Here is a 72,089-nt window from a genome sequence, read left to right as displayed (position 1 = left end):
TTCACCATCTCTGCCTTCTTTTTGCCATCAAAGCTGACCCTTTCACACTCAGGTAAAGGGATTAAATCCAAGGAGAGTTGGGATTGAACCCATAAACAATTCTCAAAAAAGAAAACTTAGAAGTAGAATGCACAGCATGATTGTATGCAAATTCACAATGAGGCAAATAGTCTTCCCATGATTTCAAGTTTTTCTTTATGAATGCACGCAAAGTGTTCCAAGAGTCCTATTAACTACTTCAGTTTGTCCATCAGTTTGTGGATGACAAGTAGTAGAAAACAAGAGTTTAGTACCTAACTTAGACCAAAGAGTCTTCCAAAAATAACTAAGAAACTTAGTATCTCTATCAGAAACAATAGTCTTAGGCATGCCATGTATGCGCACAATCTCTTTAAAGAACAAGTTAGCAATATGCAATGCATCATCAGTTTTGTGACAAGCTATGAAATGTGCCATCTTTGAGAACCTATCCACAACACAAAGATAGAATCCTTTCCAGTCCTAGTTCTAGGCAAGCCAACAATGAAATCCATAGATATGTCATTCCAAGGATGATAAGGTATAGGGAGAGGAGTATACAAACCGTGAGACTGAACCTTAGACTTAGCTTGCTTGCAAGTTGCACATCTCTCACATAGTTTCTCCACATCTCTTTTCATCCGAGGCCAAAAGAAGTGATCCTGCAAAGTTTTAAGAGTCTTTGCAACACCAAAGTGACCCATGAGACTTCCTCCATGAGATTCCCTAACAAACAAGTCTCTCAAAGAACAGTTAGGCACACACAATCGATTTCATAGAAAAGAAAACCATCATGTCTAAAGTAGTGTCCTACAGCCAATTTCTCACAAGAGTTGTAAGCCTCTCTAAAATCAGGATCATTCTCATACATTCCTTTAATCTGCTCAAATCCTAATAGCTTAGCATCAAGAGTGTTCAAGAGAACATACCTTCTGGATAGTGCATCAGCAACTATGTTTTCCTTACCTTGTTTATACTTGATGACATAAGGAAATGTCTCAATGAACTCAACCCACCTTGCGTGTCTCTTGCTGAGCTTGTTCTGTCCTTTGAGGTATTTGAGAGACTCATGATCTGTGTGTATGACGAATTCTTTAGGCCAGAGATAGTGCTGCCAAGTCTGCAAGGCTCTCACCAAGGCATACAGCTCTTTATCATAAGTTGCATAGTTGAGGGTAGCTCCTCCAAGCTTCTCACTGAAGTATGCAATGGGTCTCTTCTCCTGCATCAATACAGCACCAATACCAATTCCTGAGGCATCACATTCTATTTCAAAAGTTTTATGAAAGTCAGGAAGTATAAGAAGAGGGGCATGAGTAAGCTTCTCTTTAAGGCATTGGAAAGCAAGTTCTTGTGCTTCTCCCCACTTGAATCCGACTTCTTTCTTGATTACTTCAGTCAAGGGAGATGCAATGGTGCTGAAGTCTTTCACAAAGCGCCTATAGAAGCCAGCAAGTCCATGGAAGCTTCTTACTTCACTCACGGTCTTAGGAATTGGCCATTCTTGTATAGCCCTTACTTTCTCCGGATCAACTTTAACCCCATCTGCACCCACAATAAACCTAAAAAAACCAAGTTATCTGTGCAGAATGTACATTTCTTAAGATTAGCATAAAGTTTTTCTTTCCTCAACACATCAAGAACAGTCTTAAGATGGTCTACATGCTCTTCTAGACTCTGACTGTAGATTAGGATATCATCAAAGTAAACTACCACAAACAAACCTATAAAGGACCTAAGCACATGGTTCATCAATCTCATGAAAGTACTAGGTGCATTAGTCAATCCAAAGGGCATCACTAACCACTCATATAACCCATGCTTAGTCTTAAAGGCAGTTTTCCACTCATCTCCTTCTTTCATTCTAATCTGATGATATCCACTCTTTAAATCTATCTTAGAAAAGATGCATGAACCATGTAATTCATCAAGCATATCATCTAATCTAGGAATAGGATGGCGATACTTCACTGTTATATTGTTGATTGCTCTACAATCAACACACATGCGCCAGCTCCCATCTTTCTTGGGCACAAGCAGTACTGGAACAGCACAAGGGCTCATGCTCTCTCGGATATGCCCTTTCTCCATCAGTTCCTCTACTTGCCTTTGTAGTTCTTTGGTCTCAACCGGATTGGTTCTGTATGCTGGCCTGTTGGGAAGTGTAGAACCAGGCACAAAGTCAATTTGGTGTTCAATCCCTCGCACTGGTGGTAGTCCTTTGGGACTATCTTCTGGAAAAACATCTTGATATTCCTGCAAAAGAGACACAAGTTCACTCGGATACTCCGGTGCAATATCAGTAGTAGTCAAGAGTGATTCCTTATAGATAAACAAAAGAATAGGAAGGTTAGAGCAGAGAGATCTTTTAACATCACCAGACTTGGCATAGAAGTTTAGTTGCTTTGTTGGTTCAGCGGGTAGGTCAATCTCTTTCTTCTTTTGTAGTTGGAGCTGATCAACCTGAACTTCCTTAGGAGTCATAGGCACAAGAACTGTCTTTCTCCCTTTAAACTCAAAGGTGTGCTTGTTGGCATACCCATCATGTATCACACGTCTATCTGATTGCCACGGCCTTCCAAGGAGAATGTGTCCAGCTTCCATAGGCAGTACGTCACAAAGAATCTCATCTTCATATTTACCAATGGCTAAGGGAACCACAACCTGAGTAGAGACTCTCATCTCGCCCTCTTCATTGAGCCATTGGAGTCTATATGGTTTAGGATGCTTCTGGACCCTCAAACCCAACTTTTTAACCATAGTCTCACTCGCAACGTTGACACAACTGCCTCCATCCACAATAAGACTACAGACCTTTCCTTGTACTAGACATCTAGTATAGAAGAGATTCTCTCTTTGCTCCATCTCTTCGGTCTTGCTTTGAAGACTCAAGGTTCTTCTAGCAACTAGCAACCTTCCAGCGACCGGGTTGGCAACATACTCCTCTTCTGAACTGTGATCTTCTTCGGCCTCTGTCTCCTCATCAGCAGATTCATATTCTCCATTGTCATGAAGGATCATCACACGTTTGTTGGTGCATTCATTAGCGTAGTGTCCTCTTCCTTGGCACTTAAAACACTTAACATCTCTTGATCTTGTAGTGGAGGCTTCAGCTTTCCCTTTATCCTTGCTGAAAGAACTAGTAGGTTTGTCCTCATCCTTTTGATATGACTTGCTCTCTTTCTGGTGACTTGGCTTATCTTCCTTAGCACCTTGATATCTAGTTCCATAGTTGCCTCGAGAGTGACCTTTTCTCTTTACTTGTTGTTCCACTAGAATGGCTTTGTGTAGCATCTCCTCCATCTCCAAGTAGTGTTGCATCTCCACACTGTCTTGTATCTCACGGTTGAGTCCTCCAAGAAACCGTGCCATAGTAGCTTCTCTATCCTCAGATATGCAAGCTCTTAACATCAACAACTCCATCTCCTGATAGTATTCTTCGACTGTCCGTGAGCCTTGCGTGAGTTTTCTTAGCTTCTGATGGAGATCCCGGTGGTAATGGCTAGGCACAAATCTCTTGCGCATGAGAGCCTTCATTTCTGCCCAAGTCTCAACAGGAAATTCCCCATTGCGCCTTCTATTGGTGACTAGTTGATCCCACCAACTCAAAGCATAATCATAGAACTCAGTAACAGCAATTTGAATCTTCTTAGCTTCTGAATAACGCCGACAATTGAAGACTAGATCAATCTTCTTCTCCCATTCTAGATAAGCATCAGGATCGGCTTTGCCATGGAAAGGAGGTATCTTGATCTTAACTCCAGCAAGCTCATCTCTTTGATACCTACGCCCTTCATGGTCACGTCTAGATCTTCTACTGCTGTGTCTAGAGGAAGAGCTATGTCTAGAAGCCGAGCTGTGCCGTGCCCTATCTCTTTCATAAAAGTTATCAGTTTCTTGTGAACCAGCATGCTCTTGTCGTTCACGTCCATTCTCCTAGGTGCTTGCTGATGATCAGTCGTTTGGTCTTGTCTACCAGGGGCTCTCTGATCGTATCTCTCATCCAGCAACTTTACCAAGTCTTCCATTACTTGTTTGGTGATAGCTTCTTGTAGGAGTTTGTTTCTTCTCATATACGTTGCATCATCTTCTTCAGTTCCCATTGTTTTCTGTTACACACAAAAGACTGAAACAAGTAAGTAGTTCCACGGGCAATTTGATTTATGATTCGAGATTCAATGAAAGAAACAATCGGAAACAATCAAACAAATCTCAAGCAACGCGGCAAATCAATACCGTGATCAACAAGTAAGGAATTCAAATCGATTTTATTGAAACAATCAACTCAGATTTATCAGAAAAGGATTCGAGATTCAACAGGTGATGATTTGAGATTAAACAAAACTTGATCTAAGGTTCTAGTAACAGATCGAATCACACGAACACAAGGAACTTTCGGATCAAGCAATCTAGTAACGTAATCGACAAGAATGTGAAAAGTTTTGTTCAAAACTTGATCAGAATCCTCAGATCTATCAATATTGAACCATGAAACAATAGATCTATCAATCCTATCAATGATACTAATCAGATCGAGTGAAAATCAACACGCAAATCCCAAATGATCAATGATATAAAACGATAAAGAGTAGATCTTATGAACAAACAAAAGAGAAATCGAAACTCCCCTTCCAGAGTGCTCTGATACCACTTGATGAGATCCTAGGATGATGCTCTGATACCACTTGATGAACTCCTAGGATGCGTCTCTGGATGGATCGGGATAGATCCTTGCATAAACGAGTCAAGGACTCAAGTTTATCAAGGTTTGTGGATTGATTGGTGACACAAGAGGCTGCGGAAAGGCTCCTTGATACTCCTAGGCTATAGATCGGATATGACACACCAAACTAAGGCCCTTAACACTGGATACTACACACCAGCAGAATGGATATTACACACCAGACACTTCAACAACTCGCAAAGCAAGAGAGAAGACACCAAAAAGGTTTAAAACAAAAGATAACTTAGATTAGAATGAGGGTTTGTGATACACTTAAATAGAGAGATCCTTGTACATGCACAAGGTCTCGAAAACATAAGAAAACATAAAGGAAAAGGCTCCACACGGTTTCAAAGTAATAACATAACACTTAGAGTAAAACATAATATAAGATAGATGATGAAGTCGGTCCAAGATGCCTTAGGCCGAGTTGCATCCAAGATACATCAACTAGGAATGTGTAAGTGAACTTGATACCTCATTAAAAACCTTGATTAGAAAACCCATTGGGACAAAACTAATCAAGGGAAAAAGAGTATACCAAGCCACTTGCCTAGGTGATGATCAGCTTGATGATAAGATCACCTGAATGGTGATGAGTGTGTCTTGGTGGCTCAAGCTTCTACCAAGACAGTCTTCTTGATCCTTAGAGATCTTCAGTATGTTTCCAACAGCTTCCTTGAGTCTCCTTGTCATTGCACGAGTTATGGGACCTGTGGGAATGGCTAGGACATCTTCTTCTTCAGCTAGTGTATCTTCAGTCTCTCCTTCTCCATCTTTATCAACTAGCTGGTCCATGATCATATCAACTTTGGAGAGTTACCCACGACCAAGGAGCTCTTGGATAAGGAAGGAGCAGTCTGGATAAGGTTTCCTCAAGCTAGAGAGGCTGGAGACAGGCTGTAAAGTAGACAGCATCTAGTAAAAGATGCCAAAGGGATCAAGCATGTGAAGACTCCCATTGGATGCTTTTGGATGGCTCTCTTTGACTACACATGCTCTGAATCTCTTTCTTATCTTATGGATTTTGAAATGTATTGACTCTCTCACATAAATATGTTGTAAACCTCATCTTTAATAATTAATGGAGTTTTGAGTCTCTCTCTTTATTCTCTCACTAAAATCTCTTAATCTCTTTAATCTTTTCATCTGATTATCTTTGATTATTTGAATCATGCTCTAATACACAAAAGTGTATATATAGGTCCATACACTTAGGGTTTTCGAAATCATAAAGCTAAGTAAGCATGTAGAGTCAAAGAGGAGCCTAAGCTTTAATTTGAACCGGCCAATGAGTGTCTTCACACGTTTAGAGCATCTTCTTGATCCAAGACTAGATGCTCTTCCTTTCCAGCTCTTGCCAGCCTGTCCTAGCTGTCAAGCCGCGTCTCCCTTATCCTCTCAACGTTCGGATAAGGTCTTGGCCGAGTGTAACTTAAGCTCAGTACATGGGAGTTACTTGGATAGTTACTTTGACCCTTTTACCTTGTACGGATGATCACTTGTACGGCCTTGTACGGATGATCAACCCATTCCTCCTCTTCACCTCTTTGCTCTCTTTATGTTCTCAACTCCTTTGTGTCTTTACCTCAAATGTCTCAACTCATCTCAACAGTAGCTTCTCTTCCTTGAGAATAAGCTTTACCAACCAGCCATAAGATGAATCCAAGCTTGCAATGAGGCTGAAGACAACATCTTGCTCTCGCCACTCTTCTAGCACTCTCGGATCACAACTTCTTGGTCTCAAGCTTTGTAACTCCGACCACAAACATCTCAGCTTCTTCACATGCTGATTGAAACCTTCTTTCCCTTGTTTCAACTCACAGATCATCTTCCTGACTTCATACATCCTCCTTAGATTGATCTTGTTCTCATAAACATCTTCAATCTTCTCAAGAGATATACTTTCTTCAAGACTCAACTGATCTTCACATTTCAACCTTGCTGTCTGACCCCATCAGCAGCTCTCTCCATTAAAGGTTCTCCCTTTACTTGATTACTCCAAATCTCACAGCTTCCCAAAGCTGTCTTTACCCATCTTGGCCAAACCCACTTGTTTTCTTCTTGAATCTTCACTGTTCCACTAGATTCGTGCTTCATATCCATGTTTCCACCAAAGAATCTCAAATAAACCCAGCCACAAAAGAATAGACAACACACATACCCAGAAACCTCAATAATCCCAAGAACACTCTGATTTTGAGAAAAAGAAATCACACTCACCCCCTTTTTGCCAACCTGGCTCTGATACCATATACACTTTTGTGTATTAGAGCATGATTCAAATAATCAGAGATAATCAGATGAAAAGATTAAAGAGATTAAGAGATTTTAGTGAGAGAATAAAGATAGAGACTCAAAACTCCATTAATTATTAAAGACGAGGTTTACAACATATTTATGTGAGAGAGACAATACATTTCGAAATCATAAGATAAGAAAGAGATTCAGAGCATGTGTAGTCAAAGAGAGCCATCCAAAAGCATCCAATGGGAGTCTTCACATGCTTGATCCCTTTGGCATCTTTTACTAGATGCTGTCTACTTTACAGCCTGTCTCCAGCCTCTCTAGCTTGAGGAAACCTTATCCAGACTGCTCCTTCCTTATCCAAGAGCTCCTTGGTCGTGGGTAACTCTCCAAAGTGAAGCAAGATCACTTTCCAAGCTTTAACTGAGTTATCACAGTAAAACTAAAGTTACTGTGGTAAAACTCCAAAGTTACTGTATGCCTCAATCCTCTTTCTCTATCAATGTCTCCTCTCTTTATTACCCCATCTCAACAGTAACTCAGTCATGGTGAAACAAAGTTACCCAAGTAACTTTGTATGATGGGAAGAAGCCTTGATCACTTAGGCAAAGTGATCAGACCGTTGAGAATGGATAAGGAAGGGAGAAGGAGCGTGTGACAGACTGTCATGGACTGGAAGGATAAGGCATAAAGCAAAAGATGCCTCACACACGCGGATTATCACTTTTAGTGATGTTTAGAGTGATCTGAGTATTTAGGAAAGATTAGAAGAGATTTAGAGAAGATTAAAGTATAAAATGAGATTAAGAGTCTAAAGTAAGAACTAGAGAGAGACTAAGAGAGACTCATAATTTGCTTAATCTTATTAATGATGAGGTTACAATATATATAGAGAGATCAGATACAAGGGTTTCCATTTGATCACTATTCTAAGCATGTGGAGTCAAGGGAAGAGGCTCCTCATTTCAAACTCAGCCAATGAGAGAGTGATCGTGTGTGAGGCATCTTGGACTGAGATGCTTTGCCTTTCCAGCCTGTCTGATGTGATCATGGAAAGCACCAAGGACTGGAAGCATGAACCTGAACCTGAAGAGCTTGTAGCTGAGGATACAACCTTGAAGAACATTTGGAAGCAAGAAGAAGGTCTTGAAGGGAGCTGGATCAATCAAAACACACTCACCACTATCCAAGCCATTTCTTTTTCTACATGATCATCAAATGAGCAAGTAGCATATGTGTGCTCTTTTTCCCTGTCTTTGGTTTTGTCCCACTGGGTTTTCCAAAGATAGGTTTTTAATGAGGCCATATGTTGCTTTCACATCTCTCATTTGATGATCCCGGTTTAGCTTATAATGCCTTATAAAACTTATACTGCCTTATAAAACTTACGTCTTTTAAAACCTTATGTCTTTCATTTTTATTTTAAACCAAAGGGAGCGTGTTCCTTTATTTCTTTTCTAGTTCCAAGAGCTTGTGCATGTACAAGTCTCTTCTATTTATATGTTTCGAAACCTATCAGTCTAATAATCCTTTATCAAAAACCCCTTTTTTCTCTCTTCTCTCTTGTCTTTGGCGAGTTGAAGTGTGTCTGGTGTGTAATATCCAGTCTTTTGGTGTGTAATATCCAACGCCCAAGGGCTTTAGAGAGGTGTGTCATATCCGATCTAAGCCTAGGAGTATCAAGAAGCCTTTCCGCAGCCTCTTGTGTCACCATTCGATTCACATACCTTGAGAAGCTTGAGTCTTTTGATTCGTTTCTGCAAGGATTATCCCATCTGTTCCAGAGCATCATCCTAGGATCTCATCATGTGGTATCAGAGCAACTCTGGAAGGGAAGTGTTTTGATTTCTATATGTTTTCGATTTGATCTCTTCATATTCTGTTGAGATTTTGATTGATCTGTGTTTCTATTGTTGAAATCTGTTAGATCTAAGTGTGTGATCACGAATCTGTTTGTGTTCTTTCATATTCTCTTTGATTTCGTGGTTAATCTGTGATCTGTTCATCTACTTCATAACTTTTGCTAGATCTGTTTATGTTTGATTCAAATCTGATCAATCTCTGCGATTTTATAAAGGTTTCTAAAAAGACCATTCATATTCTTGTGGATTACGCTTTCGAGATTTCTAGATCCATAAGTTGTTTCAGTTACTTGAGTCGATCTGATCTTATACTATTGAATCTGTGATTGTTGAATATCATATCATCATCTGTTGATTCTGATCTGTTTTTTTTAAATTTCGAAATTTATCTGAGAAGTTTAGATTTTAAATTTCGATTTGAAATCTGTTTTTGTTACAAGTTGATTGTTTGTTTCCATTAGAACTTTTTACTGCTGTGTGTTGTTTCTTGTTTCAGGTACCATGGCAGGAGATCAGAAAGGAAAACTTACTAAGGATGAAAGGTTGATACTTGAAGCAATGACTACGAGAATGGAGAAGATGATGGACTCCAAACTTGAATCTTTTCGCCATGAGCTACATTCATCCAAGAATCAAAGGCAGAAAAGAACAAGAAAAGAAGAAACCAAGATGGCTGATTATGAGAAGAAAATCAGCAGCATTGACAAGGAGATTATTAACATCATCAAGCACTTAGACAAGCAGAAGAAGCTCCCAAAGAATCAAGAACCAGTTGCTACTGTCTCAGAACTCAATGATGCAGAACCAGACTCAGCTGCTTCAATTCAAGAAGCTCAAACCAAAACATCTATGGGAAAAGGAAAGTTTGAGAAAGAACAAGAGTTTTCTCTGTTCTTACCTCACTCTGAATCTAATTTTGATAATTCCTTTGATGAACTAACTTGTCTTGAACCGGTGCAACCGAGTAGAATTGTTTCAGTGTCACAGGTTGCAAAAGAAGACTCAGCAGAAAAAGAACCAAAGAGTACAACACAAGAAGAACAACAGAAAAACTTGCAGACAGAATCAGCTCATGAATCTTTGTCTTATGATCTGCAAGAGCACTCTGAGAAAAGTACAGATGAAGAGGAGAGATGTCCAGAAGCACCAATCTTATTCAATTATCCAAAGGAGGCGTATGGACAGTCAGCTCTTGAAACAAGTGTTGAATATGATCTTGTGTCAAAGGAGATAATGAGCGCAACTGAATCCATGCAACTCTCCTTGAAAGGTACCAGAATAAGTGAAGTTAGTTACCTGATTCAATATTGGCAAAATTTTATAACAGGTTATAATTTCAAGCGCAATGTTCTTAAAACTTCTACTTCAAGTATAATGCACTTGTTCTGTTCCATTAGTGCTCAAAAAGGAACAGGTACAATGGAGAGCCTCAAGGAACGAGAACAAGGTGTATGGAAGCTCTCAAGACACGACCTGGGCTTGAAGCATGTTGTATTTGAGACTGGAGGAAAGCTGTGTAATCTCAGGAACAAGAACCAACTAGTTGAAAAGGAATCAGCTGCAGCAACATTTGATTTTGTTAAATTCTCAACCTCTGAAGATAAGGTGTTGCACGTCTCAGCTCAACAGGAGTTTCACTACGAAACCAATTGGAAAAGGTTACCCACTCTGTCCTGGATCCAGCAAACCAGAAAGCGCAGCAAATGGCCACCTGATCATCAAGATATTACTAGATTGGCAAAACATATCGGTTTGGATTCATTCCGAGAGATGTCTATGTCTGATTGGGTTGGAAGATTACAGATCTACTTGTGGAGACCTGGAGCATATGTCAGCATATTTATCTTCCTTGAAGAGCACTCTGGCCGTGCTAGAATCATCTTGGGTTATAAGGAGTTGGAAGCTGATCAAAATGCTTTGCTTCTTGATAATGTCAAAGTGTGGAAGCCACCAGATTTGCAAAAGCTTCAATACCATTTCAGAGATTGTCAAACCAAGAGTGGAAATGGAGATTTCACTAAAGGAAATGGTGAAGTGATTACTGGAGCAGGAGGAGGACTCATGTTTTCTTCCCAAATCAAGGAGAAACCACCAGATGGACTCAGTCTACATCAAACTTCAAATAAACAAATCCGAGGTAATTATCTAGACTCAAAGAAACGCATGAAACCTGATTTGCTTTCTATTGGTACAGGACAAACAGTTTTGAGTGCTAGAATTTTCGAAAAGAGAGGCTATAGTAATGATCAGAGTATCAAGAATGTATCCTTGGCTAAGTTGGAGATGCAACAATCATATCTTGGAAGCTGTCTAGCCGCCAGCTTTGACATAGGAGCAGTCAGAGGATCATATCTCAGCAACCAGAAGGAATTAAGCAACAAACTCAACTGCAATGGAAACTACACTCATCAGGGTCTCACGTCGAACTGGAATCATGTCCAAAGCTTCTCAAATAAAAGAGATATGGGTTCTACAAGTTGGGTGATTCTGTGTTTGCTTTGTCTGAATTTTTCTTAGTTTAAAACATCTCAATCCTATCTATGGCGACCAGGTGAGCATGCTAAGGTAACTAATCATGTTTTCAAGAATTCTTTTATTGATTACACAGATATGATGCACTTGTTTTTGCCAAAAGAGTCATGTGCAGATTATATGGAAGCTTTGAAGCATGCAAAGACAAAGAACAAGCGTGAGGAAGACAAACGTTTCAAGCCGCCTGATCTAAGCCAGGAGAGACATCAGGACGTCACTTGCTTCATCCTCATCAAAGAAGCACCTCCAGATGCAGCATACAAGCCAAAACCGAGAAAAGACAACTTTGGGATAAGACTCTTACTCTATGATGATTTTACTTGTGTTAACGTTTCTTGTTTCAATGTATCAGGTTTAAGTAATGCCTCAGGAGTGAGGAAAGCCAAATGGATCAGTCCCTTCTACCTAATAGAACCAGTCAGCGACAATGCCTATCAAAGAGGCTTGCAAGGTAAGTGTAATCTGATTATAAACTCTGATGTTACTGACTTGGTCCCTTCTATTGCAGGTAACACAGATTTGATGACAAATCTTTTTGAAGTGGGAGGGGATGATGTGATCATGGAAAGCACCAAGGACTGGAAGCATGAACCTGAACCTGAAGAGCTTGTAGCTGAGGATACAACCTTGAAGAACATTTGGAAGCAAGAAGAAGGTCTTGAAGGGAGCTGGATCAATCAAGACACACTCACCACTATCCAAGCCATTTCTTTTTCTACATGATCATCAAATGAGCAAGTAGCATATGTGTGCTCTTTTTCCCTGTCTTTGGTTTTGTCCCACTGGGTTTTCCAAAGATAGGTTTTTAATGAGGCCATATGTTGCTTTCACATCTCTCATTTGATGATCCCGGTTTAGCTTATAATGCCTTATAAAACTTATAATGCCTTATAAAACTTATAATGCCTTATAAAACTTACGTCTTTTAAAACCTTATGTCTTTCATTTTTATTTTAAACCAAAGGGAGCGTGTTCCTTTATTTCTTTTCTAGTTCCAAGAGCTTGTGCATGTACAAGTCTCTTCTATTTATATGTTTCGAAACCTATCAGTCTAATAACAAGCAATCTTTTATCAAAAACCCCTTTTTTCTCTCTTCTCTCTTGTCTTTGGCGAGTTGAAGTGTGTCTGGTGTGTAATATCCAGTCTGTTGGTGTGTAATATCCAACGCCCAAGGGCTTTAGAGAGGTGTGTCATATCCGATTTAAGCCTAGGAGTATCAAGAAGCCTTTCCGCAGCCTCTTGTGTCACCATTCGATTCACATACCTTGAGAAGCTTGAGTCTTTTGATTCGTTTCTGCAAGGATTATCCCATCTGTTCCAGAGCATCATCCTAGGATCTCATCACTGTCACAGCCTGTCAAGGCTCTCCACCTTATCCACAACCTTATCCCAACCTCAGCGCACACTCCTCTCTTCCTGGTAAGTTTCCCTTTACCCATTTCACTCTCAAGTAACTCCTTTCACTAAGGTAACTTTCTTTTAACCCTTTTTACCACAGTAACAAATATTTACTGTGGTAACTTTCTCCACCCAAGTAACTTCAACCCTCCATAACTACTCCTCATCTCAACACTCCCCCTCAAGCTTAGCTTTGTGAAAGTCTAAGCTTGGACAGCCATGAGATCTTCCTCATTAAAAACCTCACTAAGGAAAACCCATTGGGACAAAACCTTAATGAGGGAAAAAGAGTAAAGATCTCACAGCTAAGGGGATCAGCTCCTTCTCTTCCCAAGATCTATGAGTCCCAATCTGATGTGAATGGACTCCATAGTCTTTTGTCTCGCAGCCTTGGTGAATACATCAGCCAACTGATCTTCACTTCTAGTATAGCAGGGCAAGATCACTCCTAGCACAATCATCTGTCTCACTTTGTGGCAATCAACCTCAATGTGCTTGGTTCTCTCATGGAACACTGAGTTGGATGCAATGTGAATAGCAGCTTGATTGTCACAATGCATTGTCATTGGAGTGGCTTGATCAATCTCCAAGTGCTTCAAGATGCCTTTGATCCACACCAACTCGTTTGTAAGCTTTAGCATGGCTCTATACTCAGCTTCAGCACTTGAACATGACACCACCTTCTGCTTCTTGCTCTTCCAAGTCACCAAGTTGCCTCCAATGAATGTGCAATAGCCGGTAGTTGATCTCCTATCAGATCTATCTCCTGCCCAATCAGCATCACAATACCCCACCACTTCTGTGCTTCCATTACATCCCATCCAAACCCCTTGATCCGGCGAGCCATTCAGATACATCAGCAGCCTCTCTACCATGCGCCAATGATGTTCCTTAGGAAGCTGCATGTGTTGACTCACCTGGTATGAGATTGAGAGATCTTTAGAGTAACTAGAATGTAAGTGAGAGTTTAGGTGAAGTTTAGAAGTGATTATGAAAGACTAAGTAACTTGAGAGCCGTTTAGAGTCTAAGAGAGAACCATAGTGTCTAAGAGATTAGAGAGACTCAAACTGCATAATCTTTATTAGTGTTGATGAGTTACAATATATAGAGTGAGCATACAAGGGTTTTCGAAATCAAGGAGAGGACTAAAGCATGTGAGGTCAATCAGGAGAGGATAAGCTCATTTGGACTAGCCAATTAGCTTCTCCACATGCGCGGAGTATCTAGCATCTTGGACCGAGATGCTCTTGCCTTTCCAGCTGTTCCAGCCTGTCAAGGCGCGCTCTGCCTTATCCCTAAACGGTCTGATCCTTCTCCACTTGAGTAACTCTTCCATAGTTACCGTTTCACTTGTGCAAGGTAACTTTGGTTGAGGCTTGGATGGTACGGACTGTACGGCTTGTACGGCCTTGTACGGACGTCCGTACCATGCTCTCCCTAAACTCCCTTAAGCTTCCTCATCACCTTTCCTCTTCAACTCCTTAGCTCTTCATACATATACTCAGCTCAACTCAACACTCCCCCTCAAGCTTAGCTTTGTGAAAGCCTAAGCTTGGACAGCCACAAGATCTTCCTCATTAAAAACCTCACCAAAGAAAACCCAATGGGATAAAACTTTGATGAGGGAAAAAGAGTAAAGACCTTGCAGCTAAGGGGACTAGCTCCTTCTCTTCCCAAGATCAATGAGGCCCAACCTGATGTGAATGGACTCCATTGTCTTCTGTCTTGCAGCCTTGGTAAACACATCCGCTAACTGATCTTCACTCCTTGTGTAGCATGGCAAGATGACTCCTAAGGTGATCATCTGCCTCACCTTGTGACAATCAACTTCAATGTGCTTGGTTCTCTCATGGAACACCGAGTTGGAGGCAATGTGAATGGCGGCTTGGTTGTCACAATGCATGGTCATTGGCGTGGCTTGATCAATCTCCAAATGCTTCAAGATGCCTTTGATCCATACTAACTCGTTGGTGAGCTTCAGCATGGCTCTATACTCAGCTTCTGCACTTGAGCAGGACACCACCTTCTGCTTCTTACTCTTCCAAGTCACCAAGTTGCCTCCAATGAATGTGCAATAGCCTGTGGTTGATCTCCGGTCTGCTCTATCACCAGCCCAATCCGCATCACAGTATCCCACCACTTCAGTGCTTCCATTGCAGCCCATCCATACTCCTTGATCAGGTGAGCCGTTGAGATACATCAAGATCCTCTCCACCATGTGCCAGTGATGTTCCTTAGGCACTTGCATGTGTTGACTCACCTGATTCACAGCAAAACAAATGTCAGGTCTAGTTATAGTAAGATAAATCAATTTGCCAACTAGTTTTCTATAGAGTTTAGGATCCTGATAAGGTTTGCTGTCTTCAATCTCCCCCTCTCGTGGAACTTTGTAGCCATCCTCCATAGGCATCCTTGCTGTCTTGCCCCCATAAGCCCCTGCACCTTTCAAGAGATCAAGTGAATACTTCCTTTGGGACATGAATAAACCTTCCTTGGATCTACATATCTCAATCCCAAGAAAGTATTTCATCTCTCCCAAGTCTTTAATCTCAAACATGGACTTAAGAAACTCCTTGGTTGCAATGATACCTTCCTTATCACTCCTTGTGATAATGATATCATCAACATACACAAGGAGTGCAATCATACCTGAGGGAGTTGTGAGTGTAAAGAGAGTGTGATCTAGTTCAGACTTCTTGAAGCCTCGGCCATTTAGAGTTGTGCTCAACTTGTTGTACCAAGCTCTTGGTGATTGCTTCAACCCATAGATAGCCTTCTTCAGTCTCAACACATTTCCCTTCTTCACTAAGTGTTCCAAGCCTGGTGGGGGATGCATATATACTTCATCCTCAAGTTCCCCTTGTAGGAATGCATTCTTCACATCCATTTGCCATAAGCCCCATCCAAGGTTCACAGCCAAGCTTAATACAATTCGGATTGTATGCAACTTAGCTACTGGTGCAAATGTCTAAACATAATCCTCTCCATAGGTTTGAGTAAAGCCTCTTGCAACCAGTCTTGACTTCTTCCTCTCAATCTTTCCATCCGCTTTGTACTTGATTGTGAAGATCCATCTACTAGTCACAGCCTTCTTCCCTTTTGGTAACTCACTCTCATACCATGTATCATTCTTGATCATAGCTCCTGCTTCATCTCCTACTGACTCCTTCCATTCTTTATCCTTCATTGCCTCTTCATAGCTTCTTGGGATGTGATTCTCATCCAAGTTTACCATGAAAGCGCAATGTGCTTCTGGATATTGAGCAAAGGAGCACACGGCTTGAGAAGGATGCTCCACAGCTTGGGCATTGTAGTACACTCTCGTGTTTACCCAACTGGAAGGATCCTTCCTTATCCTTGTACTCCTTCTTAGTGGCTGCACAACCGGTTCTTCTTCCTGTTGTTCTTCTACCACTTCATCTTGAGAAGGTGTTTGTATCACACCATGATCATGCCCATGACCATCAGAGCCTATGCTCTCTTCTCCTTCATCTTGGTTAGCCTCTTGCATAGGCTCCTCCTCATGCGTCTCTCCTCCCTCATGATCAAGGTGGGATGGTGAACCAACTTCAGGAGGTGTTGTTGCGTGATCTCTTGGATCCTGGGATGTACTGATTCCAAGACCTTCAAGGATGATCCGCAAGGTGGTGGCCTTGTCTGATGTTAAGTCCTTCAAGTCTTCTTGGTTCTTTTCTTCATAGTATCCTCTATCTTCCAAGAACTTCACATCTCTAGATACAAGAACTCTCCTTGCTATAGGATCATAGCATTTGTATCCTTTCTGTGTAGCTGAGTACCCTATGAACACAGCCTTAGTACTTCTTGCTTCTAGCTTGTTGATCATCTCTCCTGGTTTGAGCACAAAGCATAGACATCCAAAGACTCGCAAGTAATCAAGCACTGGTTTGTACCTGTTCAGAACTTCAAATGGAGCCTTCTCATTCAGAACCTTGGTTGGAGTTCTGTTGATCAAGTAACAAGCAGTGGCAACCGCATCACTCCAGAATCTCTTTGGAACATTACTCTGAAACATAAGAGACCTTGCCACTTCCATGAGGTGCCTATTCTTCCTCTCAGCCACTCCATTTTGCTGTGGAGTATACGGACAGCTTGTTTGATGTAGGATCCCATGTTGTGATAAGTGTTCCTTGAATGCATGACTTGTGTACTCTCCTCCATTATCTGATCTCAAAATTTTAATCTTAGCATGATAATGGTTAGTTACATAAGTTTGAAAGTTCCTAAATGCATCAAGTACCCTATCTTTGGTCTGAATTAAGGTTAACCAGGTGTATTTGGATTTTTCATCAATGAATGTGACAAAGTACTTATAACTATCTCTAGATAAGCAAGGGGCAGTCCACACATCAGAATGAATTAGATCAAAGCAGTTATCATAGATAGTAGTAGACTTTTGAAACACAGTTCTACAATGCTTGCCTAAAATACAAGCTTCACAATCTTTGTTCTCAAACACAACACCTGGTACCATTAAGTTCAAAGATTTAACATGAGGGTGTCCTACTCTAGCATGCCACAATGCATTTTTATTCAACAAAGAAGCAGAAGTAAATGAGCAACTATAATCAGGAACAGAAGTGAGTTCTTCAAGCATATAGAGATCTCCCTTAGTCACCCCTTTCCCAATCAATCTGCTGCTCTCAATATCCTGAAACTTCACATCATTAGGACTAAAGATAACATTGCATTGTAAATCATTAGTACATTTCTTCACAGATAATAGGTTTGATGTGAATTCAGGCATGTAAAAAGCTCTAGATTCTTTGTTAAACAACTTAAGCTTTCCTATTCCTCTAATAGGTATCTTATCCCCATTTGCTATCATCACATGCCCATGCGTAGGTTCTATATCCTTAATCAAGTTCTCATCACTTATCATATGATGTGATGCACCAGAATCAACAATCAATGGTTTACCTACTCGTTTAGCATTATGACATAGATTACTAAGTAATGGATGCATCCTATCAGTTCTAGCAATGTGGGCATTTCTATACTCATTCCTAGTTTCTAACCGTTCTACTAGTTCTTTAATCAAGTGATCATCCTTATATGCAATCATAGAAGCTCCAAAGGAATAACCATAAGTGTTACCGTTTTCCTTTAGCATTTTGAAGAGTGCATCAAGGTCTGATCTCTTGATGTAGTCATCATTGCTGCGTGAGCTTGAGGCGCCAGTGTAAGCCACAAGAGACTTCCCATTCCCATCATTGCCTCCAAGCCCATCCACTTCACTCATCTTGCTGGTGCCAGCTCCACTTGAACCTTCAGTCACATTTGCCCTTCCCTCACGCTCCTTCATGAACTTGGCCGGCTTGAGGTGTGGGTGTAGTATCCAGCATTGGCTTTTCTTATGACCATGCTTCTCGCAATGATCACAGTTGCCATTGAACTTCCTGTCCTCATACTTCCCGTGAGATGCCTTGTTTGCTTGTGGAGCCTCGGTCGAGTCCTCATGAGCTGCTTGATTGGCAAGAGAGAGCTCCCCCTTTCCTCCAAACAACCCCATAGATCCCTGCTCCCTTTGGATTTGCGCACACACCTCCTCAAGGTCCGGAAGCTTGTCTGACCTCAACATGTGCTGAATGAGTTGAGTGTAGGCCGGGTTCAGTGTGAGGAGCAACCCAAAGACCTTGTCTTGCTCGCGCCTCTCATTCAGCTGTCTGGATCAGTTGTGCTCGGCCTCAGCATCTCCAGCTCTGACCATAAGGACCTGAACCTCCCCAAGTGCTTAGTGAACTCCATGTCCTCTTGTGTAAGACGGTTGATCGCTAGCTTCACTTCAAACACACGGCTGAGGTTGGAAGTGTTCCCATACACCTTCTTCAGCGTGTCCCACAGCTCTTTGGCTGATTCACAGTAGCTGTAAGCATCCAAGATAGCTGGGTCCAAGGATGCGTGTAGAACCGTCATCACCAACATGTCTTCTTGTTGCCATTTCTCCACAGCCGCTTCATTGGAGACCTCTTCTTGATCTCCTCCCTGAGTAATGAGTTTCGGAGCCTCCCCTGTTGTGATGTGCCCCCACAAACCCTTACTTCCCACCGCAGTCTTCACCATCCGAGACCACACAAGGTAGTTGCTACCCTTGAAAGTAACCGCCACCTTCATCCTCATGCTCATCCCATGCTCCATCTTTACTCAGCTTGACTTGAACAGCTTGAATCTGATGAAATCTTGAGTCTTGAATCACGTACACACACCAACCTTGAGTCTTGAATCACGCACAAACACAGAACGTAGCGCAGCTCCAACACCTTCAAAGCTACTCGCGTGTAGCTTCAAAGCCTTCAGCTTGTAACTCTCTAAAGATCAAACCCCAGATTCTAATGAACCTGGCTCTGATACCATATGAGTGTTGAGTTGAGTTGATTATATTGGTATGGAGAGAAGAGGAGTTGAAGAGGAGAAGAAGTGGAGAAGCTTGGGGAGTTTTGGTATGAATGGTACGGACGGCCGTACAAGGCCGTACAAGGCCGTACACGGCCGTACCGTCCGTACCAAAGGTCTCGACCAAAACTTACCCAACTCGACCAAGTGAAACGGTAACAAGGAAATGTTACCTTGAGGGCTTAAGGAGAAGGGATCAGACCGTTGAGTGGATAAGGGAAGAGCGTGCCAGGCTGGAACAGGCTGTAAAGAGGCAAAGCGTGTGAGCCTTATCATCCAATCATCCGGAAAGCAACCTTGACTCTACATGCTTCAATAGTGCCCATTTCGCCTCTTGTAAACCCTTATGCTTTCCATATAAATATGTAACCTCACTCATTAATAAGATCATGCAGTTTGAGTCTCTCTAATCTCTTAGACACTATGGTTCTCTCTTAGACACTAAACGGCTCTCTCTAGTCTCTTAATCTTTCACAAACTTCTCTTAATCACTTCTTAAACTTTCTCTTTATTCTGATTACTCTAAGGATCTCTTAATCTCATATGGTATCAGAGCCAGGTTCATTTGAATCTGGGGTTTGATCTTTAGAGAGTTACAAGCTAACGGCTTTGAAGCTACACGCGAGTAGTCTTGAAGGTGTTGAAGCTGTGATACGTTCTAGTTGAAGCTGTGCTACGGTCTGTGTGTGTGTGCGTGATTCTAGACTCAAGGTTGGTGTGTACGAGATTCAAGATTCAAGTTTTCAAGTCAAGCAAAGATGGAACATGGGATGAACATGAGGATGAAGGTAGCGGTTACTTTCAAAGGTAGCAACTACCTTGTGTGGTCTCGGATGGTGAAGACTGCGGTGGGAAGTAAGGGTTTGTGGGGGCACATCACAACAGGGGAGGCTCCGAAACTCATTACTCAGGGAGGAGATCAAGAAGAGGTCTCCAATGAAGCGGCTGTGGAGAAATGGCAACAAGAAGACATGCTGGTGATGACGGTTCTACACGCATCCTTGGACCCAGCTATCTTGGATGCCTACAGCTACTGTGAATCAGCCAAGGAGCTGTGGGACACGCTGAAGAAGGTGTATGGGAACACTTCCAACCTCAGCCGTGTGTTTGAAGTGAAGCTAGCGATCAACCGTCTTGCACAAGAGGACATGGAGTTCACTAAGCACTTGGGGAGGTTCAGGTCCTTATGGTCAGAGCTGGAGATGCTGAGGCCGAGCACAACTGATCCAGATCAGTTGAATGAGAGGCGCGAGCAAGACAAGGTCTTTGGGTTGCTTCTCACACTGAACCCGGCCTACACTCAACTCATCCAGCACATGCTAAGGTCAGACAAGCTTCCGGACCTTGAGGAGGTGTGTGCGCAAATCCAAAGGGAGCAGGGATCTATGGGGCTGTTTGGAGGAAAGGGGGAGCTCTCTCTTGCCAATCAAGCAGCTCATGAGGATTCAACCGAGACTCCACAAGCAAACAAGGCATCTCACGGGAAGTACGAGGACAGGAAGTTCAATGGCAACTGTGATCATTGCAAGAAGCATGGTCATAAGAAGAGCCAATGCTGGATACTACACCCACACCTCAAGCCGGCCAAGTTCATGAAGGAGCGTGAGGGAAGGGCAAATGTGACTGAAGGCTCAAGTGGAGCTGGCACCAGCAAGGCAAGTGAAGTGGATGGGCTTGGAGGCAATGATGGGAATGGGAAGTCTCTGGTGGCTTACACAGGCGCCTCAAGCTCACGCAGCAATGATGACTACATCAAGAGATCAGACCTTGATGCTCTCTTCAAAATGCTAAAGGAAAACGGTAACACTTATGGTTATTCCTTTGGAGCTTCTATGATTGCATATAAGGATGATCACTTGATTAGAGAACTAGTAGAACGGTTAGAAGCTAGAAATGAGTATAGACATGCTCACATTGCTAGAACTGATAGGATGCATCCATTACTTAGTAATCTATGTCATAATGCTAAACGAGTAGGTAAACCATTGATTGTTGATTCTGGTGCATCACATCATATGATAAGTGATGAGAACTTGATTAAGGATATAGAACCTACGCATGGGCATGTGATGATAGCAAATGGGGATAAGATACCTATTAGAGGAATAGGAAAGCTTAAGTTGTTTAACAAAGAATCTAGAGCTTTTTACATGCCTGAATTCACATCAAACCTATTATCTGTGAAGAAATGTACTAATGATTTACAATGCAATGTTATCTTTAGTCCTAATGATGTGAAGTTTCAGGATATTGAGAGCAGCAGATTGATTGGGAAAGGAGTGACTAAGGGAGATCTCTATATGCTTGAAGAACTCACTTCTGTTCCTGATTATAGTTGCTCGTTTACTTCTGCTTCTTTGTTGAATAAAAATGCATTGTGGCATGCTAGAGTAGGACACCCTCATGTTAAAGCTTTGAACTTAATGGTACCAGGTGTTGTGTTTGAGAACAAAGATTGTGAAGCTTGCATTTTAGGCAAGCATTGTAGAACTGTGTTTCAAAAGTCTACTACCGTTTATGATAATTGCTTTGATCTAATTCATTCAGATGTGTGGACTGCTCCTTGCTTATCTAGAGATAGTTATAAGTATTTTGTCACATTCATTGATGAAAAATCCAAATACACCTGGTTAACCTTAATTCAGACCAAAGATAGGGTACTTGATGCATTTAGAACTTTCAAACTTATGTAACTAACCATTATCATGCTAAGATTAAAATTTTGAGATCAGATAATGGAGGAGAGTACACAAGTCATGCATTCAAGCAACACCTATCACAGCATGGGATCCTACATCAAACAAGCTGTCCGTATACTCCACAGCAAAATGGAGTGGCTGAGAGGAAGAATAGACATCTCATGGAAGTGGCAAGGTCTCTTATGTTTCAGAGTAATGTTCCAAAGAGATTTTGGAGTGATGCGGTTGCCACTGCTTGTTACTTGATCAACAGAACTCCAACCAAGGTTCTGAATGAGAAGGCTCCATTTGAAGTTCTGAACAGGTACAAACCAGCTCTTGATTACTTGCGAGTCTTTGGGTGCCTATGCTTTGTGCTCAAACCAGGAGAGCTGATCAACAAGCTAGAAGCAAGAAGTACTAAGGCTGTGTTCATAGGATACTCAGCTACACAGAAAGGATACAAATGCTATGATCCTATAGCAAGAAGAGTTCTTGTATCTAGAGATGTGAAGTTCTTGGAAGATAGAGGATACTATGAAGAAAAGAATCAAGAAGACCTGAAGGACTTAACATCAGACAGGGCAACCACCTTGCGGATCATCCTTGAAGGTCTTGGAATCAGTACATCCCAGGATCCAAGGAATCACGCAACCACACCTCCTGAAGGTGGTTCACCATCCCACCTTGATCATGAGGGAGGAGAGGAGCATGAGGAACCTATGCAAGAGACTAACCAGGAACCTATGCAAGAGACTAACCAGGATGAAGGAGGAGTAGAGAATGAAGGAGAAGAGAGCATAGGCTCTGATGGTCATGGTCATGATCATGGTGTGAGGCAAACACCTTCTCAAGATGAAGTGGTAGAAGAACAACAGGAAGAAGAACCGGTTGTGCAGCCACTAAGAAGGAGCACAAGGATAAGGAAGGATCCTTCTAGCTGGGTAAACACGAGAGTGTACTACAATGCCCAAGCTGTGGAGCATCCTTCTCAAGCCGTGTGCTCCTTTGCTCAATATCCAGAAGAACATTGTGCCTTCATGGTTAACTTGGATGAGAACTACATCCCAAGAAGCTATGAAGAAGCAATCATGGATAAAGAATGGAAGGAATCAGTTGGAGCTGAGGCAGGAGCTATGATCAAGAATGATACATGGTATGAGAGTGAGTTACCAAAAGGAAAGAAGGCTGTGACCAGTAGATGGATATTCACAATCAAGTACAAAGCGGATGGAAAGATTGAGAGGAAGAAGTCAAGGCTAGTTGCAAGAGGTTTCACTCAAACTTATGGAGAAGATTACATAGAAACCTTTGCACCAGTAGCTAAACTACACACAATCCGGATTGTACTAAGCTTGGCTGTGAATCTTGGATGGGGGTTATGGCAAATGGATGTGAAGAATGCTTTTCTACAAGGTGAACTTGAGGATGAAGTATATATGCATCCACCTCCAGGTCTTGAACACTTAGTGAAGAGTGGGAATGTGTTGAGACTGAAGAAAGCTATCTATGGGCTGAAGCAATCACCAAGAGCTTGGTACAACAAGCTGAGCACTACTCTGAATGGTCGAGGCTTCAAGAAGTCTGAACTAGATCACACTCTCTTCACTCTCACGACTCCCTCAGGTATGATTGCTCTCCTTGTGTATGTTGATGATATCATTATCACAGGGAGTGATAAGGAAGGTATCATAGCAACCAAGGAGTTTCTTAAATCCATGTTTGAGATTAAAGACTTGGGAGAAATGAAATACTTCCTTGGAATTGAGATATGTAGATCCAAGGAAGGTTTGTTCATGTCTCAAAGGAAATATACACTTGATCTTTTGAAAGATGCAGGTGCTTATGGAGGCAAGACAGCAAGAATGCCTATGGAGGATGGCTACAAAGTCCCACGAGAGGGGGAGATGGAAGACAGCAAACCTTATCAGGATCCTAAACTCTATAGAAAACTAGTTGGAAAACTGATTTACCTTACTATAACTAGACCTGATATCTGTTTTGCGGTGAATCAGGTGAGTCAACACATGCAAGTGCCTAAGGAACATCACTGGCGTATGGTGGAGAGGATCTTGATGTATCTCAACGGCTCACCTGATCAAGGGGTATGGATGGGCTGCAATGGAAGCACTGAAGTGGTGGGATATTGTGATGCGGATTGGGCTGGTGATAGAGCAGACAGGAGATCAACTACAGGCTATTGCACATTCATTGGAGGCAACTTGGTGACTTGGAAGAGCAAGAAGCAGAAGGTAGTGTCATGTTCAAGTGCAGAAGCCGAGTATAGAGCCATGCTGAAGCTTACCAACGAGTTGGTATGGATCAAAGGCATCTTGAAGCACTTGGAGATTGATCAAGCAACTCCAATGACAATGCATTGTGACAATCAAGCTGCTATCCACATTGCATCCAACTCGGTGTTTCATGAGAGGACAAAGCACATTGAGGTTGATTGCCACAAGGTGAGACAGATGATTGTGCTAGGGGTGATCTTGCCATGCTATACAAGGAGTGAAGATCAGCTAGCGGATGTGTTCACCAAGGCTGCAAGGCAAAAGACTATGGAGTCCATTCACATCAGATTGGGACTCATAGATCTTGGGAAGAGAAGGAGCTAATCCCCTTAGCTGCAAGGTCTTTACTCTTTTTCCCTCATCAAAGTTTTATCCCATTGGGTTTTCTTTGGTGAGGTTTTTAATGAGGAAGATCTTGTAGCTTTCCAAGCTTAGGCTTTCACAAAGCTAAGCTTGAGGGGGAGTGTTGAGTTGAGTTGATTATATTGGTATGGAGAGAAGAGGAGTTGAAGAGGAGAAGAAATGGAGAAGCTTGGGGAGTTTTGGTATGAATGGTACGAACGGCCGTACAAGGCCGTACAAGGCCGTACAAGGCCGTACACGGCCGTACCGTCCGTACCAAAGGTCTCGACCAAAACTTACCCAACTCGACCAAGTGAAACGGTAACAAGGAAATGTTACCTTGAGGGCTTAAGGAGAAGGGATCAGACCGTTGAGTGGATAAGGGAAGAGCGTGCCAGGCTGGAACAGGCTGTAAAGAGGCAAAGCGTGTGAGCCTTATCATCCAATCATCCGGAAAGCAACCTTGACTCTACATGCTTCAATAGTGCCCATTTCGCCTCTTGTAAACCCTTATGCTTTCCATATAAATATGTAACCTCACTCATTAATAAGATCATGCAGTTTGAGTCTCTCTAATCTCTTAGACACTATGGTTCTCTCTTAGACACTAAACGGCTCTCTCTAGTCTTTTAATCTTTCACAAACTTCTCTTAATCACTTCTTAAACTTTCTCTTTATTCTGATTACTCTAAGGATCTCTTAATCTCATAATGAGATTGAGAGATCTTTAGAGTAACTAGAATGTAAGTGAGAGTTTAGGTGAAGTTTAGAAGTGATTATGAAAGACTAAGTAACTTGAGAGCCGTTTAGAGTCTAAGAGAGAACCATAGTGTCTAAGAGATTAGAGAGACTCAAACTGCATAATCTTTATTAGTGTTGATGAGTTACAATATATAGAGTGAGCATACAAGGGTTTTCGAAATCAAGGAGAGGACTAAAGCATGTGAGGTCAATCAGGAGAGGATAAGCTCATTTGGACTAGCCAATTAGCTTCTCCACATGCGCGGAGTATCTAGCATCTTGGACCAAGATGCTCTTGCCTTTCCAGCTGTTCCAGCCTGTCAAGGCGCGCTCTGCCTTATCCCTAAACGGTCTGATCCTTCTCCACTTGAGTAACTCTTCCATAGTTACCGTTTCACTTGTGCAAGGTAACTTTGGTTGAGGCTTGGATGGTACGGACTGTACGGCTTGTACGGCCTTGTACGGATGTCCGTACCATGCTCTCCCTAAACTCCCTTAAGCTTCCTCATCTCCTTTCCTCTTCAACTCCTTAGCTCTTCATACATATACTCAGCTCAACTCAACACCTGGTTCACAGCAAAACATATATCAGGCCTTGTGATGGTAAGGTAAATCAATTTGCCAACAAGTGTTCTATAGAGTTTAGGATCATGAAATGGCTTGCTGTCTTCAATCTCCCCCTCTCTTGGTACTTTGTAGCCATCCTCCATTGGCATCCTTGCTGTCTTGCCTCCATAAGCACCTGCACCTTTCAAAAGATCAAGTGTATACTTCCTTTGGGACATGAACAAACCTTCCTTGGATCTACAAATCTCAATTCCAAGGAAGTATTTCATTTCTCCCAAGTCTTTGATTTCAAACATAGACTTTAGAAACTCCTTGGTTGCTTTGATACCTTCCTTATCACTCCCAGTGATAATGATATCATCCACATACACAAGGAGAGCAACCATACCTGAGGGTGTCGTGAGTTTAAAGAGAATGTGATCCAATTCTGACTTCTTGAAGCCTCGGCCATTCAGAGTTGTGCTCAACTTGTTATACCAAGCTCTTGGTGATTGCTTCAACCCATAAATGGCTTTCTTTAGCCTCAGTACATTCCCTCTCTTCACTAGATGTTCCAGACCTGATATGATCATGGACCAGCTAGTTGATAAAGATGGAGAAGGAGAGACTGAAGATACACTAGCTGAAGAAGAAGATGTCCTAGCCATTCCCACAGGTCCCATAACTCGTGCAATGACAAGAAGACTCAAGGAAGCTGTTGGAAACATACTGAAGATCTCTAAGGAGCAAGAAGACTGTCTTGGTAGAAGCTTGAGCCACCAAGACACACTCATCACCATTCAGGTGATCTTATCATCAAGCTGATCATCATCTAGGCAAGTGGCTTGGTATACTCTTTTTCCCTTGATTAGTTTTGTCCCAATGGGTTTTCTAATCAAGGTTTTTAATGAGGTATCAAGTTCACTTACACATTCCTAGTTGATGTATCTTGATGCAACTCGGCCTAAGGCACCTTGGACCGACTTCATCAACTATCTTATATTATGTTTTACTCTAAGTGTTATGTTATTACTTTGAAACCGTGTGGAGCCTTCTCCTTTATGTTTTCTTATGTTTTCGAGACCTTGTGCATGTACAAGGATCTCTCTATTTAAGTGTATCACAAACCCTCATTCTAATCTAAGTTATCTTTTGTTTAAAACCTTTTTGGTGTCTTCTCTCTTGCTTTGCGAGTTGTTGAAGTGTCTGGTGTGTAATATCCAGTCTACTGGTGTGTAATATCCAGTGTTAAGGGCCTTAGTTTGGTGTGTCATATCCGATCTATAGCCTAGGAGTATCAAGGAGCCTTTCCGCAGCCTCTTGTGTCACCAATCAATCCACAAACCTTGATAAACTTGAGTCCTTGACTCGTTTATGCAAGGATCTATCCCGATCCATCCAGAGACGCATCCTAGGAGTTCATCAAGTGGTATCAGAGCACTCTGGAAGGGGAGTTTCGATTTCTCTTTTGTTTGTTCATAAGATCTACTCTTTATCGTTTTATATCTTTGATCATTTGGGATTTGCGTGTTGTTTCTCACTCGATCTGATTAGTATCATTGATAGGATTGATAGATCTATTGTTTCATGGTTCAATATTGATAGATCTGAGGATTCTGATCAAGTTTTGAATAAAACTTTTCACATTCTTGTCGATTACGTTACTAGGTTGCTTGATCCGAAAGTTCCTTGTGTTCGTGTGATTCGATCTGTTACTAGAACCGTAGATCAAGTTTTGTTTAATCTCAAATCATCACCTGTTGAATCTCGAATCCTTTTCTGATAAATCTGAGTTGATTGTGTCAATAAAATCGATTTGAATTCCTTACTTGTTGATCACGGTATTGATTTGCCGCGTCGCTTGAGATTTGTTTGATTGTTTCCGATTGTTTCTTTCATTGAATCTCGAATCATAAATCAAATTGCCCGTGGAACTACTTACTTGTTTCAGTCTTTTGTGTGTAACAGAAAACAATGGGAACTGAAGAAGATGATGCAACGTATATGAGAAGAAACAAACTCCTACAAGAAGCTATCACCAAACAAGTAATGGAAGACTTGGTAAAGTTGCTGGATGAGAGATACGATCAGAGAGCCCCTGGTAGACAAGACCAAACGACTGATCATCAGCAAGCACCTAGGAGGAATGGACGTGAACGACAAGAGCATGCTGGTTCACAAGAAACTGATAACTTTTATGAAAGAGATAGGGCACGGCACAGCTCGGCTTCTAGACATAGCTCTTCCTCTAGACACAGCAGTAGAAGATCTAGACGTGACCATGAAGGGCGTAGGTATCAAAGAGATGAGCTTGCTGGAGTTAAGATCAAGATACCTCCTTTCCATGGCAAAGCCGATCCTGATGCTTATCTAGAATGGGAGAAGAAGATTGATCTAGTCTTCAATTGTCGGCGTTATTCAGAAGCTAAGAAGATTCAAATTGCTGTTACTGAGTTCTATGATTATGCTTTGAGTTGGTGGGATCAACTAGTCACCAATAGAAGGCGCAATGGGGAATTTCCTGTTGAGACTTGGGCAGAAATGAAGGCTCTCATGCGCAAGAGATTTGTGCCTAGCCATTACCACCGGGATCTCCATCAGAAGCTAAGAAAACTCACGCAAGGCTCACGGACAGTCGAAGAATACTATCAGGAGATGGAGTTGTTGATGTTAAGAGCTTGCATATCTGAGGATAGAGAAGCTACTATGGCACGGTTTCTTGGAGGACTCAACCGTGAGATACAAGACAGTGTGGAGATGCAACACTACTTGGAGATGGAGGAGATGCTACACAAAGCCATTCTAGTGGAACAACAAGTAAAGAGAAAAGGTCACTCCCGAGGCAACTATGGAACTAGATATCAAGGTGCTAAAGAAGATAAGCCAAGTCACCAGAAAGAGAGCAAGTCATATCAAAAGGATGAGGAAAAACCTACTAGTTCCCTCAGCAAGGATAAAGGGAAAGCTGAAGCCTCTACTACAAGATCAAGAGATGTTAAGTGTTTTAAGTGCCAAGGAAGAGGACACTACGCTAATGAATGCACCAACAAACGTGTGATGATCCTTCATGACAATGGAGAATATGAATCTACTGATGAGGAGACAGAGGCCGAAGAAGATCACAGTTCAGAAGAGGAGTATGTTGCCAACCCGGTCGCTGGAAGGTTGCTAGTTGCTAGAAGAACCTTGAGTCTTCAAAGCAAGACCGAAGAGATGGAGCAAAGAGAGAATCTCTTCTATACTAGATGTCTAGTACAAGGAAAGGTCTGTAGTCTTATTGTGGATGGAGGCAGTTGTGTCAACGTTGCGAGTGAGACTATGGTTAAAAAGTTGGGTTTGAGGGTCCAGAAGCATCCTAAACCATATAGGCTCCAATGGCTCAATGAAGAGGGCGAGATGAGAGTCTCTACTCAGGTTGTGGTTCCCTTAGCCATTGGTAAATATGAAGATGAGATTCTTTGTGATGTACTGCCTATGGAAGCTGGACACATTCTCCTTGGAAGGCCGTGGCAATCAGATAGACGTGTGATACATGATGGGTATGCCAACAAGCACACCTTTGAGTTTAAAGGGAGAAAGACAGTTCTTGTGCCTATGACTCCTAAGGAAGTTCAGGTTGATCAGCTCCAACTACAAAAGAAGAAAGAGATTGATCTACCCGCTGAATCAACAAAGCAACTAAACTTCTATGCCAAGTCTGGTGATGTTAAAAGATCTCTCTGCTCTAACCTTCCTATTCTTTTGTTTATCTATAAGGAATCACTCTTGACTACTACTGATATTGCACCGGAGTATCCGAGTGAACTTGTGTCTCTTTTGCAGGAATATCAAGATGTTTTTCCAGAAGATAGTCCCAAAGGACTACCACCAGTGCGAGGGATTGAACACCAAATTGACTTTGTGCCTGGTTCTACACTTCCCAACAGGCCAGCATACAGAACCAATCCGGTTGAGACCAAAGAACTACAAAGACAAGTAGAGGAACTGATGGAGAAAGGGCATATCCGAGAGAGCATGAGCCCTTGTGCTGTTCCAGTACTGCTTGTGCCCAAGAAAGATGGAAGCTGGCGCATGTGTGTTGATTGTAGAGCAATCAACAATATAACAGTGAAGTATCGCCATCCTATTCCTAGATTAGATGATATGCTTGATGAATTACATGGTTCATGCATCTTTTCTAAGATAGATCTAAAGAGTGGATATCATCAGATTAGGATGAAAGAAGGAGATGAGTGGAAAACTGCCTTTAAGACTAAGCATGGGTTATATGAGTGGTTAGTTATGCCCTTTGGATTGACTAATGCACCTAGTACTTTCATGAGATTGATGAACCATGTGCTTAGGTCCTTTATAGGTTTGTTTGTGGTAGTTTACTTTGATGATATCCTAATCTACAGTCAGAGTCTAGAAGAGCATATAGACCATCTTAAGACTGTTCTTGATGTGTTGAGGAAAGAAAAACTTTATGCTAATCTTAAGAAATGTACATTCTGCACAGATAACTTGGTCTTTTTAGGTTTTATTGTGGGTGCAGATGGGGTTAAAGTTGATCCGGAGAAAGTAAGGGCTATACAAGAATGGCCAATTCCTAAAACCGTGAGTGAAGTAAGAAGCTTCCATGGACTTGCTGGCTTCTATAGGCGCTTTGTGAAAGACTTCAGCACCATTGCATCTCCCTTGACCGAAGTAATCAAGAAAGAAGTGGATTCAAGTGGGGAGAAGCACAAGAACTTGCTTTCCAATGCCTTAAAGAGAAGCTTACTCATGCCCCTCTTCTTATACTTCCTGACTTTCATAAAACTTTTGAAATAGAATGTGATGCCTCAGGAATTGGTATTGGTGCTGTATTGATGCAGGAGAAGAGACCCATTGCATACTTCAGTGAGAAGCTTGGAGGAGCTACCCTCAACTATGCAACTTATGATAAAGAGCTGTATGCCTTGGTGAGAGCCTTGCAGACTTGGCAGCACTATCTCTGGCCTAAAGAATTCGTCATACACACAGATCATGAGTCTCTCAAATACCTCAAAGGACAGAACAAGCTCAGCAAGAGACACGCAAGGTGGGTTGAGTTCATTGAGACATTTCCTTATGTCATCAAGTATAAACAAGGTAAGGAAAACATAGTTGCTGATGCACTATCCAGAAGGTATGTTCTCTTGAACACTCTTGATGCTAAGCTATTAGGATTTGAGCAGATTAAAGGAATGTATGAGAATGATCCTGATTTTAGAGAGGCTTACAACTCTTGTGAGAAATTGGCTGTAGGACACTACTTTAGACATGATGGTTTTCTTTTCTATGATAATCGATTGTGTGTGCCTAACTGTTCTTTGAGAGACTTGTTTGTTAGGGAATCTCATGGAGGAAGTCTCATGGGTCACTTTGGTGTTGCAAAGACTCTTAAAACTTTGCAGGATCACTTCTTTTGGCCTCGGATGAAAAGAGATGTGGAGAAACTATGTGAGAGATGTGCAACTTGCAAGCAAGCTAAATCTAAGGTTCAGTCTCACGGTTTGTATACTCCTCTCCCTATACCTTATCATCCTTGGAATGACATATCTATGGATTTCATTGTTGGATTGCCTAGAACTAGGACTGGAAAGGATTCTATCTTTGTAGTTGTGGATAGGTTCTCAAAGATGGCACATTTCATAGCTTGTCACAAAACTGATGATGCATTGCATATTGCTAACTTGTTCTTTAAAGAGATTGTGCGTATACATGGCATGCCTAAGACTATTGTTTCTGATAGAGATACTAAGTTTCTTAGTTATTTTTGGAAGACTCTTTGGTCTAAACTAGGTACTAAACTCTTGTTTTCTACTACTTGTCATCCACAAACTGATGGACAAACTGAAGTAGTTAATAGGACTCTTGGAACACTCTTGCGTACATTCATAAAGAAAAACTTGAAATCATGGGAAGACTATTTGCCTCATTGTGAATTTGCATACAATCATGCTGTGCATTCTACTTCTAAGTTTTCTCCTTTTGAAATTGTTTATGGGTTCAATCCCAACTCTCCTTTGGATTTAATCCCTTTACCTGAGTGTGAAAGGGTCAGCTTTGATGGCAAAAAGAAGGCAGAGATGGTGAAGCAACTCCACGAGCAGGCTAGGCTCAACATTGAGGCGAAAACCAAACAGTATGTTAAGCATGCCAACAAAGGAAGGCGTGAGATGGTCTTTGAAGTGGGTGATCAGGTCTGGATTCACCTAAGGAAAGAGAGGTTTCCAAATGAAAGGAAGTCCAAGCTAATGCCGCGGATTGATGGACCTTTTGAGGTCATAAGGAAGATCAGCGACAATGCCTACAAGCTGGATTTGCGAGGTAAGTATGATGTGAGTAATAGCTTCAATGTTACTGACTTGATTCCTTTTATTGCAGATGAGCCAGATTTGAGGACAAATCCTTTTCAAGTGGGAGGGGATGATATGATCATGGACCAGCTAGTTGATAAAGATGGAGAAGGAGAGACTGAAGATACACTAGCTGAAGAAGAAGATGTCCTAGCCATTCCCACAGGTCCCATAACTCGTGCAATGACAAGAAGACTCAAGGAAGCTGTTGGAAACATACTGAAGATCTCTAAGGAGCAAGAAGACTGTCTTGGTAGAAGCTTGAGCCACCAAGACACACTCATCACCATTCAGGTGATCTTATCATCAAGCTGATCATCATCTAGGCAAGTGGCTTGGTATACTCTTTTTCCCTTGATTAGTTTTGTCCCAATGGGTTTTCTAATCAAGGTTTTTAATGAGGTATCAAGTTCACTTACACATTCCTAGTTGATGTATCTTGGATGCAACTCGGCCTAAGGCACCTTGGACCGACTTCATCAACTATCTTATATTATGTTTTACTCTAAGTGTTATGTTATTACTTTGAAACCGTGTGGAGCCTTCTCCTTTATGTTTTCTTATGTTTTCGAGACCTTGTGCATGTACAAGGATCTCTCTATTTAAGTGTATCACAAACCCTCATTCTAATCTAAGTTATCTTTTGTTTAAAACCTTTTTGGTGTCTTCTCTCTTGCTTTGCGAGTTGTTGAAGTGTCTGGTGTGTAATATCCAGTCTACTGGTGTGTAATATCCAGTGTTAAGGGCCTTAGTTTGGTGTGTCATATCCGATCTATAGCCTAGGAGTATCAAGGAGCCTTTCCGCAGCCTCTTGTGTCACCAATCAATCCACAAACCTTGATAAACTTGAGTCCTTGACTCGTTTATGCAAGGATCTATCCCGATCCATCCAGAGACGCATCCTAGGAGTTCATCAAGACCTGGTGGAGGATACATATAGACTTCATCCTCAAGCTCTCCTTGTAGAAATGCATTCTTTACATCCATTTTCCACAATCCCCATCCTAGGTTCACAGCCAAGCTTAAAACAATCCTAATGGTGTGTAGCTTGGCTACTGGTGCAAATGTCTCAATGTAATCCTCTCCATATGTCTGAGTGAACCCTCTTGCTACTAGTCTAGTCTTCTTCCTCTCAATCGACCCATCAGCCTTGTACTTGATTGTAAAGATCCATCTACTAGACACAGCTTTCTTCCCTTTTGGTAGTTCACCCTCATACCATGTATCATTCTTTATCATAGCTCCTGCCTCAGCTCCTACTGATTCCTTCCATTCCTTATCCTCCATTGCCTCTTCATAGCTTCTTGGAATGTGATTCTCATCCAAGTTTACCATGAATGCGCAATGTGCTTCTGGATATTGAGCAAAAGAACACACGGCCTGAGTAGGATGCTTCACAGCTTGGGCATTGTAGTACACTCTTGTGTTTACCCAACTGGAAGGATCCTTTCTCAGTCTTGTACTTCTTCTCAATACTGGCCCTTCTTGCGCCATCTCTTGTTCTTCTTCTTGTGGCAGCACACTTGTTTCAGATCTTTCTTCTCCTAGCTGACTTGCTTCAGCTCCTTCTTCCCTTAGCTGACTCTCTTCAGCTCCTTCTTCTTGATCATTTGATTCCACAGCTTGATCATGAGAGCCAGAACTCTCTTCTCTACTTGTTTCTACACGGTTTGGCGTTCTTGTTTCATTCCCCCCCTCATGCTCAAGGTTGGAAGTCTGATGATCCGGGACTGGGGTAGTTGATATCTTGCATATTTGCATTGTTTTATCCATTCATCCATGAGCATTTTCATCATGTAGATTAGGATTTAGCCATGTCTAGGTTGCATTTTGCATTCATTGTCCTTATTAGGTGTTGGAGTGCCACATGGAGTTCTTGGGGACATTTGGATGCATTTGGAGCTTAAAGGACGTGAAATAGGTGATCATTGGACGAGCAGAGCATGGGAGCGAGGTTCCGCAGCGACGTCATGAGGTCGCTCCAAAGCACCCCCCAGAGCGACTTGCCCAGAGCGACGCCCCGAGGTCGCTCGCATCTCACACCCCTCTCGCAGCGACCTCCCAAAGCGACACCCCGAGGTCGCTCGCGTCTCCATGGCGAGACGACACGAAGCAAAGCCTGGAGCGACCTCTCAGAGCGAGCCACTGAGGTCGCTCCCGAAGGCCGGAGCGACTTGTCGGAGCGACATGCCGAGGTCGCTCCGCGTCTATTATCTGCTCGATTTCTATTTTACTTAAGGGCCTTTTGGTCATTTCACTATGGACGTTTTACATTTCTAAAACCTATGTTTTAAACATCTTTTGTAGCCACCAGGCAGATTATCTTTTGATTTTGAGAAATACACAAAAACTCTCTAGAGAAGTTCATCTCTTGGATTTTGATTGTTGTGTTCTTGTTGATTTCTTATCTATTTCTCTACATGGTTAATCTAAAATCCAATATGGGTTTAAGAGGAATCATGGAGATTAGTGAGTAATCACCTTTTGAATTCATGGGTTAGGGAGATTAAGGGTGATTAGGTTAGAGCTAGGATGTTTTAGTGTAGATTATTCATATTTCCTTGCTAGTAGAGTAATCATAATGCATCTTCTGAGTTGGCCACTCAGTTGTTGATCCTTAGGCATTTCTCACCCGAAAGGTGTTCGATGAAATGCCCGAGACAACTCTCCTAGGCTTTTAGTATACTTTGCCAAAGACATTTGTTGTTAAAGGTGCTAAGATAGCTAATAGACTTGTTAGTAATGATTGCTTTCATATTATTCAACCAAAGACATTTGATGTTTGAGATATGTTAGCAAATGAGCATTCATCTAGACATAGAGCTTGCTTAGAATTGTGTCTAGGCTTAAGGTTGATAGTTTGATTGATCATTTGCCATCCTTAGTTCGATACTTGATCACCCAAGGTCTAATCCCTATGCCCATGAGTTCTCTTTTCCCTTAGTCAAGAAAGTATCATTCTGTTATTGCTTTCTAGTTTAGTAGTAGTTTAAAACCCATCTAAATCATTGGTTGCACTTAGATTAAGTGAGTACTTGCATTCTCAGTGCTTTGATATCCCTCAGAACTGGTTCGACAATCTTTTATACTACAACATTTGTCTTAGGAGCCTTGAAAACTCCTAACATCAGTAGTGCTTCTCCCCCCTTGATGTCCTTGATTCATGTTGATTCCAAGGCCTTCTAGGATAATCCTCAAGGTTTCAGCTCTATCAGAGGTAAGATCCTTCAAGTCTTCTTGAATCTGTTCCTCATAATATCCTTTCTCTTCAACAAACTTCACTTCTCTAGATACTAACACTCTCCTTGTGTTAGGATCATAGCACTTGTATCCTTTCTGACTTGATGAGTATCCAATGAACATTGCCTTTGAACTCTTAGCTTCTAGCTTGTTTCTTATCTCTCCAGGCACCATCACAAAACACAAACACCCAAAGACCTTCATATTCTGTTGTGGTGTATAGGGACAGCTTGTCTGATGAAGAATTCCATGCTGAGCTAGGTGTAGCTTGAATGCTTGTCCCGTGTACTCTCCTCCATTATCTGACCTGAAAATCTTTATCTTGGCATTGTAATGGTTAGTCACATAGGATTGAAAATTTTTAAATGCATCAAGTACCCTATCTTTGGTTGGAATTAAAGTTAACCAGGTGTATTTGGATTGTTCATCAATGAAAGTTACATAATACTTATGGTTTTCTCTAGATAGGCAAGGTGCAGTCCAAACATCAGAATGAATAAGATCAAAACACTTTTCATAAACAGTAGTAGACTTGGTAAAGACAGTTCTACAATGCTTGCCTAAAATGCAAGCTTCACAATCATTATTCTCAAAGGAAACACCTGGCAACATCAGTTTTAAAGCCTTATTATGAGGGTGTCCTAATCTAGCATGCCACAATGCATTTTTACTTAAACCAGAACTAGAAACAGAAGTAAACGAGCAGCTATATCTAGAAACAGGAGTGAGATCTTCAAGTAAATATAGCTCTCCTTTAGTCACTCCCTTTCCAATCATCTTGCTGCTTTTAATATCCTGAAACTTCACATCATTAGGACTGAATATAACATTGCATTGCAAATCAGTAGCACATTTCTTAACAGATAACAAGTTTGATGTAAATTCAGGCATATAAAAAGCTTTAGTTTCCTTATCAAATAGTTTAAGACTTCCTATTCCTCTAATAGGAATCTTATCTCCATTAGCAATCAGTACTTTCCATTCATTGGCACAATGTTTTTAATTAAGCTAGTGTCACTTATCATATGATGAGATGCACCTGAATCAATCACTAATGGCTTAATGTCATGAGAACTAGCAATATGTGCAAGGATACTAGATTGTTTGAATGCATGATCATTTCTAGCAAAGTTTGCAATTCTAGATTGATTTACCATTTCTATCAAGCTCTCATGCATCCTATCAGTTCTAGTTAGATTCTCATAGTTCTCTACCACCCTAGAACCAAAAGAATACCCAAAGATGTTACCATTCTCCTTGAACATCTTAATGAGCGCATCAAGGTCGGATCTCCTTAGATACTCTTGATCATTGTTCCCACGGTTGCTTGATGCTCCAGTGTAGGCTACAAGAGACTTTCCATCACCTGCCTCACGCCCATCTATCTCCTTTCCTTTGCTTGTACCAGCTCCACTTGTACCATCCGAGACATTAGCCCTTGCCTCACGATCCTTCATGAACTTAGCCGGCTTGAGGTGAGGATGGAGTATCCAGCATTGGCTCTTCTTGTGGCCATGCTTCTTGCAGTGATCACAACTCCCATTGAACCTCCTCTCCTCAAACTTCCCATGCGCAGCCGCAGCCTTGTTTGCTTGTGGAGCTTCACTACCTTCCTCTTGAGTTGCCTGGCTTGCAAGGGAAAGATCTCCTTTCTTTGCAAACAACCCAATGGAGCCTTGCTCCTTCTGAATCCGCGCACACACATCCTCAAGATCAGGTAGAGTGTCTTCTCTAAGCAGGTGCTGGATGAGACCGTTGTAAGCCGGGTTCAGCGTGAGGAGTAGCCCAAAGACCTTGTCTTGCTCTCTCCTCTTGTTGAGCTCATCAGCATCCGTTGTGCTTGGCCTAAGCATCTCCATCTCGGACCAGAGACTCCTGAATCTCCCTAGATGCTTGGTGAACTCCATGTCTTCTTGTACAAGGTTGTTGATGGCTTGCTTCACTTCAAACACTCGGCTTAGGTTTGATGTGTTGCCATACACCTTCTTCAAAGTATCCCACAGCTCCTTAGCAGACTCACAGTAGCTGTATGCATCCAGAATAGCCGGCTCAAGTGACGCATGAAGCACAGACATCACCAGCATGTCCTCTTGATGCCACTTCTCTTCCGCCTTGCTTGCAGCCTCACCATCATCCTCTCCTTGAGTGATGAGTTTTGGAGCTTCTCCGGGGGTGATGTGCTTCCACAACCCCTTGCTTCCCACCGTGGTTCTCACCATCCGAGACCACACCAAGTAGTTGGTTCCCTTGAAACACACAGCTACCTTCATGTTCATGTTCATCCCACTCTCCATGTTGAATGATGAACTCTCTAAGCTTCAGAAACTTTATCTTGAGTTGAGTGACTTGTAGAAACCTTCACAGCCTCGATCTTCAACCCACACAGCTTCAGATGATACACCACAACCAGTCTTGAACTTGAAAAGTACCCAGAAAATCTCAAACACACAAGAACACACAAGAGTTTCTTCAAAGCTTCAACCTTGAGGCTTCAAAGAATCTCACACGACCTCAGGTTCTCACTAACCTGGCTCTGATACCATATCACTTTTAGTGATGTTTAGAGTGATCTGAGTATTTAGGAAAGATTAGAAGAGATTTAGAGAAGATTAAAGTATAAAATGAGATTAAGAGTCTAAAGTAAGAACTAGAGAGAGACTAAGAGAGACTCATAACTTGCTTAATCTTATTAATGATGAGGTTACAATATATAGAGAGAGATCAGATACAAGGGTTTCCATTTGATCACTATTCTAAGCATGTGGAGTCAAGGGAAGAGGCTCCTCATTTCAAACTCAGCCAATGAGAGAGTGATCGTGTGTGAGGCATCTTGGACTGAGATGCTTTGCCTTTCCAGCCTGTCACAGCCTGTCAAGGCTCTCCACCTTATCCACAACCTTATCCCAACCTCAGCGCACACTCCTCTCTTCCTGGTAAGTTTCCCTTTACCCATTTCACTCTCAAGTAACTCCTTTCACTAAGGTAACTTTCTTTTAACCCTTTTTACCACAGTAACTAATATTTACTGTGGTAACTTTCTCCACCCAAGTAACTTCAACCCTCCATAACTACTCCTCATCTCAACACGGATGCTCTCATTGGACACTTTCAAATGGGCGCTCCCCTTATGCTTTGACCTCACATGCTTGTATACTGAAACCCTAGTGTCTCCTACTCACTATATATTGTATCTCAATCACATTAATGAAAGTTAGACAGTTCTAATCACTAAATCTCTCTGCACATTTCACAATGATTCTCCATTAGTCTCATAATCTCTTACTCTCTCTTAATCTATCTCTTATTCTCTTATAAACTCAGATTCTACTTTACATTTCTCAAAAGTCATATGGTATCAGAGCCAGGTTGATTTCAATCTGAGTTCTTTGGTGTTTCTCTTAAAGATTCAAACTTGAAGCTTTAAGAGATCAAGTGAGTGTGTTTGGAGTGTTCTTGAGAGATTCGACATCACAAAGGTTTCAACTACTTTGTGGGAGATCTTTTCTGGTTCTTTGGAGGTTCTTTGAAGATACAAGACAAGATACAAGGTGGGAAGCTGGGGTTGCGAATCTGAGGTCCAAGATCATGTCTTTTGCAAGCTATTGAAGTGAAGCTGTTGAAGATGGAAAGCGGAATGAAGATGAAGGTTGCGGTGACTTTCAAGGGAAGTAACTGCCTAGTATGGTCTAGGATGGTGAAGACTGCTGTGGGAAGCAAGGGTTTATGGAAGCACATCACATCCGGTGAGGCTCCTAAGCTGATTACCCAAGAAGGAGACAAGGAGAGTGTCTCGGAGAGTGAAGCTGAGAAGTGGCAGCAAGAAGACATGATGGTGATGTCAGTTCTTCATGCCTTGTTGGAGCCAGCTATACTGGATGCTTATAGCTACTGTGAGACAGCCAAGGAGCTGTGGGACACACTGAAGAAGGTGTATGGAAACACTTCCAATCTGAGCCGTGTGTTTGAAGTAAAGAAGGCAATCAATGGGTTGTCTCAAGAAGACATGGAGTTTACCAAGCATTTGGGAAGGTTCCGGTCACTGTGGTCTGAGTTGGAGATGCTTAGGCCAAGTACACTTGTTCCAGAGCTCCTAAATGAGAGGCGTGAGCAGGACAAGGTCTTTGGGCTCCTACTCACGCTGAATCCAAGCTACACTGGTCTAATCCAGCACATGTTGAGGTCCGAGAAGCTACCTGATCTAGAGGAGGCGTGTGCTCAGATACAAAAGGAGCAAGGCTCCATTGGCTTGTTTGGAGGCAAGGGGGAGCTGTCTCTTGCAAATGCTGTGCAATCTGATCATGAAGAGACTCCACAAGCCAACAAAGCAGCACACGGCAAGTATGAGGATAGGAAATTCAATGGCAATTGTGATCATTGCAAGAAGCATTGACACAAGAAGAGCCAATGCTGGATACTTCATCCTCATTTGAAGCCGGCGAAGTTCATGAAGGAAAGGGAGGCAAGGGCGCATGTATCTGATGGAGCAGGACCATCTAACCGTGGAGCTGAAGGAGAGGGACGTGAGGGTGATGGCAAGGCACTGGTGACATACTCAGCAACTCCTAACATCCGCGGCAATGATCAGGACTTCATAAGGAGATCCGAGATGGATGCACTCATCAAAATGCTCAAGGAGAATGGTAACATTCATGGGTACTCATTTGGTGCATCAATGATAGCTAGGACTATAGATAATACTCCATATGTTACTGACATTGCTAGGATGAATAGCATTAAGTGTAGTGACAATGCTAGAGCCGAGTACACCTTTGATAGAAATGCTAGGATGTATCATGAGCTTAAAGCATTTAGATCACCATTGAACCTGTGTCACACTGCTAGCAACATAACTAAGCCATTAATTGTTGATTCTGGTGCATCTCATCACATGATTAGTGATACAAATCTCATTAAAGATATAGAACCAACTAATGGACATGTTATGATTGCAAATGGAGATAAGATACCTATTAGAGGAATAGGAAACTTGAAATTGTTTGACAAAAACTCTAGAGCTTTCTATATGCCTGATTTCACATCCAACTTGTTATCTGTCAAGAAGTGCACAACTGATTTGAATTGCAATGTTATATTCAGCCCTAATGATGTGAAGTTTCAGGATATTGAGAGCAGCCAAATGATTGGAAAAGGAATCACTAAAGGAGAGTTGTATTTGCTTGAAGAACTTGAACCTGTTTCCAATCACAAATGCTCATTTACTTCTGCTTCTAGTTTAAATAAAAATGCTTTGTGGCATGCTAGATTAGGACATCCCCATGGTAGGGCTTTGAACTTGATGTTACCAGGTGTTTCATTTGAGAATAAGGATTGTGAAGCTTGCATTTTAGGCAAGCATTGTAAAACTGTTTTTCCAAACTCTACTAGTGTTTATGATAAGTGCTTTGATCTTATACATTCTGATGTTTGGACTGCACCTTGCATATCTAGGGATAATCATAAATACTTTGTGACATTCATTGATGAAAAATTCAAATACACCTGGTTAACTTTAATCCCATCAAAAGATAGAGTGATAGATGCATTTAAGAACTTTCAAGCTTATGTGACTAACCATTATCATGCCAAGATTAAAATTTTTAGGTCAGATAATGGAGGAGAGTACACAAGCTATGCGTTCAAGAGCCAAATGAATCATCATGGGATCTTGCATCAAACAAGCTGTCCTTATACTCCACAACAGAATGGGGTGGCTGAGAGGAAGAACAGGCACTTGATGGAGGTAGCTAGATCACTGGTGTTTCAAGCCAATGTCCCAAAGAGATTTTGGAGTGATGCGGTTGCAACTGCATGCTACTTGATCAACCGGATTCCTACTAAGGTGTTAAAGGATCAAGCACCATTTGAGGTTCTCAACAAGCACAAGCCATCAGTGGAGTACCTAAGAGTATTTGGGTGTTTATGCTATGTGCTGGTACCAGGAGAGTTGAGAAACAAGTTAGAAGCCAGAAGCAGGAAGGCAATGTTCATTGGTTACTCAACAACTCAAAAAGGATACAAGTGTTATGATCCGGAAGCTAGAAGAGTACTTGTATCTAGAGATGTGAAGTTCATTGAAGAAAGAGGATACTATGAGGAGAAGAATCAAGAGGAATTGAAAGATCTCACATCAGATAAGGCTGGAGTCTTAAGGACTATCTTAGAAGGTCTAGGCATCAGCATGAACCAGGATCAGTCTGCGAGTGGTGGGGGTCAAGAAGGAAGCTCAAGTGAACCCTCTTAGAGCTACACAAACACCTCACCTTGATCATGAGGGGGGAAGTGAACCTGAAACTCAAGAAAATGGCCAAGAAGGAGTCGGCTTGAGTGAAGAAGGAGAAGAGATCAACTCAGGTTCTCATCATCAAGGTGAGCAAAGCCAAGAAGATGAAGAACATCAGAGTGGAGTTCAAGAACCAAGTACACAAGATGAACCGGTTCAAGAGCAAGAACAACCTGTATTGAGAAGAAGCACAAGGCTGAGGAAGGATCCTTCCAGTTGGGTAAACACGCGAGTGTACTACAATGCCCAAGCTGTGGAGCATCCCTCTCAAGCTGTGTGCTCCTTTGCTCAATACCCTGAAGAACATTGTGCTTTTATGGTAAATTTGGATGAGAATTACATTCCAAGAAGCTATGAAGAGGCATTAATGGATAAGGAATGGAAGGAATCAGTTGGAGCTGAGGCAGGAGCTATGATCAAGAATGATACATGGTATGAGAGTGAGTTACCAAAAGGGAAGAAGGCTGTGACTAGTAGATGGATCTTCACAATCAAGTATAAGGCTGATGGAACAGTTGAGAGGAAGAAGTCAAGACTGGTTGCAAGAGGTTTCACTCAAACTTATGGAGAGGATTACATTGAGACCTTTGCACCAGTAGCTAAACTACACACAATCCGGATTGTATTAAGCTTGGCTGTGAATCTTGGATGGGGCTTATGGCAAATGGATGTGAAGAATGCATTCCTACAAGGAGAGCTGGAGGATGAAGTGTATATGCATCCACCTCCAGGCTTGGAACACTTAGTGAAAAGAGGGAATGTGTTGAGACTGAAGAAAGCTATCTATAGACTGAAGCAATCACCAAGAGCTTGGTACAACAAGCTGAGTACTACTCTGAATGGCCGAGGCTTCAAGAAGTCTGAACTAGACCACACCCTCTTCACTCTCACCACTCCCTCAGGTATGATTGCACTCCTTGTGTATGTTGATGATATCATTATCACAGGAAGTGACAAGGAAGGTATCATAGCAACCAAGGAGTTCCTTAAATCCATGTTTGAGATTAAAGACTTGGGAGAAATGAAATACTTTCTTGGAATTGAGATATGTAGATCCAAGGAAGGGTTGTTCATGTCCCAAAGGAAGTATACACTTGATCTTTTGAAAGGTGCAGGTCCTTATGGAGGCAAGACAGCAAGGATGCCTATGGAGGATGGCTACAAAGTCCCACGAGAGGGGGAGATTGAAGACAGCAAACCTTATCAGGATCCTAAACTTTATAGAAAACTAGTTGGTAAATTGATTTACCTTACCATAACTAGACCTGACATTTGTTTTGCTGTGAATCATGTGAGTCAACACATGCAAGTGCCTAAGGAGCATCACTGGCGCATGGTGGAGAGGATCTTGATGTATCTCAACGGCTCACCTGATCAAGGAGTTTGGATGGGTTGCAATGGGAGCACTGAAGTGGTTGGATACTGTGATGCAGATTGGGCTGGTGATAGAGCAGACAGGAGATCAACCACAGGCTATTGCACATTCATTGGAGGCAACTTGGTTACTTGGAAGAGTAAAAAGCAGAAAATGGTGTCTTGCTCAAGTGCAGAGGCTGAGTATAGAGCTATGCGGAAGCTTACCAACGAGCTGGTGTGGATCAAAGGCATCTTGAAGCATTTGGAGATTGACCAAGCCACGCCAATGACAATGCATTGTGATAACCAAGCTGCCATCCACATTGCCTCCAACTCGGTGTTTCATGAGAGAACCAAGCACATTGAAGTGGATTGTCACAAGGTGAGGCATATGATCATCTTAGGAGTCATCCTGCCATGCTATACAAGAAGTGAAGATCAGTTGGCTGATGTGTTCACTAAGGCTGCGAGACAGAAGACAATGGAGTCCATTCACATCAGGTTGGGCCTCATTGATCTTGGGAAGAGAAGGAGCTGATCCCCTTTGGCTGTGAGGTCTTTACTCTTTTTCCCTCATCAAGGTTTTGTCCCAATGGGTTTTCCTTGGTGAGGTTTTTAATGAGGAAGATCTCATGGCTGTCCAAGCTTAGACTTTCACAAAGCTAAGCTTGAGGGGGAGTGTTGAAGAGATGAGGATATAAGGAAGGGAGACTTATGGGAACTAGTTGAGCTTGGGGAGTTAAGGCATATCATGGACGAGCCATCCGTACAAGGCCGTACAGAATCCGTACTAGGCCGTACAAATGGAGGAGGTAACTCAGTCATGGTGAAACAAAGTTACCCAAGTAACTTTGTATGATGGGAAGAAGCCTTGATCACTTAGGCAAAGTGATCAGACCGTTGAGAATGGATAAGGAAGGGAGAAGGAGCGTGTGACAGACTGTCATGGACTGGAAGGATAAGGCATAAAGCAAAAGATGCCTCACACACGCGGATGCTCTCATTGGACACTTTCAAATGGGCGCTCCCCTTATGCTTTGACCTCACATGCTTGTATACTGAAACCCTAGTGTCTCCTACTCACTATATATTGTATCTCAATCACATTAATGAAAGTTAGACAGTTCTAATCACTAAATCTCTCTACACATTTCACAATGATTCTCCATTAGTCTCATAATCTCTTACTCTCTCTTAATCTATCTCTTATTCTCTTATAAACTCAGATTCTACTTTACATTTCTCAAAAGTCATAGGATAACTTCTTCATCCCAACTCCTATGAGATTTATTTAACTTCCTGGTGATTCTCCACCACTTTATGTATCCAAATCAAGCTTCTCACAAAGTGATTCATCCTGGTTTGATTGGAACGACGATGAAGCTGTGCTATTCCCAAACTGGGAAACTGGAATCACCTGATTTGAAAGTGGGATAACTTCTTCATCCCAACTCCTATGAGATTTATTCAACTTCCTGGTGATTCTCCACCACTTTATGTATCCAAATCAAGCTTCTCACAAAGTGATTCATCCTGGTTTGATTGGAACGACGATGAAGCTGTGCTATTCCCAAACTGGGAAACTGGAATCACCTGATTTGAAAGTGGGATAACTTCTTCATCCCAACTCCTATGAGATTTATTCAACTTCCTGGTGATTCTCCACCACTTTATGTATCCAAATCAAGCTTCTCACAAAGTGATTCATCCTGGTTTGATTGGAACGACGAAGAAGCTGTGCTATTCCCAAACTGGGAAACTGGAATCACCTGATTTGAAAATGGGATAACTTCTTCTTTCCAACTCCTATGAGATTTATTCATCTTCCTTTGATTCTCTACCACTTTTTGTATCCAAATCAAGCTTCTCACAAAGTGATTCATCCTGGTTTGATTGGAACGACGATGAAGCTGTGCTATTCCCAAACTGGGAAACTGGAATCACCTGATTTGAAAGTGGGATAACTTCTTCATCCCAACTCCTATGAGATTTATTTAACTTCCTGGTGATTCTCCACCACTTTATGTATCCAAATCAAGCTTCTCACAAAGTGATTCATCCTGGTTTGATTGGAACGACGATGAAGCTGTGCTATTCCCAAATTGGGAAACTGTAATCACCTGATTTGTGTTGAAATGAGGTGATGCAACTATGTGATATGAAGCTGGAGAAGGTTAGAGGCTTGAGGATGAAGTTAGGGATGTGAGTGTACGGACAGGCCGTACAAGGTTGCCGTACAAGGTAAAGAAGAAGTTACCATGACCGTTTAACCATGAGGGGAGTAAACGGATCATTCTTACCTTCTACCATACTCTACTTGGATCAGACCGTTGAGAGAGCTTGAGGAGCGCATCTGACAGGCTGTGCCAGGCTGTGACAGACTGTCAGCATCCTAGTCAAAGATCCAAGATGCTTCACACGCGGGAAGAAGCTCATTGGGTGCTTTATGATATGCGCTCCTCTCCTGGTTGACTATACATGCTTTAGCTTATCTTTAAACCTTGTAAACCCTAAGCTCTCATACTATATAAGTTGTAACCTCATCAGATTAATGATTAACGAGATTGAATCACTCTCTCTCTACTCTCTCTCTCTAGTTTAAATCTCAAAGTGATATGATCATGGACCAGCTAGTTGATAAAGATGGAGAAGGAGAGACTGAAGATACACTAGCTGAAGAAGAAGATGTCGTAGCCATTCCCACAGGTCCCATAACTCGTGCAATGACAAGAAGACTCAAGGAAGCTGTTGGAAACATACTGAAGATCTCTAAGGAGCAAGAAGACTGTCTTGGTAGAAGCTTGAGCCACCAAGACACACTCATCACCATTCAGGTGATCTTATCATCAAGCTGATCATCATCTAGGCAAGTGGCTTGGTATACTCTTTTTCCCTTGATTAGTTTTGTCCCAATGGGTTTTCTAATCAAGGTTTTTAATGAGGTATCAAGTTCACTTACACATTCCTAGTTGATGTATCTTGGATGCAACTCGGCCTAAGGCACCTTGGACCGACTTCATCAACTATCTTATATTATGTTTTACTCTAAGTGTTATGTTATTACTTTGAAACCGTGTGGAGCCTTCTCCTTTATGTTTTCTTATGTTTTCGAGACCTTGTGCATGTACAAGGATCTCTCTATTTAAGTGTATCACAAACCCTCATTCTAATCTAAGTTATCTTTTGTTTAAAACCTTTTTGGTGTCTTCTCTCTTGCTTTGCGAGTTGTTGAAGTGTCTGGTGTGTAATATCCAGTCTACTGGTGTGTAATATCCAGTGTTAAGGGCCTTAGTTTGGTGTGTCATATCCGATCTATAGCCTAGGAGTATCAAGGAGCCTTTCCGCAGCCTCTTGTGTCACCAATCAATCCACAAACCTTGATAAACTTGAGTCCTTGACTCGTTTATGCAAGGATCTATCCCGATCCATCCAGAGACGCATCCTAGGAGTTCATCAAGTGGTATCAGAGCACTCTGGAAGGGGAGTTTCGATTTCTCTTTTGTTTGTTCATAAGATCTACTCTTTATCGTTTTATATCTTTGATCATTTGGGATTTGCGTGTTGTTTCTCACTCGATCTGATTAGTATCATTGATAGGATTGATAGATCTATTGTTTCATGGTTCAATATTGATAGATCTGAGGATTCTGATCAAGTTTTGAATAAAACTTTTCACATTCTTGTCGATTACGTTACTAGGTTGCTTGATCCGAAAGTTCCTTGTGTTCGTGTGATTCGATCTGTTACTAGAACCGTAGATCAAGTTTTGTTTAATCTCAAATCATCACCTGTTGAATCTCGAATCCTTTTCTGATAAATCTGAGTTGATTGTGTCAATAAAATCGATTTGAATTCCTTACTTGTTGATCACGGTATTGATTTGCCGCGTCGCTTGAGATTTGTTTGATTGTTTCCGATTGTTTCTTTCATTGAATCTCGAATCATAAATCAAATTGCCCGTGGAACTACTTACTTGTTTCAGTCTTTTGTGTGTAACAGAAAACAATGGGAACTGAAGAAGATGATGCAACGTATATGAGAAGAAACAAACTCCTACAAGAAGCTATCACCAAACAAGTAATGGAAGACTTGGTAAAGTTGCTGGATGAGAGATACGATCAGAGAGCCCCTGGTAGACAAGACCAAACGACTGATCATCAGCAAGCACCTAGGAGGAATGGACGTGAACGACAAGAGCATGCTGGTTCACAAGAAACTGATAACTTTTATGAAAGAGATAGGGCACGGCACAGCTCGGCTTCTAGACATAGCTCTTCCTCTAGACACAGCAGTAGAAGATCTAGACGTGACCATGAAGGGCGTAGGTATCAAAGAGATGAGCTTGCTGGAGTTAAGATCAAGATACCTCCTTTCCATGGCAAAGCCGATCCTGATGCTTATCTAGAATGGGAGAAGAAGATTGATCTAGTCTTCAATTGTCGGCGTTATTCAGAAGCTAAGAAGATTCAAATTGCTGTTACTGAGTTCTATGATTATGCTTTGAGTTGGTGGGATCAACTAGTCACCAATAGAAGGCGCAATGGGGAATTTCCTGTTGAGACTTGGGCAGAAATGAAGGCTCTCATGCGCAAGAGATTTGTGCCTAGCCATTACCACCGGGATCTCCATCAGAAGCTAAGAAAACTCACGCAAGGCTCACGGACAGTCGAAGAATACTATCAGGAGATGGAGTTGTTGATGTTAAGAGCTTGCATATCTGAGGATAGAGAAGCTACTATGGCACGGTTTCTTGGAGGACTCAACCGTGAGATACAAGACAGTGTGGAGATGCAACACTACTTGGAGATGGAGGAGATGCTACACAAAGCCATTCTAGTGGAACAACAAGTAAAGAGAAAAGGTCACTCCCGAGGCAACTATGGAACTAGATATCAAGGTGCTAAAGAAGATAAGCCAAGTCACCAGAAAGAGAGCAAGTCATATCAAAAGGATGAGGAAAAACCTACTAGTTCCCTCAGCAAGGATAAAGGGAAAGCTGAAGCCTCTACTACAAGATCAAGAGATGTTAAGTGTTTTAAGTGCCAAGGAAGAGGACACTACGCTAATGAATGCACCAACAAACGTGTGATGATCCTTCATGACAATGGAGAATATGAATCTACTGATGAGGAGACAGAGGCCGAAGAAGATCACAGTTCAGAAGAGGAGTATGTTGCCAACCCGGTCGCTGGAAGGTTGCTAGTTGCTAGAAGAACCTTGAGTCTTCAAAGCAAGACCGAAGAGATGGAGCAAAGAGAGAATCTCTTCTATACTAGATGTCTAGTACAAGGAAAGGTCTGTAGTCTTATTGTGGATGGAGGCAGTTGTGTCAACGTTGCGAGTGAGACTATGGTTAAAAAGTTGGGTTTGAGGGTCCAGAAGCATCCTAAACCATATAGGCTCCAATGGCTCAATGAAGAGGGCGAGATGAGAGTCTCTACTCAGGTTGTGGTTCCCTTATCCATTGGTAAATATGAAGATGAGATTCTTTGTGATGTACTGCCTATGGAAGCTGGACACATTCTCCTTGGAAGGCCGTGGCAATCAGATAGACGTGTGATACATGATGGGTATGCCAACAAGCACACCTTTGAGTTTAAAGGGAGAAAGACAGTTCTTGTGCCTATGACTCCTAAGGAAGTTCAGGTTGATCAGCTCCAACTACAAAAGAAGAAAGAGATTGATCTACCCGCTGAATCAACAAAGCAACTAAACTTCTATGCCAAGTCTGGTGATGTTAAAAGATCTCTCTGCTCTAACCTTCCTATTCTTTTGTTTATCTATAAGGAATCACTCTTGACTACTACTGATATTGCACCGGAGTATCCGAGTGAACTTGTGTCTCTTTTGCAGGAATATCAAGATGTTTTTCCAGAAGATAGTCCCAAAGGACTACCACCAGTGCGAGGGATTGAACACCAAATTGACTTTGTGCCTGGTTCTACACTTCCCAACAGGCCAGCATACAGAACCAATCCGGTTGAGACCAAAGAACTACAAAGGACAAGTAGAGGAACTGATGGAGAAAGGGCATATCCGAGAGAGCATGAGCCCTTGTGCTGTTCCAGTACTGCTTGTGCCCAAGAAAGATGGAAGCTGGCGCATGTGTGTTGATTGTAGAGCAATCAACAATATAACAGTGAAGTATCGCCATCCTATTCCTAGATTAGATGATATGCTTGATGAATTACATGGTTCATGCATCTTTTCTAAGATAGATCTAAAGAGTGGATATCATCAGATTAGGATGAAAGAAGGAGATGAGTGGAAAACTGCCTTTAAGACTAAGCATGGGTTATATGAGTGGTTAGTTATGCCCTTTGGATTGACTAATGCACCTAGTACTTTCATGAGATTGATGAACCATGTGCTTAGGTCCTTTATAGGTTTGTTTGTGGTAGTTTACTTTGATGATATCCTAATCTACAGTCAGAGTCTAGAAGAGCATATAGACCATCTTAAGACTGTTCTTGATGTGTTGAGGAAAGAAAAACTTTATGCTAATCTTAAGAAATGTACATTCTGCACAGATAACTTGGTCTTTTTAGGTTTTATTGTGGGTGCAGATGGGGTTAAAGTTGATCCGGAGAAAGTAAGGGCTATACAAGAATGGCCAATTCCTAAAACCGTGAGTGAAGTAAGAAGCTTCCATGGACTTGCTGGCTTCTATAGGCGCTTTGTGAAAGACTTCAGCACCATTGCATCTCCTTGACCGAAGTAATCAAGAAAGAAGTGGATTCAAGTGGGGAGAAGCACAAGAACTTGCTTTCCAATGCCTTAAAGAGAAGCTTACTCATGCCCCTCTTCTTATACTTCCTGACTTTCATAAAACTTTTGAAATAGAATGTGATGCCTCAGGAATTGGTATTGGTGCTGTATTGATGCAGGAGAAGAGACCCATTGCATACTTCAGTGAGAAGCTTGGAGGAGCTACCCTCAACTATGCAACTTATGATAAAGAGCTGTATGCCTTGGTGAGAGCCTTGCAGACTTGGCAGCACTATCTCTGGCCTAAAGAATTCGTCATACACACAGATCATGAGTCTCTCAAATACCTCAAAGGACAGAACAAGCTCAGCAAGAGACACGCAAGGTGGGTTGAGTTCATTGAGACATTTCCTTATGTCATCAAGTATAAACAAGGTAAGGAAAACATAGTTGCTGATGCACTATCCAGAAGGTATGTTCTCTTGAACACTCTTGATGCTAAGCTATTAGGATTTGAGCAGATTAAAGGAATGTATGAGAATGATCCTGATTTTAGAGAGGCTTACAACTCTTGTGAGAAATTGGCTGTAGGACACTACTTTAGACATGATGGTTTTCTTTTCTATGATAATCGATTGTGTGTGCCTAACTGTTCTTTGAGAGACTTGTTTGTTAGGGAATCTCATGGAGGAAGTCTCATGGGTCACTTTGGTGTTGCAAAGACTCTTAAAACTTTGCAGGATCACTTCTTTTGGCCTCGGATGAAAAGAGATGTGGAGAAACTATGTGAGAGATGTGCAACTTGCAAGCAAGCTAAATCTAAGGTTCAGTCTCACGGTTTGTATACTCCTCTCCCTATACCTTATCATCCTTGGAATGACATATCTATGGATTTCATTGTTGGATTGCCTAGAACTAGGACTGGAAAGGATTCGATCTTTGTAGTTGTGGATAGGTTCTCAAAGATGGCACATTTCATAGCTTGTCACAAAACTGATGATGCATTGCATATTGCTAACTTGTTCTTTAAAGAGATTGTGCGTACACATGGCATGCCTAAGACTATTGTTTCTGATAGAGATACTAAGTTTCTTAGTTATTTTTGGAAGACTCTTTGGTCTAAACTAGGTACTAAACTCTTGTTTTCTACTACTTGTCATCCACAAACTGATGGACAAACTGAAGTAGTTAATAGGACTCTTGGAACACTCTTGCGTACATTCATAAAGAAAAACTTGAAATCATGGGAAGACTATTTGCCTCATTGTGAATTTGCATACAATCATGCTGTGCATTCTACTTCTAAGTTTTCTCCTTTTGAAATTGTTTATGGGTTCAATCCCAACTCTCCTTTGGATTTAATCCCTTTACCTGAGTGTGAAAGGGTCAGCTTTGATGGCAAAAAGAAGGCAGAGATGGTGAAGCAACTCCACGAGCAGGCTAGGCTCAACATTGAGGCGAAAACCAAACAGTATGTTAAGCATGCCAACAAAGGAAGGCGTGAGATGGTCTTTGAAGTGGGTGATCAGGTCTGGATTCACCTAAGGAAAGAGAGGTTTCCAAATGAAAGGAAGTCCAAGCTAATGCCGCGGATTGATGGACCTTTTGAGGTCATAAGGAAGATCAGCGACAATGCCTACAAGCTGGATTTGCGAGGTAAGTATGATGTGAGTAATAGCTTCAATGTTACTGACTTGATTCCTTTTATTGCAGATGAGCCAGATTTGAGGACAAATCCTTTTCAAGTGGGAGGGGATGATATGATCATGGACCAGCTAGTTGATAAAGATGGAGAAGGAGAGACTGAAGATACACTAGCTGAAGAAGAAGATGTCCTAGCCATTCCCACAGGTCCCATAACTCGTGCAATGACAAGAAGACTCAAGGAAGCTGTTGGAAACATACTGAAGATCTCTAAGGAGCAAGAAGACTGTCTTGGTAGAAGCTTGAGCCACCAAGACACACTCATCACCATTCAGGTGATCTTATCATCAAGCTGATCATCATCTAGGCAAGTGGCTTGGTATACTCTTTTTCCCTTGATTAGTTTTGTCCCAATGGGTTTTCTAATCAAGGTTTTTAATGAGGTATCAAGTTCACTTACACATTCCTAGTTGATGTATCTTGGATGCAACTCGGCCTAAGGCACCTTGGACCGACTTCATCAACTATCTTATATTATGTTTTACTCTAAGTGTTATGTTATTACTTTGAAACCGTGTGGAGCCTTCTCCTTTATGTTTTCTTATGTTTTCGAGACCTTGTGCATGTACAAGGATCTCTCTATTTAAGTGTATCACAAACCCTCATTCTAATCTAAGTTATCTTTTGTTTAAAACCTTTTTGGTGTCTTCTCTCTTGCTTTGCGAGTTGTTGAAGTGTCTGGTGTGTAATATCCAGTCTACTGGTGTGTAATATCCAGTGTTAAGGGCCTTAGTTTGGTGTGTCATATACGATCTATAGCCTAGGAGTATCAAGGAGCCTTTCCGCAGCCTCTTGTGTCACCAATCAATCCACAAACCTTGATAAACTTGAGTCCTTGACTCGTTTATGCAAGGATCTATCCCGATCCATCCAGAGACGCATCCTAGGAGTTCATCACAAAGTCTCTTAATCACTCTCAAACCATGATACTTGTTTAAATCTTTCACTAAACTTCTCTTTAATCTTTCTTAATCTCTCAATACCTTCTTAAATCTCTAAAATCTCATGGTATCAGAGCCAGGTTGGCTTTGGTATTGAGATATCTTAGTTCCTTTGTGTGATTCTTACTCATTCCTTCTTTGTGTTCTTGCGTTTGTTCTTGATACTTCCGGGAAGTCTTGTCAGTGTGTTGAAGTGTCTTACCCTTGGTTCTTTGGTCCCGTGTGTTCTTGAAGATCTGGTGTGGTAGAAGAAGCTCAACTGAAGTACAAGATTGAAGACTAGAAGTAACTAGAGGCAAAGAGAAGATGGAAGGAAACTACAGTAAGCTTGTTACGGTTCCGGTTGCCTTAAAAGGTGTAGGAAACTACTTGTTGTGGTCTCGGCTGGTGAAGACTGCTATTGGGAGGCTAGGGTTGTGGAACCACATCACGGATGATGGTCCAGAGCCAGTGGCCAAAGGGAATGAGGAAGCTGAGGGTGGAAAAGTACTCACAGAAGCTGAGGTGAAGAAGAAATGGGTTCAAGAAGATCTGATGGTGCTGTCCGTGCTACACAGTTCTATTGAAGTCCCTTTGCTTGAATCCTACATCTTCTGTGAGACACCTAAGCACCTATGGGAGACGCTCCAGAAGACATTTGGAGATGTCTCAAACCTTAACCGTGTGTTTGAGTTGAAGAAAGCCATCACCTCCTTGATGCAAGGTGGTGTAGAGCTTACTACACACATTGGGAAGTTCAGAGCTCTTTGGTCTGAGCTGGATAACCTGCGCCCAAGCACCAGTGATCAAGAGATCATCATGGAGAGGAGAGAGCAGGATCAAGTGTTTGGGTTGTTGATGACCTTAGACGTGTGCTACCAGGATGTCATAAAGCACATACTGAGATCGCCAAGCCTACCAACAATGGAGGAGGTGTGCTCTCAACTGCAGAAGGAGGAAGGCTCTCTAGCCTTGTTTGGAGGAAAGGGGGAGCTACCTATGGCTCATCAGGCTGAGGATGTGCAAGCAAACAAGGCGGGTTACAAGAATGATGGAAGAAAGTATGGTGACCGCTTTGAAGGGAGTTGTGATCATTGCAAGAAGCCAGGCCATAAGAAGAGCCAATGCTGGATACTTCACCCTCACCTCAAGCCAAGCAAATTCAACAAGGAGAGAGAAGCCAGAGCTCACATGTCCACCGAGACAAGCAGTGGCAGTGCATCCGGGGCTGGTACATCCTCACAAGTGAATGAGAGTGAAGGGCGAGCTCTCTCTTCTCACCACTCAGGAGGAAAGAACCTAGAGCATGAGGTGATCAGGAAGTCAGACATAGATGCACTCATCAAAGCTCTTAAAGAGTCTGGTAACAAACTAAGACCCAATACTCTTGGTTATTCTTTTGCTGCTCATACTATGTCTAGTAGAACTGATAGGTTGCTAGACATACTAGAGAATCCCTTGATTGGTAAAACTGAACATAGCGTTGCTTATTAACTCTTAGGAGTACTTGAGAACTTAAAAAATAACAATGATCATCCTAGAAGTCATCTAGCTAAGGATATACATAAACCTTTGATTATTGATTCTGGTGCATCTCATCACATGATTAGTGATAACAGGTTGATTACGGATATAGAACCTACCCAAGGTCATGTCATGATTGCTAATGGAGATAGAATTCCTATTAGAGGCATTGGTAGGTTGAAACTGTTTAATAAAGAGTCTAATGCATTCTACATGCCTGAATTTACTTCAAACTTGTTATCTGTCAAGAGATGCACTACTGATCATGATTGCAATGTTATTTTTAGTCCTAATGATGTGAAGTTTCAGGATATTAAGAGCAGTAAGTTGATCGGCCAAGGAGCAACTAAGGGAGACCTTTACATGCTTGAAGATCTCTCTCCTATCTCTAGTTCTTGTTTTTCGTTTAGCTCGGTTTCTTTAAGTAAGGATGCTTTGTGGCATGCTAGGCTAGTACATCCACATGTTAGGGCCTTAAGCATAATGTTACCAGTGTTGAGTTGAGTTGATTATATTGGTATGGAGAGAAGAGGAGTTGAAGAGGAGAAGAGATGGAGAAGCTTAGGGAGTTTGGGTTTGAATGGTACGGACGTCCGTACAAGGCCGTACATGGCCGTACCGTCCGTACCAAAGGTCTCGACCAAAACATACCCAACCTCGACCAAGTGAAACGGTAACAAGGAAATGTTACCTTGGGGACTTAAGGAGAAGGGATCAGACCGTTGAGTGGATAAGGGAAGAGCGTGCCAGGTTGGAACAGGCTGTAAAGAGGCAAAGCGTGTGAGCCTTATCATCCAATCATCCGGAAAGCAACCTTGACTCTACATGCTTCAATAGTGCCCATTTCGCCTCTTGTAAACCCTTATGCTTTCCATATAAATATGTAACCTCACTCATTAATAAGATTATGCAGTTTGAGTCTCTCTAATCTCTTAGACACTATGGTTCTCTCTTAGACTCTAAACGGCTCTATCTAGTCTCTTAATCTTTCACAAACTTCTCTTAATCACTTCTTAAACACTCTCTTTATTCTGATTACTCTAAGGATCTCTTAATCTCATATGGTATCAGAGCCAGGTTCATTTGAATCTGGGGTTTGATCTTTAGAGAGTTACAAGCTAACGGCTTTGAAGCTACACGCGAGTAGTCTTGAAGGTGTTGAAGCTGTGATACGTTCTAGTTGAAGCTGTGCTACGTTCTGTGTGTTTGCGTGATTCTAGACTCAAGGTTGGTGTGTACGAGATTCAAGATTCAAGTTTTCAAGTCAAGCAAAGATGGAACATGGGATGAACATGAGGATGAAGGTAGCGGTTACTTTTAAAGGTAGCAACTACCTTGTGTGGTCTCGGATGGTGAAGACTGCGGTGGGAAGTAAGGGTTTGTGGGGGCACATCACAACAGGGGAGGCTCCGAAACTCATTACTCAGGGAGGAGATCAAGAAGAGGTCTCCAATGAAGCGGCTGTGGAGAAATGGCAACAAGAAGACATGCTGGTGATGACGGTTCTACACGCATCCTTGGACCCAGCTATCTTGGATGCCTACAGCTACTGTGAATCAGCCAAGGAGCTGTGGGACACGCTGAAGAAGGTGTATGGGAACACTTCCAACCTCAGCCGTGTGTTTGAAGTGAAGCTAGCGATCAACCGTCTTGCACAAGAGGACATGGAGTTCACTAAGCACTTGGGAAGGTTCAGGTCCTTATGGTCAGAGCTGGAGATGCTGAGGCCGAGCACAACTGATCCAGATCAGTTGAATGAGAGGCGCGAGCAAGACAAGGTCTTTGGGTTGCTTCTCACACTGAACCCGGCCTACACTCAACTCATCCAGCACATGCTAAGGTCAGACAAGCTTCCGGACCTTGAGGAGGTGTGTGCGCAAATCCAAAGGGAGCAGGGATCTATGGGGTTGTTTGGAGGAAAGGGGGAGCTCTCTCTTGCCAATCAAGCAGCTCATGAGGACTCAACCGAGACTCCACAAGCAAACAAGGCATCTCACGGGAAGTACGAGGACAGGAAGTTCAATGGCAACTGTGATCATTGCAAGAAGCATGGTCATAAGAAGAGCCAATGCTGGATACTACACCCACACCTCAAGCCGGCCAAGTTCATGAAGGAGCGTGAGGGAAGGGCAAATGTGACTGAAGGTTCAAGTGGAGCTGGCACCAGCAAGGCGAGTGAAGCGGATGGGCTTGGAGGCAATGATGGGAATGGGAAGTCTCTAGTGGCTTACACAGGTGCCTCAAGCTCACGCAGCAATGATGACTACATCAAGAGATCAGACCTTGACGCTCTCTTCAAAATGCTAAAGGAAAACGGTAACACTTATGGTTATTCCTTTGGAGCTTCTATGATTGCATATAAGGATGATCACTTGATTAGAGAACTAGTAGAACGGTTAGAAGCTAGGAATGAGTATAGAAATGCTCACATTGCTAGAACTGATAGGATGCATCTATTGCTTAGTAATCTATGTCATAATGCTAAACGAGTAGGTAAACCATTGATTGTTGATTCTGGTGCATCACATCATATGATAAGTGATGAGAACTTGATTAAGGATATAGAACCTACGCATGGGCATGTGGTGATAGCAAATGGGGATAAGATACCTATTAGAGGAATAGGAAAGCTTAAGTTGTTTAACAAAGAATCTAGAGCTTTTTACATGCCTGAATTCACATCAAACCTATTATCTGTGAAGAAATGTACTAATGATTTACAATGCAATGTTATCTTTAGTCCTAATGATGTGAAGTTTCAGGATATTGAGAGCAGCAGATTGGTTGGGAAAGGGGTGACTAAGGGAGATCTCTATATGCTTGAAGAACTCACTTCTGTTCCTGATTATAGTTGCTCGTTTACTTCTGCTTCTTTGTTGAATAAAAATGCATTGTGGCATGCTAGAGTAGGACACCCTCATGTTAAAGCTTTGAACTTAATGGTACCAGGTGTTGTGTTTGAGAACAAAGATTGTGAAGCTTGTATTTTAGGCAAGCATTGTAGAACTGTGTTTCAAAAGTCTACTACCGTTTATGATAATTGCTTTGATCTAATTCATTCAGATGTGTGGACTGCTCCTTGCTTATCTAGAGATAGTTATAAGTACTTTATCACATTCATTGATGAACCTTAATTCAGACCAAAGATAGGGTACTTGATGCATTTAGGAACTTTCAAACTTATGTAACTAACCATTATCATGCTAAGATTAAAATTTTGAGATCAGATAATGGAGGAGAGTACACAAGTCATGCATTCAAGCAACACTTATCACAACATGGGATCCTACATCAAACAAGCTGTCTGTATACTCCACAGCAAAATGGAGTGGCTGAGAGGAAGAATAGGCACCTCATGGAAGTGGCAAGGTCTCTTATGTTTCAGAGTAATGTTCCAAAGAGATTTTGGAGTGATGCGGTTGCCACTGCTTGTTACTTGATCAACAGAACTCCAACCAAGGTTCTGAATGAGAAGGCTCCATTTGAAGTTCTGAACAGGTACAAACCAGCACTTGATTACTTGCGAGTCTTTGGATGCCTATGCTTTGTGCTCAAACCAGGAGAGATGATCAACAAGCTAGAAGCAAGAAGTACTAAGGCTGTGTTCATAGGATACTCAGCTACACAGAAAGGATACAAATGCTATGATCCTATAGCAAGGAGAGTACTTGTATCTAGAGATGTGAAGTTCTTGGAAGATAGAGGATACTATGAAGAAAAGAACCAAGAAGACCTGAAGGACTTAACATCAGACAAGGCCACCACCTTGCGGATCATCCTTGAAGGTCTTGGAATCAGTACATCCCAGGATCCAAGGAATCACGCAACTACACCTCCTGAAGTTGGTTCACCATCCCACCTTGATCATGAGGGAGGAGAGGAGCATGAGGAACCTATGCAAGAGGCTAACCAGGATGAAGGAGGAGTAGAGAATGAAGGAGAAGAGAGCATAGGCTCTGATGGTCATGGTCATGATCATGGTGTGAGGCAAACACCTTCTCAAGATGAAGTGGTAGAAGAACAACAGGAAGAAGAACCGGTTGTGCAGCCACTAAGAAGGAGCACAAGGATAAGGAAGGATCCTTCTAGCTGGGTAAACACGAGAGTGTACTACAATGCCCAAGCTGTGGAGCATCCTTCTCAAGCCGTGTGCTCCTTTGCTCAATATCCAGAAGAACATTGTGCCTTCATGGTTAACTTGGATGAGAACTACATCCCAAGAAGCTATGAAGAAGCAATCATGGATAAAGAATGGAAGGAATCAGTTGGAGCTGAGGCAGGAGCTATGATCAAGAATGATACATGGTACGAGAGTGAGTTACCAAAAGGGAAGAAGGCTGTGACCAGTAGATGGATATTCACAATCAAGTACAAAGCGGATGGAAAGATTGAGAGGAAGAAGTCAAGGCTAGTTGCAAGAGGTTTCACTCAAACTTATGGAGAAGATTACATAGAAACCTTTGCACCAGTAGCTAAACTACACACAATCCGGATTGTACTAAGCTTGGCTGTGAATCTTGGATGGGGGTTATGGCAAATGGATGTGAAGAATGCGTTTCTACAAGGTGAACTTGAGGATGAAGTGTATATGCATCCACCTCCAGGCCTTGAACACTTAGTGAAGAGTGGGAATGTGTTGAGACTGAAGAAAGCCATCTATGGGCTGAAGCAATCACCAAGAGCTTGGTACAACAAGTTGAGCACTACTCTGAATGGTCGAGGCTTCAAGAAGTCTGAACTAGATCACACTCTCTTCACTCTCACGACTCCCTCAGGTATGATTGCACTCCTTGTGTATGTTGATGATATCATTATCACAGGGAGTGATAAGGAAGGTATCATAGCAACCAAGGAGTTTCTTAAATCCATGTTTGAGATTAAAGACTTGGGAGAAATGAAATACTTCCTTGGAATTGAGATATGTAGATCCAAGGAAGGTTTGTTCATGTCCCAAAGGAAATATACACTTGATCTTTTGAAAGGTGCAGGTGCTTATGGAGGCAAGACAGCAAGGATGCCTATGGAGGATGGCTACAAAGTCCCACGAGAGGGGGAGATTGAAGACAGCAAACCTTATCAGGATCCTAAACTCTATAGAAAACTAGTTGGCAAATTGATTTATCTTACTATAACTAGACCTGACATCTGTTTTGCTGTGAATCAGGTGAGTCAACACATGCAAGTGCCTAAGGAGCATCACTGGCGCATGGTGGAGAGGATCTTGATGTATCTCAACGGCTCACCTGATCAAGGAGTATGGATGGGCTGCAATGGAAGCACTGAAGTGGTGGGATATTGTGATGCGGATTGGGCTGGTGATAGAGCAGACAGGAGATCAACCACAGGCTATTGCACATTCATTGGAGGCAACTTGGTGACTTGGAAGAGCAAGAAGCAGAAGGTAGTGTCATGTTCAAGTGCAGAAGCCGAGTATAGAGCCATGCTGAAGCTTACCAACGAGTTGGTATGGATCAAAGGCATCTTGAAGCACTTGGAGATTGATCAAGCAACTCCAATGACAATGCATTGTGACAATCAAGCTGCCATCCACATTGCATCCAACTCGGTGTTTCATGAGAGGACCAAGCACATTGAAGTTGATTGCCACAAGGTGAGACAGATGATTGTGCTAGGGGTGATCTTGCCATGCTATACAAGGAGTGAAGATCAGCTAGCGGATGTGTTCACCAAGGCTGCAAGGCAAAAGACTATGGAGTCCATTCACATCAGATTGGGACTCATAGATCTTGGGAAGAGAAGGAGGTAATCCCCTTAGCTGCAAGGTCTTTACTCTTTTTCCCTCATCAAAGTTTTATCCCATTGGGTTTTCTTTGGTGAGGTTTTTAATGAGGAAGATCTTGTAGCTTTCCAAGCTTAGGCTTTCACGAAGCTAAGCTTGAGGGGGAGTGTTGAGTTGAGTTGATTATATTGGTATGGAGAGAAGAGGAGTTGAAGAGGAGAAGAGATGGAGAAGCTTAGGGAGTTTGGGTGTGAATGGTACGGACGTCCGTACAAGGCCGTACATGGCCGTACCGTCCGTACCAAAGGTCTCGACCAAAACTTACCCAACCTCGACCAAGTGAAACGGTAACAAGGAAATGTTACCTTGGGGACTTAAGGAGAAGGGATCAGACCGTTGAGTGGATAAGGGAAGAGCGTGCCAGGCTGGAACAGGCTGTAAAGAGGCAAAGCGTGTGAGCCTTATCATCCAATCATCCGGAAAGCAACCTTGACTCTACATGCTCCAATAGTGCCCATTTCGCCTCTTGTAAACCCTTATGATTTCCATATAAATATGTAACCTCACTCATTAATAAGATTATGCAGTTTGAGTCTCTCTAATCTCTTAGACACTATGGTTCTCTCTTAGACTCTAAACGGTTCTATCTAGTCTCTTAATCTTTCACAAACTTCTCTTAATCACTTCTTAAACACTCTCTTTATTCTGATTACTCTAAGGATCTCTTAATCTCATAACCAGGTGTCATGTTTAAAAATAATGATTGTGAAGCTTGTATTTTGGGAAAACATTGTAAGAGTGTGTTTCAAAGATCGGTTACAGTTTATGAGAAGTGTTTTGACTTAATCCACTCTGATGTTTGGACTGCACCTTGTTTATCTAGGGACAATTACAAGTATTATGTCACCTTCATTGATGAAAAATCTAAATACACCTGGTTAACACTCATTAAAACAAAGGATAGAGTTCTTGATGCATTTAAAAATTTTCAAAACTATGTTACTAACCACTATAATGCCAAGATTAAGATTTTCAGGTCAGATAATGGTGGGGAGTATACAAGTCATGCATTCAAAGAACATCTAGCTAGCCATGGAATACTTCATCAGACGAGCTGTCCTTATACACCCCAGCAGAATGGAGTGGCTGAAAGGAAGAATAGACACCTCATGGAGGTGGCAAGATCAATGATGTTCTATACAAGTGTGCCTAAGAAGCATTGGAGTGATGCAGTGATGACCTCAAGCTACCTGATCAACAGGACACCAACCAAGATTCTCAATGATCAGTCCCCCTTTGAGGTTCTTAACAAGAGTAAGCCAGGGTTGGAACACTTGAGGATCTTTGGGTGTGTGTGCTATGTGCTAGTACCCGGGGAAATGCGGAACAAGCTAGAAGAGAAGAGTACCAAGGCTATGATGATTGGATACTCTACGTCCCAAAAGGGATACAAATGCTTTGATCCAAATACCAGAAGAGTATTTGTATCAAGGGAGGTGAAGTTCTTTGAAGAAAAGGGATATTATGATGGGAAGAATTGGGAAGAACTTGAAGATCTATCCCAACCATCAGACAGGGCTGCAAGCTTGAGAAACATTTTGCAAGGACTTGGTATTGGAGTGTCATCAGATCAGCACAAACGCCAAGCAACACCACCTGTTAGAGTTGAAGAATCATCTCACTTAGAACATGAAGGGGGAAGTGAATCTGCTGATACTGAAGTTCAAGGAACAAGTGAAGCCGAAAATCAACAACAAAAGCGCAGACTCTCATGTTCAAAGTGAAGATGACTCAAGGGGAAGTGATCAACATGGAGGTCAGCAAGCTAGTGAAGAAAGCCAGATACCAGAAGAAGCCGTGGAAGAGAATGTAGTAGTTCCATTGAGGAGAAGCACACGATTAAAGAGAGATGCTTCCAACTGGGTAAACACAAGAGTGTACTACAATGCCCAAGCTGTGGAGCATCCCTCTCAAGCTGTGTGCTCCTTTGCGTGCTATCCAGAAGAGCATTGCGCATTTATGATCAGCTTAGGTGGAAGCTATGTGCCTAGATCATATGAAGATGCAATGCTACATGAAGACTGGAATGTTGAGATGAGGAGAGAAGACTTGAGGGGTTAAGTATGAATGGAGGAGAAGAAGCTTAGGAGGAATGGAGAAGGTTGGGTGAGGCGTCCGTACAAGGCCGTACAAGGCCGTACATGGCCGTACTACCTGGCCGTACGCACTTACCTTAGTTGCGGTAAAGCAATAAGTTACCTGGATGGTCACACCTGATAAGGAGAAGGGCTGATCACTTATCTGAAGGATCAGACCGTTACCAAGGAAGAAGGAGGGTGTGACAGCCTGTCTTGGGCTGGAGCGGATCAAGCATAAAGCAAAGATGCTTCACACACGCGGCCTCTCTCATTGGATAGTTCAAACCCCTTCTTATCTTATCCTTTGACTCTACATGCTTTCTCTCCTTTTGTATCTGAAACCCTAGAGTCTCTACCTCACTATATAATGTATCCTAATCTCATTAATGAAAGTTAGACAGTTCGAAACAAATCAATCTCTCTATATTTTTCACAATGATTCTCCATTAGTCTCTTAATCTCTTAAATCTACTCTAATCTCTTCTCTATTCTTATCTAAACTCAGATTATAGTTTACATTACTCAAAAGTGATATGGTATCAGAGCCAGGTTGATTTCAATCTGAGTTCTTGGCGTTTTTCTCTTGAAGATTCAAACTTGAAACTTTGAGAGATCAAGTGAGAGTGGTGTGAGTGTTCTTGGAAGAAGCTGCATCCCGAGAGCTACATCTTCATTCCGGGAGTCCTATCTAGCTGTTTGAGGGTTCTTTGAAGAGTAAAGACAAGGCACGGAAGGGTTTGAGCTGGTGTTGTAGTTCTGAGTCTCAAGATCAAGTCTTTTACAAGTTATTGAAGTGAAGCTGCTTAAGATGGAGAGTGGTTCCAAGATGAAGGTTGCTGTGACTTTCAAGGGAAGTAACTACCTAGTATGGTCTAGGATGGTGAAGACTGCTGTGGGAAGTAAGGGTTTATGGAAGCACATCACATCTGGTGAGGCTCCAAAACTCATTACTCAAGGAGGAGACAAGGAGAGTGTCTCGGAAGCTGAAGCTGAGAAGTGGCAACAAGAGGACATGATGGTGATGTCTGCTCTTCATAGCTCATTGGAGCCAGCCATTCTTGATGCTTACAGCTACTGTGAGACAGCCAAGGAGCTGTGGGAAACGTTGAAGAAGGTGTATGGAAACACCTCTAACCTCAGCCGGGTCTTTGAAGTGAAGAAAGCTTTGAATGATCTAACTCAGGAGGACATGGAGTTCACTAAGCATTTGGGGAGGTTCCGGACACTCTGGTCAGAGCTGGAGATGCTGAGGCCTAGCACAACTGATCCGGAGCTGCTGAATGAAAGAAGAGAGCAAGACAAGGTCTTTGGGTTGTTGATGACATTGAATCCAAGCTACAGTGGGTTGATTCAGCATATGTTGAGGGCTGATAAGCTTCCTGACTTGGAGGATGCGTGTGCTCAGATACAAAAGGAGCAAGGCTCCATTGGCTTGTTTGGTGGTAAAGGAGACTTGTCCCTAGCCAATGCTGCGCAAACTGATCATGAGGAGATACCACAAGCCAACAGAGCAGCACACGACAAGTATGAAGATAGGAAGTTCAATGGCAACTGTGATCACTGCAAGAAGCATGGACACAAGAAGAGCCAGTGCTGGATACTACATCCTCATCTGAAGCCAGCGAAGTTCATGAAGGAAAGGGAGGCAAGAGCTCATGCTTCTGAAGGAACAAGTGGAGCCGGATCATCTAGCCGTGGAGCTGAAGGAGAGAGGCGTGAGGGTGATGGCAAGGCACTGGTGACATACTCAGGAGCTCCTAACATCCGTGGCAATGATCAGGACTTCATCAAGAGATCCGAGATGGATGCTCTCATCAAAATGCTCAAGGAGAATGGTAACACTCATGGGTACTCCTTTGGTGCATCCATGATAGCTAAGACTATAGAAACATCTCCTTATGTTACTGATATTGCTAGGATGGATAGAGTTAAAAGCAATGAACAGGCTAGACATGAGTACACCTTTGCTAGAAATGCTAGGATGAATCATGAACTCAATGCATTTAGATCACCTTTGAACCTGTGTCATAATGCGAGCAGTGTAACTAAGCCATTAATTGTTGATTCTGGTGCATCTCATCACATGATTAGTGATACAAATCTGATTAAGGATATAGAACCAACTAGTGGACATGTTATGATTGCAAATGGGGACAAGATCCCTATTAGAGGAATAGGAAACTTGAAGTTGTTTGATAAGAACACTAGAGCCTTCTACATATGACTTTTAGAGTATAAAGAGTAATCTGAGAGTTTAAGAGAGATTAGAGAAGTTTAGAGATGATTTAGAATGAAAGATAAGATCAAGAGACTAAGAGAGAAGCCATGGAGGCTAAGAGTAATCAGAACTGTGTAATCTTATTAATGAGACTGAGTTACATATATATAGTGTCGAGATTAGGGCTTTACAATACAAGAGGATAAGCTAAAGCATGTGTAGTCAAAGAAGGGTGGAGCGCTTAGTTTGAAATGATCCAATGAGGTACTCCACATGTGTAAGGCATCTAGTATCTTGGATAAGATCCCTTTTACCTTTCCAGCTGTGCCAGACTGTCACGCCCAGCTTCTTCCTTTCCCTTAACGGTCACAACTCATCCTAAGCTTTGGGTAAAGCTTCTTCCCTTCAACCGAGTTACCCGGGTAAGTCTCTTTTACCTTTGGTCGAGTCTGGTCGATACAATGTGTACGGCCGGTACGGCCGGTACGGCCTGTACGGCCCATCCGTACCAAACTCTCCCAAACTCTCCCATGCTCTCCATTCCTTAGTTCTACACTTCCTTATCTCTTCATGCCTTCAACCCCTCATCTCTTCTCCTTATACTCAGCTCATCTCAACACTCCCCCTCAATCTTAGCTTTGTGAAAGTCTAAGATTGGACAGCCATGAGATCTTCCTCATTAAAAACCTTACCAAGGAAAACCCATTGGGATAAAACCTTGATAAGGGAAAAAGAGTAAAGACCTCATGACTTAGGGGATCAGCTCCTTCTCTTCCCAAGATCAATGAGGCCCAACCTGATGTGAATGGACTCCATTGTCTTTTGCCTTGCAGCTTTGGTGAACACATCCGCCAACTGATCTTCACTTCTAGTGTAGCATGGCAAGATTACCCCTAGCACAATCATCTGCCTCACCTTGTGACAATCAACCTCAATGTGCTTAGTTCTTTCATGGAACACTGAGTTGGAGGCAATGTGGATGGCAGCTTGGTTATCACAATGCATTGTCATTGGCGTGGCTTGATCAATCTCCAAATGCTTCAAGATGCCTTTGATCCACACTAGCTCATTGGTAAGCTTCAGCATAGCTCTATACTCAGTTTCTGCGCTTGAACAAGATACTACCTTCTGCTTCTTGCTCTTCCAAGTAACCAAGTTGCCTCCAATGAATGTGCAATAGCCTGTGGTTGATCTCCTGTCTGCTCTATCACCAGCCCAATCTGCATCACAGTATCCAACCACTTCAGTGCTCCCATTGCAACCCATCCATACTCCTTGATCAGGTGAGCCATTGAGATACATCAGGATTCTCTCCACCATGCGCCAGTGATGCTCCTTAGGCACTTGCATGTGTTGACTCACCTGATTCACAGCAAAACAAATGTCAGGTCTAGTTATGGTAAGATAAATCAATTTGCCAACTATTTTTCTATAGAGTTTAGGATCCTGATAGGGTTTGCTGTCTTCAATCTCCCCCTCCAGTGGGACTTTGTAGCCATCCTCCATAGGCATCCTTGCTGTCTTGCCTCCATAAGCACCTGCACCTTTCAAAAGATCAAGTGTATACTTCCTTTGGGACATGAACAAGCCTTCCTTGGATCTACATATCTCAATTCCAAGAAAGTATTTCATTTCTCCCAAGTCTTTAATCTCAAACATTGACTTAAGGAACTCCTTGGTTGCTATGATACCTTCCTTATCACTTCCTGTGATGATGATATCATCAACATACACAAGGAGTGCGATCATACCTGAGGGAGTAATGAGAGTGAAGAGAGTGTGATCTAGCTCAGACTTCTTGAAGCCTCGGCCATTAAGGGTAGTGCTCAGCTTGTTGTACCAAGCTCTTGGTGATTGCTTCAACCCATAGATGGCTTTCTTCAGTCTCAACATATTTCCTTTCTTCACTAAGTGTTCCAAGCCTGGAGGTGGATGCATATACACTTCATCCTCAAGCTCTCCTTGTAGAAATGCATTCTTCACATCCATTTGCCATAAACCCCATCCAAGGTTCACAGCCAAGCTTAATACAATCCGGATTGTATGTAGTTTAGCCACTGGTGCAAAGGTCTCGATGTAATCTTCTCCATATGTTTGAGTAAAGCCTCTTGCAACCAGTCTTGACTTCTTCCTTTCAACCTGACCATCAGCCTTATACTTGATTGTGAAGATCCATCTACTAGTCACAGCTTTCTTCCCTTTAGGTAACTCACTCTCGTACCATGTATCATTCTTGATCATAGCTCCTGCCTCAGCTCCAACTGATTCCTTCCATTCCTTGTCTTGTATTGCCTCTTCATAGCTTCTTGGGATATAACCCTCATCCAGATTCACCATAAATGCGCAATGTGCTTTAGGATATTGAGCAAAGGAGCACACAGCTTGAGAAGGATGCTCCACTGCTTGGGCATTGTAGTACACTCTCGTGTTTACCCAAGAGGAAGGATCCTTCCTTACTCTAGTGCTTCTCCTCAATTCTGGTTGTTGAACTCTCACTGCTTGCTCTTGCACATCCAGTTCTTCTTCTTCTTCTATATCCTCAACTGATGCTTCTACTTCTCTTTGTTCCTGCTCACCTTGATTGTGAGAGCCTGAACTCATTTCCCTTTGTTCCTGATTCAGGCTGGCTCCATCTCGGCCTGAACTTGTTTCCACTCCTTCCTCATTCAAGCCGGCTCCTTCTTGGCCACTTTCTTGAACTTCAGGCTCATTTCCCCCCTCACGATCATGGTGAGAGTCTCCATGTTGTTCCCTTTGACCAGAGTTCTGATCCTGGGACATCTTGATTCCTAGCCCCTCTAGGATAATCCTTAACACCCCAGCCTTATCTGAGGTGAGATCTTTCAAGTCTTCTTGGTTCTTTTCCTCATAGTATCCTCTTTCTTCTACAAACTTCAAATCCCTTGATACCAGAACTCTTCTCCCTTCTGGATCATAACATTTGTATCCCTTCTGTGTTGTAGAGTAGCCTATGAATACAGCCTTTGTGCTCCTTGCTTCCAACTTGCTTCTCATCTGTCCCGGAATCAACACATAGCACAAACACCCAAATACCCTCAAGTGTTCTACGGATGGCTTGTGTTTGTTCAATACCTCAAATGGTGCCTGATCTTCAAGGACCTTTGTAGGTGTCCGGTTGATTAAGTAGCAAGCAGTGGTTACAGCATCACTCCAAAACCTCTTGGGAACATTTGCTTGAAACATTAATGACCGAGCAGTCTCCATGAGATGTCGATTCTTCCTCTCAGCCACACCATTCTGTTGTGGCGTGTAGGGACAGCTTGTTTGATGAAGAATCCCATGATGAGCTAGATGATACTTGAATGCATGACTAGTGTACTCTCCTCCATTATCTGATCTCAAAATTTTAATCTTAGCATGATAATGGTTAGTCACATAAGTTTGAAAGTTTTTAAATGCATCAAGGACTCTATCTTTAGATGGGATTAAGGTTAACCAGGTGTATTTAGATTTTTCATCAATGAATGTGACAAAATACTTATGATTCTCCCTAGATAAGCAAGGTGCAGTCCATACATCAGAATGAATCAAATCAAAGCATTTTTCATAAACAGTAGATGACCTTTGAAACACAGTTTTACAATGTTTGCCTAAAATGCAAGCTTCACAGTCTTTATTCTCAAAATTAACACCTGGCAACATCAAATTCAAGGCTCTACTATGAGGGTGTCCTAGTCTAGCATGCCACAAAGCATTCTTATTCAAGCTAGAAGTAGTTGTAGTAAATGAACAGCTAAAATCAGAAACAGGAGCTAATTCTTCAAGCATGTAAAGATCCCCTTTAGTAACTCCTTTTCCAATCAACTTGCTGCTCTCAATATCCTGAAACTTCACATCATTAGGACTAAAGATAACATTGCAATGTAAATCATTAGTACATTTCTTTACTGAGAGTAAGTTTGAGGTGAATTCTGGCATGTAGAATGCTTTAGTATGCTTATTAAACAATTTTAAGTTTCCTATTCCTCTAATAGGAATTTTATCTCCATTTGCAATCATCACATGTCCATTAGTAGGTTCAATATCTTTAATCAAACTAGTGTCACTAATCATATGATGAGATGCACCAGAATCTACTACTAATGGTTTAGTTATGCTATTAGCCGTGAGACAAAGTGTACTAGATGACTTGAGAGAGTGATCAGTCCTAGCAAGACTAGCATATGCATGATCTGGTTTGGCAATTCCATGTTTTTCAAGACCATTATCATCATTCCTAACTATCATTGATGCACCAAAGGAATAACCATAAGTGTTACCGTTTTCCTTAAGCATTTTGATGAGGGAGTCAATGTCTGATCTCCTGATGTAGTCTTGATCCCCTCCTCGGTGATTTGGATTGCCTGCATATGCCACCAAGGACTTGCCGTCACTCTCCCTTCCTCCTTCATCCTTGCTTTTCCCTGAGGTGCTGGCGCCACTGCTGTTGACACCACTTGATCCTTCACTCACATTGGCCCTGGCCTCCCTCTCCTTTAAGAACTTGGCCGGCTTCAGATGAGGGTGAAGTATCCAGCACTGGCTCTTCTTGTGGCCATGCTTCTTGCAATGATCACAACTCCCACTGAACTTCCTGTCTTCAAACTTGTTGTAGCCGGCCTTGTTTGCTTGAGGAGCTTCATCAGAGTTGGTTTGCGCAGCCTGATTTGCAAGTGACATCTCTCCTTTGCTTCCAAACAATCCAATAGACCCCTGCTCCTCCTGAATTTGAGAGCACACCTCCTCAAGGTCTGGTAGCTTATCCGCTCTCAACATGTGCTGAATGAGTGAGGTGTAAGCCGGGTTCAAGGTAAGTAGGAGCCCAAAGACCTTATCCTGCTCCCTTCTTTCATTAAGCAGCTCTGGATCGGTTGTGCTTGGCCTCAGCATCTCCAGTTCTGACCATAGGGACCGGAACCTCCCCAAATTCTTGGTGAGCTCCATGTCATCTTGTACCAAGTCGTTTATGGCTTTCTTTACTTCAAACACTCGGTGGAGGTTTGAAGCATTCCCATACACCTTCTTCAAAGTGTCCCAAAGCTCCTTAGCTGACTCACAGTAGCTGTAAGCCTCTAGGATCGCCGGCTCTAAGGAGGCATGAAGAACAGACATCACAAGCATGTCTTCTCGCTGCCACTTCTCTACTGCCGTTTCATTTGAGACCTCTTCTGAGTCTTCTCCCTGAGTAATGAGCTGAGGAGCTTCACCATCCGTGAGATGCTTCCAAAGACCCTTACTTCCCACTGTGGTTCTCACCATCCGAGACCACACCAAGTAGTTACTCCCCTTGAAAGTAACCGCCACCTTCATGTGCATGCTTATCCCTCCATCCATCTTCAACTGCTTGTTCTTGAACTACTTGTAGAAGATTTTGAACTTGAGACTAAACCGCACCAACACTTCACGAGCTAACAACACACGCAAAGCTTCACTCTTGTAACCACAATGTAACCAAAGAAGACTTGAGGCTAGAGACTCCAACGAACCTTCAACCTTTAGCCTTTAGTCTACGCAAAGAACTCAGATTCTCAAGAACCTGGCTCTGATACCATATGACTTTTAGAGTATAAAGAGTAATCTGAGAGTTTAAGAGAGATTAGAGAAGTTTAGAGATGATTTAGAATGAAAGATAAGATCAAGAGACTAAGAGAGAAGCCATGGAGGCTAAGAGTAATCAGAACTGTGTAATCTTATTAATGAGACTGAGTTACATATATATAGTGTCGAGATTAGGGCTTTACAATACAAGAGGATAAGCTAAAGCATGTGTAGTCAAAGAAGGGTGGAGCGCTTAGTTTGAAATTATCCAATGAGGTTCTCCACATGTGTAAGGCATCTAGTATCTTGGATAAGATCCCTTTTACCTTTCCAGCTGTGCCAGACTGTCACGCCCAGCTTCTTCCTTTCCCTTAACGGTCACAACTCATCTTAAGCTTTGGGTAAAGCTTCTTCCCTTCAACCGAGTTACCCGGGTAAGTCTCTTTTACCTTTGGTCGAGTCTGGTCGATACAATGTGTACGGCCGGTACGGCCGGTACGGCCTGTACGGCCCATCCGTACCAAACTCTCCCAAACTCTCCCATGCTCTCCATTCCTTAGTTCTACACTTCCTTATCTCTTCATGCCTTCAACCCCTCATCTCTTCTCCTTATACTCAGCTCATCTCAACACTACATGCCTGAATTTACATCTAACTTGCTATCTGTTAAGAAATGCACAACTGATTTGAATTGCAATGTTATATTCAGTCCTAATGATGTAAAGTTTCAGGATATTGAGAGCAGCCACTTGATTGGAAAAGGAATCACTAAAGGAGAGTTGTACTTGCTTGAAGAACTTGATCATGTTTCCAATTACAATTGCTCGTTTACTACTGCTTCTAGTTTAAATAAAAATGCTTTGTGGCATGCTAGATTAGGACATCCTCATGGTAGAGCTTTGAACTTGATGTTACCAGGTGTTTTATTTGAGAATAAGGATTGTGAAGCTTGCATCTTAGGCAAGCATTGTAAAACTGTATTTCAAAACTCTACGAGTGTTTATGATAAGTGCTTTGATCTTATGCATTCTGATGTGTGGACTGCACCTTGCATATCTAGAGACAATCATAAATACTTTGTCACATTCATTGATGAAAAATCCAAATACACCTGGTTAACTTTAATCTCATCAAAAGATAGAGTGATAGATGCATTTAAGAACTTTCAAGCTTATGTGACTAACCATTATAATGCCAAGATTAAAATTTTTAGATCAGATAATGGAGGGGAGTACACAAGCTATGCGTTCAAGAGTCATCTAGAGCATCATGGGATCTTGCATCAAACAAGCTGTCCTTATACTCCACAACAGAATGGGGTAGCTGAGAGGAAGAACCGACACTTGATGGAGGTTGCTAGGTCACTGATGTTCCAAGCAAATGTTCCAAAGAGGTTTTGGAGTGATGCTGTGGCTACTGCTTGTTATTTGATCAACAGGATTCCCACAAAGGTGTTGAAGGATCAAGCACCATTTTAAGTTCTAAACAAGCACAAGCCATCAGTGGATTACTTGAGAGTATTTGGATGTTTATTCTTTGTGTTGATACCAGGAGAGTTGAGAAACAAGCTAGATGCAAGGAGCACTAAGGCTATGTTCATTGGCTACTCAACAACACAAAAGGGATACAAGTGTTATGATCCAGCAACTAGAAGAGTCCTAATCTCTAGAGATGTGAAGTTCATAGAAGCAAGAGGATACTATGAAGAAAAGAATCAAGAGGAGCTAAAGGATTTAACATCAGATAAGGCAGGAGCTTTAAGACTGATTTTGGAAGGTCTAGGTATCAAGATGAACCAGGATCCAAATGTGGGGAGTAGGAACCAACATGAGAGTTCTCCGGCCCCTGTTGAAGCTAATCAGTCACCTCACCTTGATCGTGAGGGGGGAAGGGAATCTGAAACTCAAGAAGATCGTCAGGATGGAGCCGGCTTGAGTGAAGAAGAAGAAGAGAGTGTTTCAGGCTCTCACAATCAAGGTGATCAAAGCCAAGGAGAAGTAGAAGCTCAGGCTGAAGCACCAGAACCGAGTGTCCAAGAGGAGCAGGTTCAGAACCAACCAGTATTGAGGAGAAGCACAAGGCTGAGAAAGGATCCTTCTAGTTGGGTAAACACGCGAGTGTACTACAATGCCCAAGCTGTGGAGCATCCTTCTCAAGCTGTGTGTTCCTTTGCTCAATACCCTGAAGAACATTGTGCCTTTATGGTAAACTTGGATGAGAACTACATACCAAGAAGCTATGAAGAGGCAATGATGGATAAAGAATGGAAGGAATCAGTTGGAGCTGAGGCAGGAGCTATGATCAAGAATGATACATGGTATGAGAGTGAGTTACCAAAAGGGAAGAAGGCTGTGACTAGTAGATGGATCTTTACAATCAAGTATAAGGCTGATGGAAAGATTGAGAGGAAGAAGTCAAGACTGGTTGCAAGAGGCTTTACTCAAACTTATGGAGAAGATTACATTGAGACCTTTGCGCCAGTAGCCAAACTACACACAATCCGGATTGTATTGAGCTTAGCTGTGAACCTTGGATGGGGCTTATGGCAAATGGATGTGAAGAATGCA

At 42.2% G+C, this 72,089-nt stretch overlaps 4 protein-coding genes across 4 annotated transcripts; all 4 read left to right on the top strand.

Annotated features, from left to right (window-relative positions):
• The first annotated feature begins 27,053 nt into the window (after positions 1–27,053).
• Positions 27,054–31,081, top strand: LOC117129820. Its single transcript, XM_033283055.1, has 2 exons — positions 27,054–30,495; positions 31,076–31,081. Exons 1-2 carry the CDS (start codon positions 27,769–27,771, stop codon positions 31,079–31,081), a joined length of 2,733 nt encoding a protein of 910 aa, XP_033138946.1. The 5' UTR covers positions 27,054–27,768.
• A 623-nt stretch (positions 31,082–31,704) lies between these two features.
• On the top strand, positions 31,705–43,891 carry LOC117129819. The gene is made up of 2 exons (XM_033283054.1): positions 31,705–32,350; positions 43,720–43,891. Exons 1-2 carry the CDS (start codon positions 31,887–31,889, stop codon positions 43,889–43,891), a joined length of 636 nt encoding a protein of 211 aa, XP_033138945.1. The 5' UTR covers positions 31,705–31,886.
• Positions 43,892–46,322: 2,431 nt separating this feature from the next.
• On the top strand, positions 46,323–49,628 carry LOC117129818. Its single transcript, XM_033283053.1, has 2 exons — positions 46,323–49,062; positions 49,599–49,628. The coding sequence occupies exons 1-2, from the start codon at positions 47,038–47,040 to the stop codon at positions 49,626–49,628; spliced, it is 2,055 nt and encodes a 684-aa protein (XP_033138944.1). The 5' UTR covers positions 46,323–47,037.
• Positions 49,629–50,972: 1,344 nt separating this feature from the next.
• Positions 50,973–52,668, top strand: LOC117129817. The gene is made up of 2 exons (XM_033283052.1): positions 50,973–51,619; positions 52,620–52,668. Exons 1-2 carry the CDS (start codon positions 51,156–51,158, stop codon positions 52,666–52,668), a joined length of 513 nt encoding a protein of 170 aa, XP_033138943.1. The 5' UTR covers positions 50,973–51,155.
• The last annotated feature ends 19,421 nt before the right edge of the window (positions 52,669–72,089 follow it).

The sequence above is a fragment of the Brassica rapa genome, unplaced genomic scaffold (genome assembly GCF_000309985.2).
Source record: "Brassica rapa cultivar Chiifu-401-42 unplaced genomic scaffold, CAAS_Brap_v3.01 Scaffold0174, whole genome shotgun sequence".
NCBI classification, from domain to species: Eukaryota; Viridiplantae; Streptophyta; class Magnoliopsida; order Brassicales; family Brassicaceae; genus Brassica; species Brassica rapa.
This window is presented reverse-complemented; position numbering and strand designations above follow the sequence as displayed.

Bases quoted from the DNA above. Each gene is read 5' to 3' on its own strand.
- LOC117129820 (XM_033283055.1), top strand. From the start codon at position 27,769: ATGGGAACTGAAGAAGATGATGCAACGTATATGAGAAGAAACAAACTC.
- LOC117129819 (XM_033283054.1), top strand. From the start codon at position 31,887: ATGGTGAAGCAACTCCACGAGCAGGCTAGGCTCAACATTGAGGCGAAA. The intron at 32,351-43,719 runs ACTCAAGGAAGC...GGAGTGTTGAAG, and splicing joins ACTCGTGCAATGACAAGAAG to AGATGAGGATATAAGGAAGG.
- LOC117129818 (XM_033283053.1), top strand. From the start codon at position 47,038: ATGGGAACTGAAGAAGATGATGCAACGTATATGAGAAGAAACAAACTC. The intron at 49,063-49,598 runs GCATATCCGAGA...TTGTGGGTGCAG, and splicing joins GAGGAACTGATGGAGAAAGG to ATGGGGTTAAAGTTGATCCG.
- LOC117129817 (XM_033283052.1), top strand. From the start codon at position 51,156: ATGGTGAAGCAACTCCACGAGCAGGCTAGGCTCAACATTGAGGCGAAA. The intron at 51,620-52,619 runs ACTCAAGGAAGC...GTGTTCTTGAAG, and splicing joins ACTCGTGCAATGACAAGAAG to ATCTGGTGTGGTAGAAGAAG.